The 72,089-nt window shown below is 42.3% G+C and overlaps 2 protein-coding genes across 2 annotated transcripts; both read left to right on the top strand.

Annotated features, from left to right (window-relative positions):
- Positions 1-35,333: 35,333 nt before the first annotated feature.
- caly (calcyon neuron-specific vesicular protein) lies at positions 35,334-39,526 on the top strand. The gene is made up of 4 exons (XM_071517017.1): positions 35,334-35,462; positions 36,155-36,274; positions 36,390-36,503; positions 39,266-39,526. The coding sequence occupies exons 1-4, from the start codon at positions 35,334-35,336 to the stop codon at positions 39,524-39,526; spliced, it is 624 nt and encodes a 207-aa protein (XP_071373118.1).
- A 29,837-nt stretch (positions 39,527-69,363) lies between these two features.
- On the top strand, positions 69,364-71,007 carry LOC139642261 (homeobox protein MSH-C-like). Its single transcript, XM_071517016.1, has 2 exons — positions 69,364-69,785; positions 70,599-71,007. Exons 1-2 carry the CDS (start codon positions 69,364-69,366, stop codon positions 71,005-71,007), a joined length of 831 nt encoding a protein of 276 aa, XP_071373117.1.
- Positions 71,008-72,089: the final 1,082 nt, after the last annotated feature.

The raw sequence follows: 72,089 nt of genomic DNA, 5'->3' as shown, positions 1-72,089 counted from the left end.
AGGAATGCTACGCCTGCATCGCTATAAAATGCTTTCTCTAACTTCACTTTTCTCTAACTAGTACAGTTCCCATTCAAAATAGGTGTAGGTCGCTTGCTTTGAGCCCTGCTGCTGCACAGAGCGCTGTTCACTTGTTTATTAATTTATTAATTATTAATTAAAGTTTATTAATATTGAACGTGTCGCTTGTCCAATCCGACACTGCACGTCCTTGGGTCCCCAGCAATACACCCGCCAAGTGTGAAGTAGATCGGACGAACGGTTCTCAAGATGCGCGAAGGACACACATACAGAGATTCCTTGCTTTATAGTATGATGATCAAAAGCTTCTACTGTGTTAATACATGACATATTGTTGTCCCGCATCCCATGAGAGGAAAACAACCCGGATCAGTGCACAGGCTCTAAAGCCCTCCCTCTCCGCACACCTGCGTGCTTGTATGTCCTCGTGCACATGCTTGAAAACCACTTGATAAGTGTTTTGTTGTTGTACGGGGGCCCACTTGGCTCACTAGTGCTACTGGCCAAAAACTCCCTTGTTCATCTTAAAATAGTAACCCATTGTGCTTTGTTTTCATCCCAGCAATCAATTTGTAAGAGTAGCCGTCAATGTTTTCAAATGGCAGATGTCTCATTTTGAAATGAAACTCCTGATACTTACTTACTGGTGAGTTTCTGGGCAGGCCTTCCAATTTGATTTCCAATACTGCTGGCAACTGTCTTGAAGCTCTATTTGGCAAGGCTAATCTGTACAGTAAATGAGCTAATCTGTTAAGTAAATAATTTATCACGTTACCGGTGAGCAAATTGTACTCTAACAGGTGAGTGAATTTCATTTCCTGTCTGCCCATAGAAACAGTAAAGATAATGAGATATGGTCTCTATGTGACTAACTGCAGATCTCACCGTGGTGGTCCTTAAGTGTATGCGATGTGAATGATATTTCAATTACGGTATGAGCTTATCTTCCCCTTTGCGATTGCATCCTATAATAGTTTATTATCCATGGTTTTTCATGCTTGATTATTAAATAGGACTTCAAGGCTCCGCAGGAGTTTGCCAGCAGCGACAAATGAGGCAGAGAATTGAGAATTGATTTCTTATTGAGGAGAGAAAACAGACCCCCACCTCAAGCCTAGTGAGCTAGACAACAGATCCAATCTTGGATATACATGACAACTTTATCCAAGGCTGTCATATTTCATTCAAGTTGTTTTTTCCATAAGAAGCAAAGAAACGGTGAAGCAGACTTTCCTCCACTGGGTTTTGCGATGCAGCAGTGGAACCTGGCCTCTGTGGGGAAAGAGCTAACCGCAACGGTGGGGTTGGAAAAGCAGAGAGCTTCACCGCTGAATTATAACTCCCTTAGCCCCAGAGCTTTTATTGTTGCCTTTATGACACACAAGAGAGGCTGGCACCCACACACGCATATGTACATTTGTTCGCACACACCCACACATAAACAGACTGAGGCACAGACGCATGCGGGCATACACACACACCGCCACACGAACCTATGCATATGAATACAAACACACACACACACACACAGACCCGCTCTCGCAACCGGCAGCAAACACACAGACCTTTCCCCGCGCTGCCACCCCTGGCCTGTCTATGCAGTAAGATGTAATGATTCAGTTCACTGACCTGTTCTGTTCGATGGCCTTGGGTGTGAAAACAGTAAGTGCTGTGGAGGGAACACTAGCAGGTGTTTCTCTGTAGTTCGCCTTTATCAGAGAAGGCCACCCACCTCTCTACCCTCACAAACACTAGCTTCTGTGTGATGACAAGTATTTTGAAAAGAGCTGGAAACGTGGGAAAGTGTAAATTCGCAACTTTTTCTGTTCTGTTATTGTGTATTGATTTATATTATGGCGAGCTGGAGAGCCACAGAATGCTACGGGGGCTGTGTCAAGACTGATGTAAAGCATGAGAGAAAATCAGGTCAAAAAATACAGAATCCAGGACAAAGATACATAACATTGCATTTAAAAACAAATATTCTGGCAATCCTGTGTAAAAATGACAAAATCGTTATTTCTTCTGTTCCATACATACAGCAAAACAAACCAACACAAAAAACACAGGTTAACATTGTGTGAAGTGCTAGCAAAGATGGCATGTCCTGTGCCTTGGTAACATTCATATGGTGCAAGAAGGAATCAGTGTGGATCCAAACTCACAGTTCCTTAAACATATTCTCCAGTTTTGTCCTCGCTCTATTCCAAATTCAGGCCGCACACTGTGGTCACTTTCTATTGATTGGAAACCAACCAGTCATTTGAAGGATGTCGAGTCTAATTACAGCAATTAGCACACACTTGAAATGTTTCTGGGTGCCTTTTTAAGGAGACCAAAAAAATGACTGAAAGACATATGGATGTTTCTTTTCCTCTTAAGCTGCACTCTAAATGTGGAATGCCTGTTATTTAGTGGGTCACAGAAATCTATACTAAAATGACTTCCAAATACTTTCTTGTGATTGCACTCATTGCTGTCTATTATATATGACAAACCCCACCCACCGGGTGCCCCACCCACCAGGTACTCCAAACAGGATGAAACAACCACAACAAGTTATTTGCAAATACAACTTGATCCTAATTGAGATATGTGGGTTTAGAGGCATAAGTGAGACGCTATTCATCCAATCCTGTCTTGAACTTTAGATTATAGATGGTGAAATCTAAACTTTATCTGGCACGTACTTCTGGAAAGGCTGCCAACAAATTTCCTCTCAACTTTAATTACTTTGGCTCAAGGTTGCGGCTGACATGCTAAAGTGTCTAATCAGTTGTCTCTCCAAGAAACCAGAAACTTTACAATTCTGAAATATCTAAGAATCTGAGAACTTTGCAGCTGTAAAATGTATGATCTGGGTTAGTGTGATTGCATTATGTATCAGGACATAATGATAATCCTCTAAGAAAACTCAGTGCTAGTGAAGTTTTCTGAGAGAGAAAAGATAGAATCTCACTCATGTTGCGTGAAAACCTGATAACTCCAATTTTAGTAATTTCCCGTTTTTACCTCAATTGTAAAGTTTGATCTTTTACGGTTCAAGTGAGTTTGATGACTATGGGATCCATAAAACCTATTCAAAACCCACTATATTTATTAAAGAGTACACAGGCATCACATTGAAAATTAGGTCATTTTCATAATCAGTTCCTGAAAAGCTGACTTTTTGGAGATATAAGGTTTTCATTCCAACCAAAAATTATCCCCTAAGAGATATAAAAAATTGAATTGTTAACGAAAGCCTCACACAACGAGCAGACAGCATCAACTGAGGCGCACTGCAAAATGATTCATTATGCAACACTTCATCTTGATATCTTGGCTGATTTTTCTTTCTTTGCTCACCTAACAATGGTACAAAACATTCCTGCTTGAAGTGTTAGTTTAGCGGGGGGTGGGGTGAAGTGCAGGCAGGATAGCAGTGCAGGTAATTGTCTGTCTCCGAAGCATGTGTGTAGGCCCACAGCTAAACAGGGTCTATCAAGCAGGCGCCCCGGCAATTGTTGTGCAGCGCTATTGTTGTTCCATTTCTCATTCCCCTCTCAACAATGGAATTTCCCCTCCGCATTTTGCCACAGCGGTTGGAGGAGCCAACTTATCTTCCATTCATCCACCTGACTGTCCCTAAATGCAAAACCCTTTTAGCTTTTTTTTTTTCTTTTTTTTTCTGTTTGGCTCCTTCAGGAAAATTAATAACTGAAAGCATAATGTTCTCCATCTCAAAAAGAGCAAGCCACCCTGATTTAATACCTCACTTCAGAAAGCCTCTGTATGCACGCATCTGTCTCGCTCTCGTTCTCCTTGCTCTCTCTCTCTCTCTCTCTCTCTCTCTCTCTCACTAGTGGGGCTTGAACCTAGTGTTTGAACAATGTGGAGGGCTTGAACTAAGAGCCCTAGTAAATCCTCCATGATAAAAGATCAATTTTTCATGAATGAGTCCCTGGTGTCTTTAGGAGGAAGGCAGGAGAAGGAAGGGTGGTACACTTTCAGGAGCCGATTAGCAGAAGAAACACTCACGTCCCACAAGCCCTCTTCAACACAATGCAAAACCATGAGGATTTTGTTTTGTAAAACGGTGGATCATGAATGAATTTAAATTTCGAACGCTCTTAGCCCCCCTCTCCCCTCCCTCCGCTGCCCACCCAGCCAGTAGCAATTAGCGTGCAGCAACAGAGTTTGCTTCAATCGGTCATGCCAACGTCCAAAAATTTACTTTGAAAGCAAATAATGGCGCTATCAATATTGCCGAGCTTCTGACTTATCTTAGCCATTTATATTCACCCAACATGTGGATTACTTTTGATGAATTCTAACAAAATGCCAATTAATAAAACCTAACTACGAGGGATTTAATGTTCCCCCTGCCCATTTGATCTATGAAAAGCTAATGATGCCTTACAATACAAATATGAGTTGGGTTCAATTCAATAAATTCAGGAGGTGGAGTTTCTTCAGCACACTAGGCTGTGAAATGAGAAGGTTGTCATGTCCAATAGATTCAGAAATAACCAAGAAGGAATACTGTTATCATCAATTATACAACAGGTAGTTCCGACCAAGCAATCTGATTGGTCAACTAGACATTTAGAACGTGCTCAAATCAGCATGACAGCACACCTAGCCGTGCTCATCACTAAATATTACTCCGCCATATTATCATACAATATATTTAAATATAACGCTAACTCTGTTCAGCCTTGATGTTACCAGACGCTCTGCATCCTCCATCAGCTGTGCCGGTGAGTCGGTGACACGGCGCTACTAGCTTAAAAATACATGTGAAGTTCGCGGACGTAGCAGCTAAATCTGTCCATGGAAAAATTATTTTTTTCAGCAGATATCTTAGTTACAACAAGATTGAGCTAGCAAGGCAGTGTTGTGTTTATATGTGTGGTATTTATTCAGTTTGGGAAATCCCACGATCTCTAGAAAGCATTAGCTCAAGTTGGCTGGCTGACTCAACAGGGACTAGAAATCGTCTCTGTTGCTAGGTCGTTACTAAGGGTCGGCCTACTTGCTGGAGTAGTAAACTATGTTCCATTACATAGGAGTCTACTGACGTGACTGATTGTTTTCCAGTTATTAGTCAGACCCCATGTATTTCCAGGGAAACGGAGATAACGCTAGCAAAAAGTTTATTATTTTGAGAGCGAATTGCCCCACAATATGAATACATTTTGATTATATCTTTTATTTTGTTGGTAACTGTTGTATAATCGCAATATTACACTCGAGGGTGTGCGTTACCGTCATTATTGGCACTTCAGTGATGCGGTCAGGACCGAGGCGCTTGCGCCGAGGTCCGTAAGCATCACTGAAGTAACGCACACCCTCTCGTGTAATATTGCTTAAGCGAATCACAGTTTCTGCTTCCATTTTGAATTGACTGAATTGTAAGTGAATAGATCCCAAGTATTACTAAAGCACCGAACAGAGCAACTGGTCTCCATCTCTCAGAAGTCACATCATTCCACTCATGTCAGTGAGTGAACTCTGTGAAGTATCGCTGTGGACGTTTTAATAGACTTTCCAATGGGATCTTTTTAGTATTAATTTCACAGTTGCATAGCTACAAGAGAATTTAATTTGTTCAGGCCAAACATGGTCTTTGTGACTCTTTGACTTGCAGTGTGAGATTGGAGAAAGTCCAGTTTGGTGGCTACACAGCTAATTGTCTGTGAAATACAGCATGCCTATTTCAAGCCAAATGATATTTCTCCCTTTTCATCATCTGCAATTTCAAAGCAATGGGGTCGCTGAATGGCACCAAAGCCAATGAGCCATTGAAAACCAATACATTTCTGTATTGTTAAGCACATGCTCTTATAATCCACATTCACAACGTCCTTTAGCAGTACCTATACTTAGCATGTTATACACCAGGACATCTGCAGCATACGTACTGCACATCAGGACCATGCGGAGGGCTTCTTTGAGGATCCAGGGCACGATTCGTCTTGGGATCGGCCGCTGCAGCTGGGTCTTTTTTTAAATATCACTCACTGGAACCGAACAGAGAGAAAGAGCAATTCACCCAGCTGATTAGATTAGTGGACATGGGACAGATAAAGTGTCGGTCGGCTGATTGAGAGAAAACGAAACGCGGGCCACGACCTGCTACTGCGGATCACATTAATTGTGCTTTAAGTCCGCTGGCCTGCGGCTTAGCTAACACTCTCTTCTCTGGAACCCAATTTGTATGGAGCGTCTACTTGTCGCCCACGACATCCACGTGTGCTCATGATTGCACGCACACACACACACACACACACACACACACACACACACACACACACACACACACACACACACAGAAATACACATTCGCACTCGTATGTGCACACACATATATGCACACACACATGTTGCAGCTCAGGGGGTGATTAGTGACTACGCCTGCTGCCTCCCAATGAGTTTTACCACAGTCCACATCTACTGCGGCGTGTGAGTCCTGAGGGCAGAGCATTAATCAAATGCTCATTGCTGATAGCCATCTTGTTAAAGTCTGTTATATTGTAATTGCACAGGACCATGGTAATGCTTTTTGCGGTTGTGCAGTTCAGTTTGCTCGCCTAGCTATTAACAACGCTGTTTGTTTCTGTAGTGATATACAGGAGCGTACTGTTGGTTCGCCTTGCTGAATTTCACCCAGGGTCCAGAACATGTTTCCAGATTCAAACAGCAGCCGCTGCCCACTGTTGGACAGTGAGAGCTTGGAATACAGCTGTTTGTTGTTATCTAAATTTTTGTAATGGTGCGATGAGATGTTAACACACCTGTGTGCATGTAAATGATTGAAAACAGAGACCTGAGGTGGGATCGGTATCTCCCCAACAACACTCCCACCAAGGCTACGCAGCCGCTGTGGACAGTGAAGAGAACAGAAGAGTAGCTCAAATTGGACACCAGGGAGCTCTGAACCAATTATGGGTGTGGTTGACCTATCAGTCAACCAATGTGCTTTAAATAGCTGCTGTTGTCCACTAGCTGAAAAAAAAAAATTGGCCTACAAGACAGGTAGCCGACCGATCGATGTTCCTTGAGACTGGCGTTAATGAGTTGGTCAAGTTAAGTTGTTGGATGTTTGATAGTTTTAACAAAATAGATCGTCTTTAGCTTTTCCGTCTTGCTCTGCCAAGAAGTTAAGATCCACCTTAAGGGCTTATTTCTCTAAACATTTTACCCCAGATGTTAAATATCATACCTGATTCCAAGTATGAACGCTGACCGGTTACCATTTCCACCCTCTGCTTCACCTTGATCTCTCACTCTTCTTATCGTTGCTCATTAAAATCTCCCCTATATCTCACCAGTTCCTTCCCATTAGTTCTCAAGCCGGCCTCTGGAACTTTCTGAAGTGTATCTCCAAGCTCTTCCTCTCCCCCTTGTCACTTCATTTTTTTGATCCTCCTTTCTCCCCTAACTGTCTCCTCTATTACCCTCGTTCACAGGAGATTCCACATATCCTCTGCGCCGGTTTTAATTCTTCTTGATCTCAGCTCTGTCTCTGTCTAATTCTCTGGCAGACTTGAGCACCTGCAGGACAGATTCACACGGTCGTCGTTCCAACGCCGAAGCCGAATTCTGTCAGCTCATTGGATCTTGGGATGTAATATTTGTGTCTCATGAAAACTTCTGCTCTCTACAGCAGCCTCCAGGCACACTAATTGTCTACTTTGTAACACATTAAAAAAAAAAAAAAAAAAATCATGGGCTTTTTTGACAGTCTGGTTTGGATAATTTAATGTTGTCTTGTGATTTTGTTGATATATACACTAGATCACAAAAAAATAACATGCAATTTTCACAATATTATGCTTTTTTTGTGCCTAAACAAAATAAAGCAATGTTTGCTAAATTACACATTTTACACCTTTCGATTTAGAAGTCAAGCAAATATGTGATTCTGTCTTGTGTTCATTTTCATGATGAGAACAAGAGTGAGTTCTGCCTCTCCCCAGGACATTAAATTGAGGATTTACAGCTTAATGACAGGCTTAACACACACTAACCAAATTTAAAGCAAAGGTCTTTTAAGCAAGGTCGTCAAGCTAGACAATCATTTGTTAAGGAAGAATACTCCTCAAGTCACTGTCTCTTAAACCAGCTATAGAATACCAAATCCCCAGAACTGTATTGTTTCATTCTCTGTTTGCTTTTTTGCGTCTTAATGTTGTCAGGGAGAATATAAGAATGACAATTACAAAATGTGAAGACAGGAAAAACACTTTGAAATGAAATGAAAGAAATATCTCAACGCTAGTCTGCGCAGATTCTTCCAGACGTCTCAATGTTGAGGGAGGATGGTAATTTCACAGCCTAGTGTGCTGCCAGTGGATGTTTCGCCTTCCAAAACAGCATTAGGTGGTGAACATACTGAATCATTTACTGGACTTACTGAGAGGAATGTTAGATCTGTGTCTGCGCACGTATTTATGTGTGTGTGTGAGACAGAGAGAGAGCACTTAAATTCCTGTGTGTCTGTGTGCGCGGGGGAACCAGAGGATGTTTCGCAGTTTAAAACAACACTGGGTGGTGAACATACTGAAAGATTTAATGTTCTTACTGAGAGAAATGTTAGATATTCACTTTCAAACAGAGTCCCACTCGATAGCAAACTGGAATCTGCAATCTATGTCTGTGCACGTGTTTTTGTGTGTGTGAATAAGAGAGTGCATGTGTATTCCAGCGTGAATGGACGTTTTGTTGTTGAAAATAGTGAACCGTGAGCATAATAAATGATTTACTGAGAAAAGTCTGAGCTTTTAGGTGCCAAAGTTACAGTATGATTCTGTAACAAACTGGAGTGTTTTTATCTTTGCAAGGAGGAGGAGGAGGAGGTAGCTCACTGCTCTGAATCCGAGCTGGTGTGTCATTCTCCTTGTGGTTTAATTTTCCTTCAGATGCCATGCTACACTGGTCACACTGACACAAACAGATACTGAAAGCTCCCTCACAACCGCAGAAAGCCCATCAGACTGTCTCAAGTGAGACAATTATAAGTTCTGTCCAAAATTTGTCGCCTGTCCGATAGTATACCATGTCAACCCTTGGACAGGCTATGACCGCGCATCACACCCATAAACACGGCTTGCGTTGCTGAATAACTAACCATCTGATGCGAGATGACATTTTTTAGATAAGAACAAATGGGGTCCTGCCCCTTTTCTTCCATCCACGGCCCTCTCACTAAACTGTTTAAAGTGCTAAGGGGTTATTTCCAATTGCTGCCATGCGCTTTCAATGGGAGTGGCGAAAAGGTTAATGAATTCAACACTGTAAGCCACGACTCCCCTTACAGTGGGCACAGCTAGGGCTGGTGGGTGCGCAGGGCTTTGTGCAGCATGCTGATGAAGTCACAGCAGTAGGGGAGAGTGTCGCTGCCCCCTTAAGGTTGACGTCGGCAATTGCAGCACTTCTGTGAGGGTGGGCGGGCAAAAACAAGCTGTGGAGATGTCAGATTTCATTTCCCCAAATATCTTAAATTTGATAATTTATCTTGAATTGCTGACCACCACTCCCTGCTCTCCTCATCGGATGAGGAATAACTGACTTGAGATGGGTTAAATCTAACCATTTTTCCTTCCCATGGAAAGATATCAGACTTGATTACTGGAACTTTTTAGAACTATATGGGAATTAGAACCAGCCTTGACACAATTTGAGATGTATTTTCACCTTTTTCATTCTTTTGTTGATAAGATTGCACTGTGGTAGCGTTTCAGTGGGATTAGAGAGCGGGCAGAGTGTGAACACTACTGCATTGTGAGATCACACTCCTCCCTCTGCCTAGTAATCTTGTCAGTAAGCAGCAGCACATGCAAATTCAACAGCAACCAGAGAAAGACAAAGAGAAAGGGGGGAGGGGGGGGGGTTGAGAGAGAGAGAGAGAGAGAGAGACTAAGGGAGAAAGTGTGTGTGTTTAAATTGGTCGATGCCACTTTGTTTCTGTGTGCACAAGTGCCTGTGTGTGTGTGTGTGTGTGTGTGTGTGTGCCTGAGGAAGAGAGAGAGACAGCAAGAGAGAGATAGAGAGAGAGAGAGAATATGGCTTTGTGTGTCTGTGTATTTCTCCGTCTCAGTATGTGAGCTGCATCTCACGCTGCATCTCAACAACTTGACAGAGGGCGTCAGTAGCAGGGGACCTGAACCAGTGACCAGAAACAATCCCCAGACAGGCTGTGGATTTCTGCTTTCCCTCTGCATATCCCTCCACCTGCCCCTCCCTTGTAAATCAAAGCCGCATACAGCACACCGCTCCGGAGTTGGCTAGTAGTACATCAGGTGGAAGAAAATCCAATTTATTTGATTGAGATATTATTTGCTTAGTGTACAGTGTGGCCATTACTGCCATGATTATAACAATAACTCCGACTCGTTCTCATGGAAAGCCAGCAGAGCGTAAACCACATTATCGGCGTGATTCGCCGCGGATAACTTAAGCCATGCGTGACGTCGGAAAAAAATAAAAAATCCTTCGGAGGCGTATCGTCGTTCCGCATCCCATGAGCCCCCATCATTCATCTTGCGATCTGGCATACGGTTCAGCATTCTGAGTCACGGGCCAGTGGCTTTGTGTTTACTCAGTAGTTATTAAGTCCATGGAATCAACGCACAGGCCAGCGCTGTGTCGTTCTGCTCCCTGTGCAGTTACCCCCTTCTGCACTTAAAATGACAAGTGGTGCATATGGGGGCCTGCGACTGGAGCGGGCAAGGCCTCCAGTCAACACTATGGGAGGGAGGGAGCAGTTGGGGTGGCTGCACCATCCTTTATTTATGGGGCTGGAGCCGGTCCTGATTGACAACCTGGGATATGAAAGGGTCCATCCAAACCCCCCAAGCCTCAGGCAGTCTCACACCCAGGACGACACAGAAAACCTCACTGCTATACAAACACACACCCACGCACACACATATATACAAACACACACACACACACACACAAGTTGTCGCTGTCGGGTGAAAACCTTGTATGTCATCTTTTCAGGATTTAATTAAAAACTGCTTTGTTGCTTGACAAAGATGCATTTTGGAGTTTATCCGATGGGTTTTGAAAGGGTTTCGTAAGCCGAAGGTTACTGGAATTTTCCCAGCTGGTAGAGGACCATGTCATCCTTCTACTGAACTTGAAACATGAAAATCAAAGAATCTGGAGTTGCTGGGTTTTGTTATGGCAACAGCAACAGTGAAATGTATATCCATGAGTATAGGGAAGCACCAAGGCACCTACACTGACACACACACACACACACGCACACACACACACACAAAAACATATACACACAAAAAAACTTTAGATATGGATGCAGAAGCAACAGATAAATACACAGACTTGCACACATTGCTTGAGTCACATTCTGACATGCTTTCATCGTGTGAGAAGAAGTTCTTCTTTGCTTGCGTCTGTCCCTCCACATTGCTCTCTCACTTGACTTTTTCTCTTCAACTGATGTCCACTCTTTCCACTCGCCCCCGTTGAAGCAATAAACAGCACATGAAAGCCCCGCTGGAACAGCGCTCAATAAATATTGCATGACACAAACATGTTTGGCCAATTTACACTTTTCACTTTGTCTGACAGCTCCATCAACAAGCGATTGGGTGAGTTCCATGCATATAAATAAAATATCAGGATGTACAATGTGTATTTTTTGAAAAAGTTTTCTCTCCATCTGATGCACAGCATGGGTGTGTTGGACTACAGAGGAGCGAGTGGCAGCTCTCACATAACTTTGATTTTATCTGTTCTAGCATACAAGAGTGCATATTATTCCAAGGGAGACAGTAGCACTGGTCCTTTTTTTTTTTACAATGCTATATATAAACTTCAAAGCAATAGGGAACAACACATAATATCATGGAAATAAAATGCAGAGATCCCTCTCAGGACTTGTGCTTGCCGCAGAATGTTTAAAAATTAAACGTGCTTGTCGCAGCCTTTACAAAGTGCCAGACAAATTACTAGTAGCAATTGTGAGAACATGAAATGCCTCCCAAAATCGAATGTTTTTAATAATGTGGAGCTGGTACACTGATGAAGTGTTGTTTGTTTTGTTGGAGAGGGATCACTCCGCAGAGCTGCTATTGGTGTGACAGCCTTGGAGAGCGCTGTAATAAGTGCCGTAACAGCTGAAACACCTAGAAACAGGATGACAGGGCATTTATACATCATGTTCACTGATCAATAAAGGAAGAAAGCTGACATCCTCTTAAGAGCAACGCTTGTCCTGTGACTTTTTAAATAAGTCTGAGGAACATAAGAGATGGGTTGAATGGCTCAGAAAGTTCAGCAATACAATATAAAGCACTATTCTGTCTAAATGCCAATCTCTAACCTCAGAAAAACCTCATCAGCTGTTTGCATACAACATACCAAGGATATTGCCGGCATCTTTGGGAGCAATTTGATTCAAAGACGCGCACGAACCCCGGTTTTGCCTGGAGCAAATGCGACTTTTATTCATGTACTAACCCTCCTTTCATCTGCTGGTTTGTAGCTTGTAGTTCAATTTGGGGTTTGCTGTGGAGATACAGTAGATACGCACTGGGGTGGAGAGAGAGTGGGCTGAAGTCTGCATGGCAATTAGTAGAGGTGCGCTTAGACATGGCTGAGTTGTCAGGTTGATGGCGTGAGTGTTTGTGCCGCTGTGTGTGTGCCAGGGTGTACATGATATTGTGATCAAGGGTGTGTGCATATTGGCCTGTGTGTTGTTACTATCACTGTGGAGCTCAGAGGGGCAATTAGATTGCTTTGACTCCATTTTTTCAATAGAGTTTCAATGTGAAAATCTCTCAAAAATCTATACTTCTATTTTTGGGCTCCAAAAAAACATAGCATGAAAAATGAAAACAACTTTGTCAAATGAGGTAGAACATCATGCAGCTGTTTCAAATTGATATAATAACAAAATGATCATTATGAAATGATGCCTTTAAACAAAAAATATCACTCATCAAAACATGTAATAGTCATTTTCTAATATTTAAATGATCTAAATGGCAATGAATAGAATTTAAATTGTAGTGAAGTATTTGAAACTAAACTTTTGCATCAAAATCCTATATACCAGTACATAATCTATAAGAAACAATGAATGTAACTGTGTAAGGAAGCCCACGTGTCCAAAAGACATACAGTATGTCTATGCGAAAAGCAGATAATACACATTTGGTGTGTTATATACCTTATTATGGCATCAATTTACTGTACATTCTCCATTAAGCATCTACTCTTACAGTAATGCTTGTATTTTGATGCAAGATGCCACACACCAAGCCATTAGATATTGAGTCAATCTATAATATAGATGTGTACATGCAAATAATGTAGGGTAATGTGAAGTAAATTACTGTTTAGATTATCTAGACCCTCTGTAGACCCACCTGCATTGCCCTGCTCCATGTTGAAACAGCCATACATTTTCTAGCAGTTTTTTACTCAGTGGTGAAGTGATTTACAATTGTGTTGCAATGCTACTAACTTGGGCAATGTTGTTGGAAGTATGTTGATTCGATTTAGTGATCTGCATGATTAGCAATAAGCATTTGAAGTATTAATGAGACAGGTGTATATTCTCAGAAGGGACCATGGGATTTAGAGTTGTGCACTTTGTATGTAATAACAGCATTTTGTGTGTTGTGTGTTGCATGTTGGCAGCTCCAAATGGCAGCAAGAGGTAACTGTTTTAATTTTGCATCAAACCACTGAAATCATGTAATGTGAACAGCAGACCACAGACCTATATTCTGTCTTAGTGGTGGCGCTGAAGAATTTCATCTATCGTTAGTGAATCTCTGGACGGAGCGCTAGCTCACTGCTGTTTAGGAGCAACTTTTTGGTTTCATCCTTAGTCCCCACCAGTGACTGTACCTGACACCAGAATTTAATTGGGGTAAATACAGCGAATCTCCAGTGTTTCTATTAGTGGAGATGGGGTGCTTTTCTCTCTTGCAGCCCCACTTTTTGATTAAGACTGATAAGACGATTGTATTTTTACATAAAAATCTTGCCCAGTGCATCTTTACAGTAGGAATTTTGCAAGTCAGTTTGACTCTTTGCATTAAGCATTTGCATTTGCATTTGTTCTAAAAGTTGCTACAAAACAATCGTAAAATAACCTGTAATAGTTAACTGGATTTCTGATCATAGCCTGGAAGAGGTCTTCCAAGTTGCTGAAGTGTCAGCAACTGTCATTTCAAGACTAGATTACAAGTGTCAGCTGTAGTTAATATATCTGCCTGCCTCGGTCTTGTGGTGAAGGGCTTACTGTTGTCTTGGGGCAGAGCTAAGCAGCTAGCGGATACTGTTCGATATCCGCTATCATTGGCAGTCGCTCAGTGTGGAGGAGGCTCTGCTGTTTTTACCCATGAGGCTTTTGCACCATGTAGCTTATATTTTACTATATGTTGTGTGTGTGTGTGTGTGCATGTGTGTTTGTGGTGGGGGGTTGACGGGGCATGGAGAGCGTGCACGTGCATGTGTATACCTGTGTCTGTATTTGCTGAGTTATGCATCCCGTGTGTGTGTGTGTGTGTGTGTGGTCAGGCATGGTGAGCACAGCCTCAGGACTTGGGGAGTGAGTGAGCTTATCGAGGATCTATTCTCTCCCACACTCCTATGCTCTGACCCAGACCAAGCCGGCTCTGATTTCCCTGGAGTGAGCTGGACTAGCTCTGATATTCTCTTGCAAAGTTTATCTCTCCAGCAAAGTAATGGTCAAAAATCAAGACATGTTGGCTCAGCTGATCACTCAGAGGAGCTTGGCATGGCCAAGAGGCAGAGTCAGCCTCGGCCAATCGATAGCCCACTCAGCATTAGTGTTTGGCCACCATGTTAGTATGCATCGACAGAAAGACAGGGCATGAATGTGCTGCCTTTATTTAAAATGTTCATCTTTTCAATCAATCATTTCACCTTCTAGTCTCTTGAGTAAGGTTTTATATCATCTGAGATATTGTTTTGTATTCACGTGTTGTGCTACTGAATTCACACTTATTTACCTGCCTCTACTGATTTCATGGCCATGTCTCTATCATCTTACCTCCAGTAGATGGTGCAAATCAATCAAAATTTTCCACAGTATATTATAACAACGTTTCCTCCAAGTACCACAGCCTCAAATGAACTCAAGTACTGGAACTTTAACAGTTGCAATTTGCTGCCCTCCACCTCGGTCAATTGAGTCATGAGACGCTTCAGGAATCCAGCTTTCTTCTCTCATTCTGCCTGCAGCTGTTGGAAACAGCTGTGGTCAGATTTTCTCATGGGCATCATTTAATTGTTATCATACAAAAGCCCCTCTCTCTCTCTTCAACGCATCACTCCCCGCAACAAAGTCACTGCAATGCCCTCCAAGTGCCAGCTGTGTGTTTTAGCAGCAAAATCATAATTATTTTGTGTACTTCAATAGTATGCAACAGCGCAACCACAGAAATGCTGGTAGCAAGCCATCGGTTGCATTAGGAGTGTAAGTAAACAAAAATAGCAGTTGAAACCAGATGGTTTCCATAATCCCAACAACAACTTCTTTCTTGCAAAGGTCTTTAGCTCCAACTTATTCCATATTCATCCACTTATTCTAGACAACTGGGAGAACAAAACATCCAGAAAGCTGTGGGTTGTATCAAAATTAATTTTATTTGCTCAAACACACAGTAAAAACATCATTAAGACACAAAATATAGATAATAAATAAGTCGACTTAAATAATAATGCTAGCATCAATACATAAAAAGGTGTGTTACAGTTTTCCAACAGTGATCAAAACATTTCATGGACAGACTTGTTCCTGTATTATATATATACTATATATATATCTTTCCCTTTTTAACTTCCCACCCTCCATTCTTTCCCATACTCCCCATTCTCTACCTCCAGCCCCCCCATGCATCCCCCCCTTCCCTCGCTGTCATTTCCCAGTCCTCTCCAGTGGAGGAGTGCAGTGAAAGCTCTGCTCTCAGCATTCTTCAGTTGTGCTTTGGTCTTGATGTGACCTCAGGGGCTCCAGTCCAGTGGATTTTCCCAGTCAGGCCTCTATCTTTTCTCCCCCTCTGTAACTTTGTTGCTTCGTTTCACACAAATCACCTTCTGGCCGTTGTCTTTGTTTATCTTTCTGTGGAAAGGGGTAAAAAAGAGAATTGGGATTAGGCCAAAGGACCAACTAATTCAAAACATATGGGTGTTTGTGCAATGAGTCACACAGTGCTTTGAGACAAGACTTTTACACCAAGAGTAGTGTGTGCTCTGCAGTAAATCATCAAGTACATTCATATGTGAAGAGTTTTGCTCCAGAATGAGATATCTACCAATAGAACAAAGTGACAACTATACTTATGATTGCACAAAATTAAATATATACATGGTACTTTTAAAGAAAGAGATATTGCATATTGAGTTATTAGATGATAAACCTAAGAAAAGGATTTTTCTTCCAAAGTTTTATAATTAAATTCCTCATACTGCAGGAGGATCTCAATCTCATTTACAGTATTTTATGCAGCTACAAACTGGAAACACACCACAAGCTTTGGCTCTACAAAAACCTTTCTGATGCTGTGTCGTTGGGCCAAATCAAATGTGTTGAAGTGGTGCAATTTTCTGCCCCAGCTCTCCATTAAAGCCAAGTAAAATTCACTTGTTGCTGGAGGATTCGCTCAGTAAACATACCTCAGATGCAGTTTATTACCTTTTAGAGAGCCTTGAAATGTGTGTGCAGCTTTAGTCTCACATGGTCTGATGTGGGAGCTGCTCGATTTAAAATTGAGCCGATATGTAGCTTTGAAAAAAAAACTGTGTGTAAATACTATTGAACTAGATGCGTGTGTGTCTATCTCCAGTTTGCATTTAAGTGTTGGGGCCATTTCACTTAAATAGGTAATGATAAAGCAATAAAGCAGACATTCACAGTTATTTCATCCAAGATATGATGTATATACCTTTTTAAGAAAAGCTTTTGAATGTATTGGTTGAGTTGAAGGTGACTTGACCAAAACCTTGGTATAGTTATTGTGTGACTGAGTGCTGACGATGTTGTCGGTGATGATGATTTGTATATTGTAACTTACCTCCAGCATATTAGAAAGGCCTTGCCCAGCCTTGCAGTAGGATTCAGGCAGACATCCTCTGTGCTGTTGTCTGGATGTCTTTTGGTGACACTGAGAAAAGATAAACAGAAAAAAGTCAATATAACGATAACATGACTTATGACACTGCAAATGTTATAGAGCTACAGAAATTGAATGTTTGAATGTGTATTCAAAACTCACATGACTTCAACTTTATCGCAGCCTTGTGCATTTTCGATGACTCTGAAATCTGAAAAGGGACCTCGAGTGTAGTTGACGGTTTTTTCACATGAACACCTGGATCCAGGAACGAACTGAGCTGCAGGGGGAAGATTTAGAAACCAATTAGACTGCAACCTCAAGTGCTACAATGGAGAATATTTTATTTGTTTTTCTTCAAACACTGAAACAACTTTTATTGTAATTATACAACAAGACAGTTGCATTCATGCATCATCATAACCAAACAAATCAGAAGAATATTTTGCAGTTTTTGTTTGTCTTTGCGTCGACATCATGCATTGAATATGGATGCTATCCTTTAAATTGAAGCATACCTAAAAGTTTAAAGTAAAGCCACAGTAAAATAAAGCTTACTTTAAAGCAAAGCTACGGTAAAAACTCACCTTCATGGAGCTGTATGCAAACTGCAATCACAAATCCCAGGAGGAGCGAGCTGGTTTTCAGTGAAAAGGCCATGTTGCTCTGCAGAGAGATTGATGGGTGACAAGTCAAGAAATCCCTCCAAGGAGAAAGCGAGAGCTCAAGATCCACTTGAGGCAAGAAGTGAAGACTGAAGAGCTGCTGTAATCCACTTCCCTTTTTATACACGTGCAGCGAGTGGGTTTTCCCAGAGTCCATGGCTTTTCCCGGCAGGCGCAACTCTAGATTCTTTGGAATTTCCACTCACTCAGGATAGAGACTGTGGAATGTGTTTAGCGCTGGGTGGGTGAGAGGAGGGAAAGAGAAAGGGAAAGCAGGACATACACTAACTGAATTTCTGACACACTGACTTAGCTCAAATAAGGTGAGTCAACTACTTATCGAGATGATTAATGCTTAATAAAGGTCACATTTTGCCCGGGCATGTCTGCAACCCAAATCTTAAATAAAACATAGCGGCCTGTCAGGAATCGCTGCAGCTGGACCCATGCCAACTCTTACCGACTTGCTCCTGTGAAGCTTGATGATATCAGAGTTGGAAAGGGCCAGACCATGTGGGTGGGGGTGGGGTGGGGGTGGGGGTTATGGTGTGAGGATAACTTGGCTTTGGTGTTGCAATGCAATGCAATACTGGGTAACACTTCATTTGAAAGGCCTGTAATTTCCTTACTAATTACTTGTCAAAAGTGTATCCAAAATTACTGGGAATTTGCCAGAAACATATGAAATTTCACTTAATTCTAATTAAGAAATTTATTTGGAATCCACACAAAAAGGGAGTGGAAAGATCGGTTCCCAATGGTTCAGAGAAACATGAAATAGAAAAGGTGAGAAACCGTATAATGCACAAAACAGATTATTAGTTTATTTGCTACAAGTAGTGCTGAAAAAATATACAAGCACTTCAACACAATAAATGAACACAATTATAGGCTTGGTTGGCCATACTCATTTGCAACCCGTTTCAAGTTTGGCGCTCTTCCGCAGGCAGCAATGTAGCTTGAAGTTGCTTGACGTTTACAGAACTAAATTGTATTTTTATTGCATTCTTTCTAGTTACTAGCTATATTGCAGACCCTTAAATTAAAGTGAGCTGTTAAAGCTTATTTTCTAGGTACTTTCTGCTAAATTTATAGAAAGCAGGCCACCAAATCAAAGTCAGCTGTCGCTTCCTCTTTTTTGCATTAATTGCTATCAGATTTCTACAGAAAAGGCCACTGCAATTTGCATTTTTACATAACGTAATCAACAATTTATACAGAAAATGTAGACTTCATACACTATTTCATCAGTTACATCCACTAATTCAAATCAACCAGTGATGACTTGGCTTGCTACTATCTTTCCACTAGTTAATCCAGAGCCAATCATGCCTTAGTCAGCAGAGTGACAGTGTTGAGCCTGCTGAACATCCAGGTAGCACTCAGTAAAGTGGGGTCCATGTACCTTTTGATACTTCTATATTCATAGACCTGGCTGAATTGGCAAATGTGAAAATTAAGTCAGTGATCAGCTGATATCAAATTTCAATTTGTCTTGCAATGGAGGAGGAGTGGAGAGGATTGTGATGACATTCATGAGCAGGAAGTGTCAAAGTAAGAGCCTGCAACACTGAACTTTCTGGACAACACACTTTGTGCTGTACTTTCTCCTGACACTACCATTGCAGCCTATTTGCAAGGGTCAGGAACTATTTATTTATTTTGTTGAAACAAAGCACTAGTGGAGGTTTATACTGGACATTGGCTAGTTGAGTGAGCCATCTGTTTGCTGTAGAGCTAATGTGAGCAAAGTTAGCTAAAGCATAATACATAGGCTAGCATTTGCTAAATACTGTGGCTAATCGCCATAGCATGCAAACCTGCTTTGTGTGTGTTTGTGTGTGTATGTGTGTGTGTGTGTGGTGGTGGTGGTGGTGGTGGTGGTGGTGGGGGGGGGGGGGGGGGGGGTTATTGTATATTACATGCAACTGTGCTATTTGAAAGCTATTTGAAACGGGCAGCTATGAAGTAGTGTCCACTGTTCTAAGCTCAGGACATTTACTCAGCATAAATTAAAAATCATATGCGGCTATATTCATTTCTTGTGCTGAATAATAAATAATATGTTCATTTATAAGTGAGAAACTGACTGACAATAAGAGAAAAATGTATTTGTCAAGTCAAAGCAACTTTTCCAAGAACAATAATGCATAGAAATATTACTCTCTCCTTCGCCTCTCTTCTTTACTGTCATACCACGCATATTCCACACACCCAACTGTTACTGGCAGCCACAAAAACACGATGACGATGTGACCAGTCATGAGTGGAGCGGTGCTATAATCTGTCTCCCTCCAAGGAAGCAGGTCAATACCAAGACGACCAGCACCTGTTTCAGTTAACATGCTGAAATGGTTAGTGGTGTGAATAATGGCTTAAGACTCAGAATGAATCTCTTCCTGTCTGTGGTGGAGTCTCCGGTTTGGAACACACACTTTCCCTTATGGAAACTCATGACAGGACTGTAACATATAACGGATGTCATTCACAATTGAATAATCCACATTTAGGTGCGATAAGCAAGGCTTTTACTGTCCCATAGCACAAAATGACCATAATATATCTGCAGATGTTTGATAGGGTTAATTGTCAGTACCAGTGACTCAACAATTACTTTGCCAGGCGCCAAGATTTCTGGCTTTCAAAACTTCCTGCCCATTGGAATTTCAAAACACTCCCAAACCACCATGACCTCCCCCCCCCCCCCCCACACACACACACACACACTTACACACATTATCAACTGCTCAACGATGGAGGATGAGCAACCAGCACCACAAAACATTTAATCTACGAAGGCGAAAAACCCTTCTTCTCAAGTCAAAAAAGCAAATGATCAAGCCATATTATTTTGCATCGTGATTTATAACTTCTTCAGTAGACTTTTCTGTTGGATCTCTGCTTTACTTAGCTAGCTTTCTCTAGTCTCTATTGTTGCTGCAATTTCTTGGTCGCTGATAGAAGTCAATAAAGTCATAGATTACTTGATGTCCCCTTTAAATGAACAGCTTTATTTCAAAGCCAATATGATTGTATAGCACATTGCAGACCAGCAGTCCCTCAGATCATTACATGGTCGTCACATTTCAGTTTAATGTGTCTGGCTAGAGATGGATGAAAATTTTCCAAACTGCCTATGGGAAGAAAATTGTATCTGAAGGATCTTTAATGTAAACCACCAAAGCTGCTCCCTCCCTCCAATATAACCACTCTGACTGTAAAGTAACTGCACTCTGCGGACATGTAAACCTGCAAGTAACCTGACAAAATGGAGTATGAGTGAAGTTTTAATGTGATTTTAATGTAATGTAATGGTTTTAATCCATTTACTGTTTTTCTAAAATTAAAATTAATCTATTTTATGTAAAGCACTTTGAGTTGCATTCTATGTATGAATGGTGCTATATGAATAAACTTGTTATTATTATTATTACTCACAAAAGGTAATATTGATCAGGTATTTTCTCACATTGATGATAATAATGGAACTAAGACTTTGACTTTATCGTGACATCCTCAGTGATTTATGGTTGTGTCGTTTTGCTGTCAGTGTACCTTTAATATGAAGGTAAAGGTAGATTGACAGCAAAAGGATGCAACCATAAACCAAGATTTATTATAATGATTATATTAGATTATACCAAGATTATACTATAATCTTCGTGAGACACGTTTGAGTGTGGCCCTGGATGCTGCTCTACCTTGAAGGTGTCATTTACATTAATAATAATAATAAGTAATGTTATTTCCAACAATGTAGCGCTGACTTAGTTTAGTTTATTTATTCACTCACTTGGTGAAAGCGGAAGCAAAGTAATACAACCACAGTAACAAAGTATGATGACAAAAATCACAGAAAGACACAATGCAAAGTAATTTTTGCAGGTGAGATAAAAGAAAGCCCAAGGTGCTTATACAAACATCTCACCTCAAAGCAAACAATAGAGATAAATCAGTCAAACAAAGCAACAACAACAAAATCAAAATGACAAGCAAAGGACACAACTGAACACGAGAATCTGAATGAGAAAATAAACAGGATGGTGGAAAATGGTAGAATAACAATGAGATCCTAAAGAAACTACTTACATAGAATTTGTTGTGTGTGTGTGTGTATGTGTGTGTGTGTGTGTGTGTGTGTGTGTGCATGTGTGTGTGTTCCACCCGAGCCACTGTCAAATCAAATTTCAAGGTGTTTAATGGCTGAGTGGGCATGAACTGAGAGGTCAGGACTGAATCTATAGGCAAATCAGAAAATTACAATGTTCAGTGGAATTTTGATCTGCGGTGTATTATCATGTTGCAGAACTGTGCAATGCAGCCAGTAGAAAAGAAATGTTCATTAATGAATATGTCACTAATCTGGTCATAACCTGTTATGAATGTGCAAAATAAACCCCTTACAAAAGATGTATTGGCAATAATTTAACCAGGATGCAGCATAATAATGCATCCTCCCAAAAAAAAGCATCACCTTTATTTTGAATTGTTGCTGTATTTTGGGCCGATGGGTTGTATTTTGCAAGATGGATTATTTTTATATGATTACCTCAATGCCGGGATCTCACAGTCTTTTTTGACACAATGCTCTTATTATTTTACCACTATCTGCAAGTGTATTTCATATTTAAAGCCACAATTGAGAGTGTTTACACATCAGATGGTTCTCTGGGATATTACAACAAAATAAAAGTCTGAATTGACTGTGGCAAATCTGTTTTATATCACTCTACTGGCACCCTGCAGTACATCTTATTGCAGAGCGCAGCTCACTGAAACTCAGTCCTTTCTAATTTAATGAACTTTTGGAGAATAGATGATATCTATCTGCACCTCGACATCATTTTGGTTTCAATTAAAAAGAAATCAAATTTTGTCAACAGCCGCATTGCTGGAGCAGCACTTTACAGTAAATGAGTCTGCATGAGCTGGTGCAATAGTGAGTGTAAAACAAGATTACAGGAAATATAATGAAATGGGTGTCAGTAAGTCCATTTTATCTACATGCCATTACTGATATATTTTGTGATGCATCAGCTCAGGTCACTTCTTCCTCAATTTTGGTCATGATCCATTTTCCCTAGAAGACCATGTGTTCATGTTCAGTGTTTGACGTCTGCAAAGTTATGCAATACGTATGAAACATTTTCTTGTAGTTTTAAACATATAACATCAGGTTTGCTTATTCTGTGGAAATGTCTCAAGAGGCCACTGTCCTCCCTCTCCCTCTCACCACATGTCTGGATAGTGTAATGGGCTGGATGGGGCCCAGTAAGACTAATCCAGCCAAGGCCCAGCTGGAGACACTTTCCACATGGTCACACGATTTAGGGGAAAAGGAAACTAAAACTATCTAGTAGAACATGAAGCATAGCCTACAATAGAAAAGAGGGACAGCACTGTTTCTGCACTGCATCTTAAGAAACACAGAAAGTAATTGCTGAAGCTAGTTGATTCAATTCATCTTCATTCACCCAAATGTTTTATTCAAAATTGCACAAAAGGTCTTTAAAGATATATATCTGGGAAATATTTACTGTCAAAACAATCTTTATGAAAGATGTCCTTGAAAAGCACTCTTATCAAGTGAGGCTGAATACAGTACAGGCATAAATTAAGGTGCTAATCAACTGAGGTTGATTCACCCTGCCTCATCTTCCTTCATTTGTTTCTGCTGCTCTTATTATTTTGTCCTCATTCACTTTTTATTCAAATGTTCCACTCATTTCAAGGCCTCAAAGTCCAAGGATTGCATGCCACTTTCTTAAAGTAGCTCTGCTGAACTGACTCTTGCACATACTGCAAGTAAATCATGCAGCATGGAGCCAATGTCAAACCACCATGCTGGGATAATTGAGTAATCCAGTCTTGTTTCCTCATGAAGGTAATCTGTTCACTTGCTAAGCTGAGCCTCTTGGCTCACACCAGACCTGCGAACAGGGACTGAGCAACCAACCGGTCCAACAGGTTGTGGTTAAAACGCTGTGATGTCTCACAATCTGACTGGTGGATGACTGTGAGTGACACATCCGATAGGCCGATGGGTGTCCAGGGTGGGTATGTGCTAGAGGAATTAATGTACGGTGACGGAGCCACGGGTGTAACTATGGAGCATCCTCCATTGGCACGGGACGATGGGCGTGTCATCCACCGCCGGTGGCCTCTGAGCGGGCCGTGGCGCGGGTAGGGAGCGGGCTGGGACAGCTCCCTGATGGAGTCTACATATTCCTGCATGCTGTGTGTGGGGAACTCTGGGTCTCCATCCTCTAGGTCGCTTTCCTGCATCTCACTGATGGTAGGCAGGATGTCCACTGTGGAGAGAAGACATCTGGGCTTCATCCTGCAGAGGGAGGACACTGTCCTTTAATGTTGCTGTGGTATACTGAACATTAAACCATATGAGTATCCACTCCTTTGGGACGTTTCTTCATTCAAAACAAGATCAATGAGTTTTCATCTATAGTTGAGACTAACTAATGAGTTGAACTAATTTAAGACACAGCTAAGACAGTCTGTGTCAAGTCAATGTGAAGTTCCTTCCAACCACTGGCATGTACTTTCAATATTTAATTGCTTTTTGTTCTAATAATAGAAACACTCTTTAAGCAAAGCCAGAGCATCCTCGGGTCAAACATAACATATGGGCACTATATAGGGGAGGATAATAGCCACCAGAACACTTTCCAGTACCACAAGAGCATACTCTTTCTTTTCCTTATAAATAGAGCTCCTAACCCTGGTAGCACCATCTTCTATGCACTATACAGGAATATTTAATATGATGACCCTTTTTAGGAAAATTTCCACTCCTGTTAATCAAACAACTCACCTGTAACGGCCTCCCTGTGATTTTTCCTGACGATACTTTGTTGTATTTCTGCAATTCCCGCTCTTTTTGCTTGATGCCACTCCCTTTTTCTCCTCAACCACTCTGTACTTGTACCCAAATTCCAATAGTTTGTGGGTGCCAACTTTGCTATTGCTAAGGCTCTCAGCATGTACAGAACATGTTGTGGCAAGATGAAGGTGTGAATCTGTAGCGCTGTCTATGGATTAGCCAGGCCAGCGAGGCTTTTATAGTGCATTAGCACAGACTAGGCTACAAGAGCTAATTATAGCACAGGGAGAAACGTTCTGTTTTGTAAGGCAAGTGAGAGTACACGTGGGTGGGGATGTACTGTACAAGAAGTGGGAAACAGGGCGGTTTGGGGGTGAGGAGGCGATCAGTGAGTGGGATATTGATACAAGAGAATGACCACCCCAAGGGGAAATGTCATTATCTCCCGTCCTGACAGCTCCTGGCAGCCTAATTTAGCGCTGGAACTTGGCTTTTATTGATTGGTTGAGGTTGCAGTTAAATACATCAGTCTATGAGTTTTCTCTGTTTAGACCAAATGTATATAAACTATTCTGGCCTTCATAGGGAAACAGCAGTATCTGCTTTTTGTGTGTTTTAAAGGTCAGAGGTCATGATTGGTGTCTAGATTCAATATCAACAAAAATTATACCCATAAATGTTATCAAATGATATATAATCCAACAATACTTTTGTCCAAACAGGAGACAAACATGGAAGTGATTTTTAATTTTACTGTTGTTTGGCTTTTTGTTGTTGCATTATCTACACTGGGACTAAATTCCAGTCACAACCTGTAACATCATTATAGTTTGTGTCAGTTAATACAGTTGAATTAAGTATTTATGCCCTATTGAGTTTAACAGGCGATGAGATGATGAGGCTTGATTAAATTACTGGATTAAACTATTTCTGTTTGTTTTGCTGTAGCTAGTTTCACTCAAACTAAGCGCTTAGCCTGAGCAAATAGGTAGTGGAAGCTTATAGCTCCTGATCAGCTTAGAAGAGTTTAAGTGTGTGCAGTGTGTGACTAATGTGTGACTCCTCATTTCAGTCTTCATTGGCCTGGCTTTATTGACAGTCTGGATGTGAGGAGTTCATTTCCAAAATGCAGTATATCCAATGTATTTCATTTGGAAAGAAATATGTTTCTGAATTTATACCATATATTTCCTTTGGAAAGAAAATCCTAGCCTGAATTTCATCATTCTAAATCTCTAAAACCCAAATCTATTATTATTAGTATACTTTTATAATACCCTATTTCCTTAGGTAGCAAAAGAGAATATGGCCTATTAACACATAGCAAAGTGACTATTTTACATTGAGCATTACAGAGACCTCTATTCACTTATACAGAGAAAAGTTTGTTGGTTTATTGACAGAGGAATTTGTTCATGATAACAATGGCTTTTTTAAATCCTGAAAATGACCGAATGATCAACAAGTTGAGGGTCATAGCTTTGGATAAACTTCTTGTTTATTATTCTTTATTTCAACTACCTGTTGCCTGTGAAAGTACTTTCACATCACTGAACGTTTTCCACAGAAAATACAGCAATACTAGCTGATGTGTTCAGAGAAATGGTCTTTGACTCATGAAGACACACTGGTCTACCACCACTTTTTTTTAAAGTTTTCACAGGAATGAAGATGGTGGCTGGAAAAAACAGTTCTTACGGTAAATAGATAGCAATTAAATATTTATAGGAAGCCGGTAATCATGAGTCATTTTCTGAGACATAACACAATCTAGGAACTGAAGCTTATTCTGCTGTTGCACTCAGTGAAAGTCAACTACTAACACACTGTGCAACTTGTCGCTAGTATCACAGTTTCATCCTATCTCACTTTAGTGTTGTTCTTTGAGGAAAAAGTGTAAGGTAAGATTGCTCTTCACCAAAGCATTTTGGCTTCAGTGTAAAAAACTTTAAGGAAATCAGATTCCAGGCATCAGAAAAAAAAGCCTTTGCATTACCTACACATGGTAAATAAAAGGAACAACTATTGCTCTCTCTGTGGCTTATATTTTACAGTTTGAGCACACCGGTAAGTTCTTGACATTATTACATTATTCCAGTTCAGCTCTTTCATAATTCTCAGTTTAGGCTACCATTAATATGTTACATGTACTGCACTCATTAGTCCATTAATGGTAATATGTTAGATATAGCAATTCATCCTCATTAACATGTGACATAATCTGGACGCATCTAGACAAAGCCACGTTTTAATGAAAATAAATAGCTAAAATTTGCATTAACGATGGCCTTGCTGTCTGGAAGAACACAACTGCTGCTCGTTCGCACTCTCTCTCTTCCTCTCTTGTCTAACAGTGTTTCCTCAGGTTCATTTCCACTGAGATCTGACCTCAGGGACGCCGTGTGATCTGTAAAAACGGTGTACACTAAGCACGCATGCAAGTGTGCTATTTGAGGCACATTTCCTTGTCAACACAGCCCCACATACGCCCAGAGATTAAGGCCAGAGCCGGAAATAGATGAACCTGTGATTAAGAATAGCTGGTGAGGCTCAGGTGCTAGACACACGGATATTAAGGACTGAGATGAGCTAATTGCACCTTGCCACCTGATCTTTTGTTACTCCACCTTACGACCTGGTCAGTCTGTGTAACTTTTTGCCACTGTTCAGCAGATGGATGGATGGATGGATGGATGGATGGATGGATGGATGGATGGATGGATGGATGGATGGATGGATGGATGGATGGATGGATGGATGGATAGATAGATAGATAGATAGATAGATAGACCAAAGTCCTATTGTGATTATTATTATTATTAAGTCCTATTTTTTTTTTCTCTTATATATTCTAGAATATAGATGGGATAAATTCATCAAAAAATATTGTTAATATTATATGTTCCTTTGAAAAGCAAGATAACATCTCTTGAATATGTTCTAAATGTATTTGTTGTGTTGGGAAAATTCTATTCATCTCCAGTTATTTTTACTAGAAATAGGATATTTCATTGTTTCGCTAAAGGTTATTGAAAAATAAGAAAAATGTTATGCTCTTAAAACATTGCGATAATGTTTTTATTGCAAGACCCTGATCACCAATCCAATGAGCCATATTTTATTCTTTCTTGTGTCTTATTTAGTTGTTTATTTAGTTAGTCGGTTAAATACTTTACTATATAGACTTATTTCCTATGTTCTTCTCTAATTTTTCTGTAATTTTTGTAATCTTAATTTACGCTTGATATGTTCATTATTGTTATACTGACAACCTGTGATTTGCACATTGGCACTGTTCAGTGAAACAAGCTCTCTTCTGAATGTCAGGCCGCTCTCTGATCCAGTGCTGCCATCTGTTGGTGGTAAACAGTAACTGACTGCCTGACTCATGCTGTGGCCTTGTTCCAAGCAAGTGAGGGGTCAGATCTGCTGCAGTTCAGCCGTCTGAAATTCCTCAGTGCTCAACAGCCTTATATAGTCAGTTCCTGGCAACAGAGAGGAAATGTCTCTGTTTGTCCTTAAACTTTGCTTGTGCTATCACTGGTGTGATTGTGTGGTGAATCGGACACTAGATGGCCCTGTTGCTAAAGCTTAGAGCCGACATTGATCGAAAAGCTTTTACTTCATAACTCGCTGCTCTTATCCCTCCTCTTCACCTACAAACCTTCTACTTAAAGAGACACCCAGTGGAAAATAGGACATGAAGTGCAGTGTCCCTGGAAATATAATTCTGACACATTATGTGAGGTGGTATTCTCTATGGTCATCTCATACTATCACCCATTTAATTAATAGTCACTTACAGAGCTGACCAGCTTACAGTAAACCTTGTCACTTGTCAGTAAACCTTGTTACTTGTCAGTAAACCTTGTCACTTGTCAAAATCTCAAGTAATAAAGACAGTCATTGATGGCCCAGTGGGTTCTTGTTTGACATGTCTTGAGTGTTGGATACTTGATATAATCTGTTGTTTTTGTAATCTAAGTTTCCCTCCTCAAGTTCCATTTCTATGTTGCCAGGAGTATTGAGTGTCACCCTGGTTACACAAATAAAGTGTAGTGAGTAATTTCTGCTTGCAAAACAGGGAGAATTACAACTTTTATAGCAGGGGTGTAATGGAAAGTAAATCTACCCAAACTTCAGTTCTTTTTAACCTGAAATATAAACACGTACTTTTTTATAATTTACAACATGATACACTGAAATTGTTTTTCTGTTGTTGTTGTTGTTTTTCAAGAAATACGGAATGCAAATATATGACACTCTGATGAACATAATTATTCTAGGTTTGTTTCTTTGTTTGTATTACAAAAAAGTGTTTTATATCGTTACTGAAATGAGGAATAGGAAACTTTGAGCCTGTGATAATTTCCCACACTGCCCAACTCACATTTCACATTTTATAGGACACAATGCTCGACTCAGCTTAATGATTTAGGTTGAGTGCTGAATCCTTAAAAAACTAATGATAAAGAAAGATCCGGGACAGCAGCCCCATTATTTCTTTTTTTCCTTTTCATTGCCGCACATTTCACATTTTGAGGCATTTAGCTGACGCTCTCATGCAGAATTAATGAGCGCAACAGAGTAAGCTTCAATTCCTCTATCACCAAAAAAAAAATGACAAGCAACCAAAATTAAGGAAAAGCAAATGTCAGTGCCTTTAATGCCTTTATAACATTGACCATGGAGTGATCTTGTAACAGTGAACGCTGGGGAAAGAAACAGAGTAAGAGCCAAGCGGAGGAGAGACAGAAGGGATATTTTTAGAAAGCAAGAGGGGGAAATAATTCAGTGGGAAGAGGGCGACGTTCTTGAAGAGTTGTCAGTCTGTGAGGGAAGATGGGGAGTGACTCTGACTGGAACTGCTGTGTTAGAGAGCCAGGAGGGAGAAGAAGAGTGGAGACCAGTTGGAGTGATCCACAGTCTGGATGTATACTGGTCCATAGTAAATACTGTAGAGGTGTGTGTGTGTGTGTGTGTGTGTGTGTGTGTGTGTGTGTGTGTGGCCTTCTGAAGTGGCAGGAGGTGAAACTAGGTGGCACACAGAGGCAGTGTGTCTTGTTTATGATGAACACCAACTAGAGTTCCTGGTTTAAACACTTTTCTGTTTTTTTATTTACCGCTACATCACGGCTCTGCATCAAATAAAACCACACCGGCACTATCGCAAGCTTTAATCCACAGTCAGGTGAACTATTACTGCTCGCTCGATGGGAAATGCAGTGAGGCTCTATGATTATTTATTCTCCATCATGCTGATAAGTGTGGCAGTGAGGCTTCAAATTCAACTGCAAGTGACCCCAAGTACAGCAGCCAGAATCATTCTTAGATGTGAGATGAAATGACAGCCTGCATTTTTTTTTCATTTTTTTTTTCATAAACTTTCAGAAAGAGCGATCTGTCTTTTCATAAGAAACTCCACTTAAAAGGGAGTGCACATTTTGTATAAAATTTTGATATTATAAAATGTTGGCCTTGTGTGCAAAATAACTCATTATTCATCAGTCAATTAAAATAATTGGCTGAAGAAGTTTTTCATCCAGTCTATCTTTGTCTTTATGGGGCATAACTGTCAAATTATGATATTTTTGGTCTCTTCCAAGATTCTCAGATTTCCAAATTCACTGTGCCCCATTGGAACCAATTTACTGTAAAATATCTTTTTGGGGACTGTATGGGACCGAATGTGCAGAGACTTTTCTCGTTCAGTGCTTCATAGGAAAACTTTTTGGACTTCTAAAACTCTGAGGAACTCCGCTAAAATGTGCTTTTATTCACTTTATTGATATTTTTGGACTCAATAACAATGAATTAATGGGTCTTGAATGGATTGTAGGTTGATTTCTCCCTTATCACTTGGAATGGAACAAATTGATTGTGAGAGTTAGTAGGTTTTTCAATTTTAAAATTGGATGAAAACATAAATAGATTATTCAAGAAGTTTCAAAAGACACAAGGAAACATACTGTGCCTTAAATATATAACTGTTGAGACAGAGAGATGATTATTATGCAATAATAATCAAATAATCTGTATTTTCTGAAATATGTATTAATGAATGAAAGTAAAGTATTCAGATCAGAAAAAAAGAACTACAATAGAAACTCAGAAAGATTTATAAGCACATACATACATACAATGCACACACACACACACACTCACACACAGACACGCATGCCCACACACATTAACACACCCACCCTCACCCACTTTTTCTTCCATAGACCACGGCCTAATTGATTCTCATTTGAATTATGTCTACCCAGGCTCCGTCTCTCTTCTTCGCTGACAACAAAACCAGCGCAGGCCAGCAGTCTGCCTCTCACACTGTGAGGATGACACCTCCGTCTCCCTAAAGAGCAAGAAATAGAGGATCCACTTTGATGTCCCTCCCCCGCAAAGTAAAGGTCAAAATAATAAATGTAGGCCCAATTGATGGGTTGGCAGGGGGGCGCGGGGGGCCCGGGGCCGATTTTTGGACGAGTGCTCCCCTAAAGGCATAATGAATTCATACAGTCAGGCATATCCAAAGACAGAAGCAGCATGGGTCCTCTTGCCATGAAAAGGTTGATCTAACTCTGCAGACGAGCCTGGCTCCTGCTTCCCACTCATTTTCTAGACCATCAGTCTCTTTTTGCTTCTCTCTTTCTCTCACTGTTTTCCTCCCTCCCTCTCTCTCTCTCTCTCTCTGTCTCTCTCTCCTCTCTCTCTCACTCTCACTCTACACACACACACACACACAGCACATGCCACACAGTATAAACATACATACAGTACATATGAATGCTTTCTCTCTCTCTCTCTCTCTCTCTCTCTCTCTCTCTCTCTCTCTCTCTCTCTCTCTCTCTCTGTCTGTGTCTCTCCCCCCCCACACACACACTCACAAAAACACATGCCACACACGACGCAGTCTAAACACACATACTGTACAAATGAATGCTTTCTCTCTCTCTCTCTCTCTCTCTCTCTCTCTCTCTCTCTCTCTCTCTCTCTCTCTCTCTCTGTCTCCCCCCCACACACACACACACTCACAAAAACACATGCCACACACAATGCAGTCTAAACACACATACTGTACAAATGAATGTTTCTCTCTCTCTCTCTCTCTCTCTTTCTCTCGCTCTCTCTCTCTCACACACACACACACATCTCCACATATGCATCACCTCTTCACCTTTATTGAGAGAGGTGAACTGGATCACCATGGATCACAAAACCCTCAGAAGTAATATGTAGGCCTGTTTTTCCTCACAGCAAGATACCTTCCATTCAAGAGTAAAGAAACCAGAAATAAATGTCTGAACTTTACAATAAGGTTGTTAGAAAAATACAAAAAAGTTTTAGTCAGAATACATTATAACCTGTTGCATTAAGTGGCATGTGTCACTGTATTTTCAGTCTAGGTTGAACACTGGGCCAGCTGCATAACAAGATGGAGCTCCACATTATTTTGTTTTGTAGCCTATTTATTATTCTGATATTAACACTGGAGTTTTTTTTTTATTCAATTGAAGCAAACCACGCTTAAATGCTTTGGAGCTATTAAATAATTGTGCAACGGGGTGATGAGTTACTCTTATTACTAACACTATGGCTCTCGTGCTTGTGTTCAGTGAAAGATAAAGCAGACTTGAGCGCATGCAGGCCCGTCGTGCCGCATTGTGCTGTGTATTAATGACGCGCACTCAGATCGCTGTGATATGATTTCCAGAGAGAAATGCAATTTCCCCATCAGCCACAATCCCTCAACCACGTTAAGATGCGCATTCATACTGAGCTGCCAATTTCCTCCGGAGGACGGAACGGGTTCAGGCTACCGAATTACATGCGCAGTCCTGCCGTGAATCACTCATCACCACGGTAACCGGCGTTCACACCGATTCCCCGTCAGCATCCGCGGAGTCCAGTCCAATCCAATCCACAGGCTACCGGCGAGCAAAACACAGTAAGTTGTTATTCTCATTTCGTTGATAAATATTTGCTGTAATTGCTGGCGCGTTATTTGTTCATTAGATAGATGAGGTCGCGAGTAGGAAAAGCCTTAATTAAGACGCTCCGGAGCCTCGTTGCGGAAAATCTCGCTGTGAGAAATGCGTCGGCAAGTAATCGTGACTAATAGATTTAGTTAATTCATAATTATTTATTTGTTATGAGGAATGAATGGAGAGGCTTCACCATCTTGTAACTAAGTGGGATTGGACTATCCATTCCCTCTGATAGGCTGAATAGCGTTGTAATTTGCAACAGCCTACAGATAAAAAAAAAAAAAGGCGAAAACATGTGTATTTTAATTTGATTGTCCCTTTATAACCCAAGGCGACAGATTCTACAAAACAAATGAACGTTCCTCATCAGGTGGAACATGTATGAGGTTTCAGATCATAAAATAGGCTTCACAAAACGGCTAAAATGCTTCGGACCTTTCTGTATCACATAGAAAATATATCATCCCTTTTATCTGTTTTTATACCATATTTCTGTCCTCTGGTTGCTGGTTCTACAGTCTCTACATCTTGTCGCAGCATTCTTCAATGCAGCAAGTTCAGTTATGCATGACCAGTGAACCCTGAAGAACTTGAGAGGCACGGGCGCAAACAGAACTGCTTTTACCAATTCATAACAGCATGTATTCACCTTTTGGAAACTGTCTCTCCTGCCCCATTTGGTGATAATTAGAATTGGATGTTAATTGTGGTAATAAATAGGCTACAGCTGCACAATCATGCCATCATCCTAGGCTATTGCTATTCTTTTTACACTGGACGTAATTTCTGTAATGAAACATAAAGAAACAGCAGAATTATCCTATAAGCTGGAAAACTTCCCCCATACTGATATGACCCAGCTCCTCCATTTGCTGAACTTGTTCCCTGTCAGAGCGAGGGAACATGAGGTGACAGCAACACTCAGCTCATTTGTTAATCACAGATGCTGGATGATTCATCGTACCCACACTCCACTCCAACTGTGGGGATGAAAATGGTGGTCAGCAGCACAGATGACCACTTTAGCCGCCCACTCACGTAGCCACCAAGGACGCTGGATATGTAGCCTTGAGTGGTACGCTCCTATATCCTTGTCTTCACAAACGCTGCTCTTAAATTGCTTGTAAACTGAGAAATGTGAGCAGACAACTGATCCTGCATCAGTGGACGGGCTTACCGTATGGCTTCCTTTTTTTAGATAATTCAAATGGGATTATTTTTTAGAAGCATTCTTGACTGGATTGTATATATTATTGCTGTTGTCGGGTGAAAAATGCCCAAAACTTGCTTCAGGAAATAAGCTCAACAGCCTTATTTCTAGCTTGACAGCCATGCATTTTTCAGTTTAAGTATCCAGTGGTGTTTGAAAGTGTTTCATAAACCCAAGAGTTGTCAGATTTTCTCAACCCTTTCTCAACCCTTGGAAAAATCACCAATATTGGAGCTAGGAGGTTTTCACCCGAGCTAGGAGGTTTTCACCCGACAACGACAATATATTGTATGTCCACTGGCCTTTGTTACAGCATTTATCACAAGGAGCACTGCCTGTGCATCAGGGTCTAATAGGTCTTCCTCTGGAACATACAGCCCATAGATCTCTGCCTTCCTTGTGTGCATCATCATTGTGAGTCAGTGGTGTCAGTGGGCCTCCGGGGCCCTTGGATGGGGGAAGGTGTTGTGTTGCACTGTGTGAATGAGATAAGTGGCTCCTCACCTCTCGCTTCCACATTTAGATGATCTATTGATCGAGGAGGGAAAATGGCATCATTATCAGCGAAGACGCATTCGGCACTGTGGGGAGCATTGGTGGCATCAGCAAAGGCGGCGTGCTGTATTTACAATCCGATCGTATAAACACAGAAGATAAGAGTTTGTAAGAAGAGATGGAGCTGAGATATGGGAGATGAATCGTAAACAATAGGTTGTTATGAAACAACGCCTGCTGTAGACTGTGGGATTTGTCGAACAGACAGAAAATAGGCAGCCATATGAGGATGGTTACAGACACAAACCTGTAGGAGTCAGTCATAGGAGGCCATCTTAATTTACCCCCACAATAGGCTGCATAATAATAATTCCACGTGCCATAACCTTATTGAATTATTAATTTGGCAAATATGTACCTATACCAGAAATGTTGCACTATACTCAAACCTTATGTTTTCTTATTATGCATTTATGGTGTTTTGCTTGTTTGTAATTAACCAGAGTGAAGCTAAAGACACATTTCCTCAAGTATCAACAATATGTTTTCATTCTATTCTATTCTATTCTGTTATGTTCCGTTCTATTCTCTTCTGTTCTATTCTATTCTATTATCTATTCTATTCTGCCTTGTCCTGTCTTATCCTATCCTATCCTATCCTATCCTGTCCTGTTCCGTCCTATCCTATCCTGTCCTATCCTCACCATCATCATCATTAAGTATCAACAATATTTTGTATCATTCTATTCTATTCTATTCTATTCTATTCTATCCTGCCCTAGCCCATCCTGTTCTGTCCTGTCCTCATCATTATCATCACGCTGTCGTCTTCTCCTCCTTCCCTCCGGTCTCAGTCTGAAGTGTCCTCACAGCACCCGGGACACTCAGTTAGCGCTACAAGCAGCCGTCAGCAGCCGGGGTTACAAAGCACACAGTCTGAGTCAGCCCGACCTGAGCCGCCTTTCCCTGCTTTCAGATCTGTCGGGGCATTCTGCAGGCAGCCAGGCAGCCATGGTGAAGCTGGGCAGCAATCTGTCTGATAAGCTGGAGAAACAGCCGTCTGTGGACGACGGCTTTGATAACATCCCCCTCATCACGCCGCTGGAGGTCAACCAGCTGCAGCAGCCGTTCCCAGACAAGGTAAGCACGGCCTATTAAGTCTGCGCCTCTGCCTGTATGTGCCTACTTATGTTCTTTTTTTTTTGTTTTTTTTTTGTTTTTTTGTGTTGCACGACCACAACAAACCCTGCATTACAGCTGCCACAGACTGGGCCAACAGATTGCAACACGTGCTCAGCGCAGCTCGTCTCGCTACATAACACGTCTGGACAAACACCATTAAAATTCAAGTGGGCGTACTTACCTTCTCAGCGTAAAGCCCCGACAGCGAGACTGCGGTGTCTACCTTCACCTGAACTGTCATCCCAGGGAAACCTTGGCATCGGCCCACGCTATCTAAGTAGCTCTTTGAAAGCATATTAGAGGAAGAAAACCCTCAGAAACATATTGTGGTGGGATGATAAGCTCAGCGGCAGCCTCTGTTCCGCAGGCTGATTAGACGGTGGTGAAAACAACTTGTATTTCCCAAATGTTCTTTTCAGGTATTGCTAAAAAAAAACTGGTGGCTTTTACAAATGATGCTCATGTATTTTTCTGATGTTTAACAATGTATTTTCAATGGATCGGCTTTGTCCCTGGATCATAGAACATGTACTAAACATCGGCGACAACACGATCCATCAACTGCAGTGTAAAATCCAAAATATGGCAAATTAGGAGTTCTGAGCGTTTTCCAGGGAAGTCACAGTGACAATATATTCTTCTTGCTGCAGGTAATTGTGAAAACCACAACACAGTACCAGCTGCAGCAGAAGAAAAAGAACAAGCTGTACGTGCCAAACATCAGGAAGCTGAATATCAACTTCTACAGCGATGTTTCAGAGAAAGCCAAGGTACAAGAATCTGATGTCTGGTCTGGGAATCTGGTTAGGTTCTGATAGGAGCTCTTGTTGAAAAGGTGTGTGTGTGTGTGTGTCTGTGTGTGTGTGCGTGTGTGTTGTTTACCAGATCACAGGTCTGATCCTCATCACTTTGGCCTTCCTGACAAGCCTCCTCCTCCTACTCATGTACAAGGCCATGTGGTACGACCAGCTTACCTGCCCAGAGGGCTTCATTCTTAAGGTAGTCAGCACACACACACACACACACACAGTCCAAGTCATTAAAAACATTAGTTTGCATCTTGTTTTGCATTTTGTTTTTGGGTGTTATTTGAACTCATCTTCAATGTGAATTTTATCCTCGAGGTAAAAGAAGCGCACACAAACACATATATAGTCACTTGGGCACACACACACACACACCCACACACACACAAGCTCGCATACACACATACAAACACAGATGCACACACACACACACACACACACAGTCCAAGTCATTAAAAGCATTTGCTTGCATCTAACCATTTTGTTTTCGCTTGTTATTTGAACTCATGTTCAGTGTGAATTTTATCCTCGAGGTAAATGAAGCGCACACAAACACATATATAGTCACTCAGGCACACACACACACACACACACCTACACACACACACACACACCTACACACACGCACACAGACACACACAGGCACGCTTACACACAGAGTTCCACACACACACACACACACACACATGGATTTAAAGGATAAACAAAGGGAAAGAAAGAACATCTAAACATATTGACCATTGTTTCTGCTACATTGTCTTTCTGCAATGTAGCAGAAAGCAACAAAGGTGCCTTATATCTGGGACTTGCCCTCGGATAACACAGACTTCAGCTCACATTATCCAGTCCCAAGTAGTCTGTAAGACACCCACTCAAAGGGTACTTACACTGTCTACAATACACCTCATCTGGTGCTTTGTTTCTCGGCACATCCTCACATCAGAGACTTCAGAGGGATTCTCGGAGCACCGGAGCTGGAAACACAAACCCATTATCTCCCAGCGACACCTTGGAGGCATCGCGCACGGAGCCAGCACAGCCACGCATGTTAGTTAAAGGGCCTGTCTCGCAGAAGAAAAGAGAAATGAGAGAGCGGTAGAGAGGGAGAGAGGGGGCGAGAGAGACTGCTTTCTGGTCAGGCAGAGATTGGGACGCCCGCCTGTGAATCGGAGGGGTCTTTAATTAGGGCTGAGCGTGACTAAACTGTGATTAAAGGCTTAACAGTGAAGGGGGAATCGGGGGGGTGGAGGCAAGGAAGGGAATGGAGGAGGAAGGGAGGCGGGGGGGGGGGGGGACCTTCCGGCAAAGCTTTTGAAGTTTTTGCCGGTTACAGTTTGCTCTCAGCATTTTTTCCTGCTAATGCGTTGTTGGAGACATGAAAAGAGGAGTGAGAATGGAGAATGGAGGGTGGCGTCGTCTTGGTTTGGCACGTACACCGCCAAAGCTTTTGAGAGCCGGACCGCTCGCTGTGAGGGAAGGTCAGGTAGTGGATCTTCCTAAAGGGAACGCTCATTAGGCCAATGCGGCACAGGGGGCTCTTCCCCGGGGTTTTGGGGTTGACAGGATGGAAGTTGGGTTTGTTTCATTTCATTCCCCTCCGCCTTTCCCCCGTGCCATACGGCTTTCATCTGCTCATAATTTTGCTGCCTGGGCAAATTTTGGTTTCTAAATAGTGTGTGAGGGATGCTTTTGGAAGAGATGAAAGCTTGACCGAAACTGGCTCTGCAAGCCGCGGTGTATTGATGCTGTAAATCTTTGACTGTCCCTGTGCACCAGGCCAAGAAATGAACTTCTTGTTCTGATTTTTCGATGAATTTTGGTCCTTTTTGTGGGAAACTGAGCTATGAAATGATACTTTTGCATTGCATAGTGGCAAATAAACACATAGTGGTACAACAGTTTATGCCACTATGATTTTTTTAACTTCTTTCCCATTGCTGCAATGTTGCGGCAGGATGTGCCATTTTCCCTACTGTCACCAATCATCTTTCACCCCTCAATTCTTGAGGTTTTTTATGATATTGGTTGTTTTATTTTTGTTGGTGCAGTGGTTTATGCGAGATTGCCATTTTCTTCTACTGCTAGCTGTGTGGTGCCAACATTTTCTACTGCTTCAGGCTGCGTATTCAGTTGTTTTCTGGTCAAAAAAGGCCCATGATTTCTCACCCAGAATGCATTAGAAAAAACGGTCATAGGTGCCCACAAATGACCTAGGGTGGCCCACGGGGGACATTCATGCATGAGTATTTGACAACTCAACAAATAAGATGTGAACAGGTTGAAATGCAAAAAAGTTTACTCCTCATTTTCAGGGTTATTTTCTGGCCTCTTCATTTTTACACATTTTATGAACTTTCAAGGGCATTTCCACCCCGGGCCCTCGTTAATTTCTGACCCTGCTGTGCACAAACACACAACCTAACTTTACTGTGGACAGAGACCTCGATGCAAAACATCTCATGAGACACCAGTGTACATCATTGACATACTGATGCTTTAACCACTCCCTGTCCTCTAGGGCTTTACGCAAGCTATACAAGCAATATCAAAGTCCTTGATACACGCTCCAGTGATTCTGCAACTTGCACAATACCATACAATGTTACATAAAGCATGATGGACACTTTAGTTGTTTAATATCACAGTCATAAAGTCACAGTTGTTTAATCCCATGGTCATAAATTTCTCACAGCTTTCTTACAGCTTTTCCATCCATCGTGCTTCTGTCGTAACACATCAAACGTCTCCTCGAAGAGTTTATTAACCAGTATTAATAAAAAAACAATCATGAATGAATTTTAGCAACAAACATACATTCAGCGGTGACCCTGTGGGAGCAAGTGTGTTCTGTGTTGTAAATGTCAGAGCGATTTCCCATCTAAGGCTGAGACAAAATCCAGATCAACTCGAGCTCGTAAAAAAAAACGACTTGTGTTTGTCTTTCCATTTCGGCAGCAGAAGCACTGCACCCCAGCAGCTCTGGAGATGTACTACACAGAGCAGCAGCAGCAGCAGCAGCAGGAGGAGCCGGTCGGCCGTGGCAGCGCCAGCGCCGGCGCCGGGCTTTACGCCACCCTCAGTCACCTGAACCAGGTCAAGAGGACCGGGCCCGAGCTGCCGTCGCCATGGTTACCTGTCATCAGCGCTCTGAAGGAGGCTGAGATGGCCAAAAGAGGCAGCGAGCCACTCAAAGAAGTGGAAGAGGGAGAGGAATGAAGGGGGATGATGGAACGGGAATCCAGGGGTTAGGGGAGAAAATGCTGATGGGGGAGGTAGTTTTGTGTGTGTGTGTGTGTGTGTGTGTGTGTGTGTGTGTGTGTGTGTGTGTGTCTTATCTATGGATCTGCAAGAGGGAAATTAATCTTTTTGCCTGCCCCAGGACAGTCTCTCAGACCACTTGGCCACTCTGGTGCTCCAAAACAATTCAACACAAGTTCAGTAATATAATCCAATTACTTTCTGTTAATAGTTAATACGAGTTAATACCTAACTGTGGTAGTGTTTGTGTATGTGTGTGTGTGAGTGTGTGTGTATATATGTGTGTGTGTGTGTGTGCATGTGTGTGTGTGTACGTGGGGGGGATTTGACATGAGTTGTCGTGGTTAGAAGCCAGGAATGTTAGTTAAGTGTCGGAGAATGTGCCTGACTTTTGCAGTGTTATTGAGTCACGAGTAAACAAAGACTCTGCCATGTGCTATCTGTGTGTGTGTGTGTGTGTGTGTGTGTGTGTGTAGGTGCGAGCATGCATTCATGCGCACACATCAGTTGTGCGTATGTGTATGTGATGTGTGTACTTGTCTCGGTACTTGTCTGAGAAAGTAAGAGGTGAGAGGAGAGAAAGTGAGGCGAGAACTCACAGTGACAAGTGAAGATAACAAGATTTAACGAGATTTCTGCTAGTTTCTCTTCATCAGTCTGTGTTCCTATCTGGCTGTTCATGTAGTCAGAAGTGAATGTATGAAATCATCGGTGAATGTGCTCACAACTGAACCACATAGAACCGTAATAGTCCGTTTTCATTTTGTTTTAGATGAGTGATTCCAAATCTCAAATCTCTAAACTGCAAATTGCAGTACTGCATACATCCACAGTCAGAAGAGGCTGTTATTTGAAGTGCTGTATTACATTCACACTCAAAATGATTTGGATTGAATTACACAGCCGAGTGTGTGGGCTGTTTCAAAATAGACTCATACGGTTCTTTACCTGAAGACTTAAATTAGTGTTACACTGGGATGTGAGCTACCTACTAAAGGATAAAACTTGAAAGCTTTTAACTTCCAATTACAAAAAAAATATATAAAAATCTCATTGATGCTGTGTTTGTATGTGCAACCTGATTGTAAAAACTAGCCAATCATCCAGCTTTTCACTCAATTTTTGTTTTGGTCTATGTTGATGGAAGTGTTCTTAAAGCTCTTGTAAATGAACGTGTATGATATGATAATCAGGAGGGTAGTTTAGTTCTCATCAAATCATTATATGAATGTACTAAGTAGCAGCTCTAATCATGCAGCAGGTATAATTAGTGCTTAAAAATGTACTACCTAGAGGCTTCTATGGTCTTAACATTTTCCTATTTATTTACTATATTTAGCAGGCTATTTATCTGTAGTTTATTTGGTGTTTTTTGGATGGAAAAGCTGTGTTTTTATATTGTGCTATGTAAGTATGAAGAGTTTTATTCCAAAGCACCATACATTTATTTTTTTTTGACTGTAGTTCATCAGTCAGAAAGGAGGTTCCAGTTCCATTTTGTCAACCAAGATCAAAAATTACCCACAATCCTCTGAAAGCGATTGTAATTTGTTTCAATTTTGTGCCATCACTCATTTTGTGATTGACCGACCTTTTCTCTTTGTCTCCCTTGAAGAGTGTCACTCTTTTTCAAATGGCGGATATCTTATTTTGGAACAAAACTCTTCATACGATTAGGAAGAAGGTGAGATCACAGCACAGCTTGTCCCCCTGGGTTCAAGTGCCAAACGTTTATATCAGACCCATCTGCTCTGATGTCATTGATTGAACAGAAAATAAATGACTAAAGTGTTGAGTTCTCTCATTCATAATGGGCCTTGTTGATTTGGATTCATTACCCATAACGACCTGGATTAATGATTCGTAGAGATTCGTTGCAATTTTGGTGGTTGGATTTAACATAACATGAACCATTTGGTGGGTGTTTTTATCCAAAGTGCCTTGCAGTGAGTGCATATATTTTAATATGCATGGTCCTAGCAGGAATCAAAGTGACACTTCTACCCACTGAGCCACACAGCAGTAAGAGGTTTATGCATAAGCGTTTTGTGGAACATTTGCTATGAGTGACTGGTTCGAAAAAAAAAAAAAAAAGAAAATCTAATCCTAAATTACCACCAGAGAGAAAATGTAAAGCTCCTTTTTTACAGTCCATCGCTCAATGATGACCAGTATGCATAGAAGCATAGAATTCAAAATATGATTTCTTCCATCTCCTCAAACTTTAGTTTAGCAATTCAAAGCCAAGCCACATCCTCTCTCTCTCTCTCTCTCTCTCTCTCTCTCTCTCTCTTTCTCTCTCTCTCTCTCTCTCTCTCTCTCTCTCGGGTACACTGCTGTGAGCCTGTCTGCATCTCATTTACACTCACATATTTTCACACCATCGCTCTAAACCCAGGGATGTGTGGCTTTGCAGGGTGTGTGTGTGTGTGTGTGTGTGTGTGTGTGTGTGTGTGCGTGTGCATGTGCATGTTTGTGTGTGTATATGCATGTGGGTGTTATGAGTGTGAGGTTTGAATGTGTTTCTGCGTTGTGTACATGTGTTTTGTTGCCTTGTTATAAGTGTGTGTCTGTGTGCGATCACGTGTGTGTCTGTGTGTGTGTGTGTGTGTGTGTGTGTATGTACATTGTGTGTATACGTGTTTGCTGTGTGTCTGTGTGTCTATGTATGTCATGCCGTACATGCGTCTGCATGCTACAGTGTCTGTTAGGGTGTGTGTATATGTTGGAATGTGTCTTTGTGTGTCATGGCATGCGTGTGTGTGTGTGTGTGTATGTGCACACATGGATGTATGAGCCCGGGCTTAGCCACGCTTGTTAATTAAATCTACATTACGCCCCGTTTAGCCTTTGGGATTTTTTCTCCCCACTGTTACCGGGTGACATACTTTGGACGGCGTTGGCCTTGGGCATGGAACTAAATAAAGTGCTAAAAAGTATTTATTAGGGCATTTACAGACCCCATGCTTGGTCAAGGCATGGCGTGTTGTGCCAAGAAGGCTTAGATTCAGGGCCGGGGAAAATCACGTAAAATCACCCGAGTAGTCACGTAAAGGCCGCCAGCCCCCATTTTCCCCCTTTATAGCATCAACAGATCTCAACAGTAAAATAGCAGGTTGGCTTTTTAATTTGTCCTGACCGTTCGGAGTCCCCCGTCCCATAGCATTCCCCTGAAGATTGGGAGGGAGGCCGTGCCAAGAGTCATTTAGCCGTTAACATCCACCATAATCAAATTCCTCTGAGCCCTGATGTCACTCAAACCAAGGGAATGTTTGAGAAGAGGGGGGAGACTTTGAGGTGATGTAAGTGCTCTCTCTCTTCTCTCTCTCTCTTTCTCTCTCTCTCTCTCCCTCCCTCTCTTTCGCTGTGCATCTCAAGCTGATTAGACGGGAGGTGTTATGATGTAGCCCCTTCAAAAAAAAAAAAAAAAAAAGCTGTGTCAGCATTTCAGCAACATAAAACGGAGAACAGAAAAGAGCAGGCACGATGCAAAAAAAAAAAAAAAAAAAAAAAAAAAACGACGGAGAAGTGGATCAAGAAGGAAACGAGAGCGAAGAGGGAGGCGCAAGGTAAACAAACTAAAACAGAGAGAGAGAAAAGGAGAAACAGGACAGCGGAGAAATGAGAGAGCAGAAGAAAAGAAAAAAGGATGAAGGAGATAGAGAGAGAGAGAAAGAGAGAGAGAGAGAGCAGATGAGAGGCGGGCAGGCATGGGGGGGGGTAGGACATGAGGAGGCGGAGGCCAAGAGGCACGGTGGTGGTGGAGGGTGGGGGGGTGAGGGGGTGGAGTGGGGGGGGGGGTGAATCCGGGCTGACCCCTGTGTCTGTGTGTGTTGTTGTGTGTCTCAGTGGGTTTCCTCTGCCCTGGCGCCAGCTGGAAATGCCTCCACTAAGCAGAGGCAGTACACACATCATCCTCCATTCACCCCCATTCAGTCGCCTTTGATGAGAGTAACACTATACATGCCCACCGCGCCTCACAGATCCTATCAGGCCGCTGTTTAAAGGGGGGAGAGGGAGGGGAGGAGGGGCTGGAGGAGGAGGGGGGGTGAACCGATCATAACTTATCAACTGTTCGGACGCATTGTCATCTAGTTTCATTGCCCACGGAGCAACTAAAAGGGGTGGGGGTGGGGGTGGGGTGGGGTGGGGGGTACGACTGAGGAAGAGCAGACGTTTGTAATTGGAGTGATGTGAAATGAGTTGTTGTTGTTGCAGTCGGGGGCGGTTTTATGAGGCACACTGCCACCTAGGGGTCATCTCCCGCGGCTGCGGACAGGAATCTCTCCTCTCTGCTCCTCCTGAATCGACTTTGAACTTCAACCTGAAGCAGAAACAGTCCGGGCTGGAAGCGTCACTTCGATAAGCGGAGTTTAATCGGATTACGTTTTAACAGGCCCCTGAAAAAAGCCCCGGTAATTGGCGCGAAGGCATTTTAGCGTGTATTCTCACGCCGCTCTTCTTTTTACACGGGAATTATACCTTGTTGACAATAGGTAGCTCCAATAGCAGCTGTGGGATTAGACACAGTTGCTCTTTAAAAGTTGCAATAAGATCCTCAAGATGGCCTTTTTAAAATGACTCAACAGCCATGAAATTAGTCATTAGTTTGTTATCCTGCCGCGATGTTGCCCTCATGCAACGAAAAAAAACCCTCGCCAGTAAACAATTATCCGAGCGAGAGAGCTAGGTAGGCCCAAAGCTGCGGGCCAGACATGCCGTGAGGGAGGAAAACAAACCGCTGCTGCGCTTTGCTTTGCTTTAGTTTGCTTTGTTCTGTCCATTACGGAGCCGAAATATTGTCATTACTCATAGACCAAATCATTTTATGACATCCTGCAATTAAACTTTAAGCTAATAGGTTAATGAGACAAATGGAGGTTGAATGCTGGGAGTTGGTTTCTATTAGCGATGGGAGTGCAGGGAACAGTGGATGGAATACTGTTGCACGCTCTGCACACACACACACACACACATTGCAAATTCTCTCTCTCTCTCTCTCTCTCTCTCTCTCTCTCTCTCTCTCTCTCTCACACACACTTTCTTTCACACACAAACACATAAATGCACACACATACAGCAAAATGTCCCTTTCCCTCTTTGTCTCTCTCTCTCTCTCTCTCTCTCTCTCTCTCTCTCTCTCGCATACACACACACACACACACACACACACACACACACACACATTCTCTACCTCACTCTCTTTCTTTCTCTCTCTCACACACTTTCCTTCACACACACACAAACACACAATACATGCATACAAATTCTCCCTTTCCCTCTTCCTCTCTCTCTCTCTCTCTCTCACTCACTCACTCATTCACTCACACACACACACACACACGCACACACGCACACACACATACACGGACATGCAAATACAAACAGAGAGAACAGGCTGATTTGATTTAGATTTTGCGGTCCCCGCCCGGCGAAGCCTCAGACAGGCAGAGAGGGCTTGAGCGGAGTGAACTCCAGTTCAGCTGCGCCAGGCTGCGTCTGTTAAGCTTCAAGTTGAAACCATCCAAATTGGGTTTAATCTGTGTTTTGCTTTGCCAATTATCGACCCGCAGAGCTGCATGGCAAATGGGGATGAATGGGCTTTAGATGGGCTTGGTTGAGAGGAAGGTCACAGTGTGATTAATGGTGATCTATTGAATCCATGACTCGGCCAGCTAAGCTGTAATACGGGATGAATTACCGGCCAACGCACATCTGCGGAGAAAATGTAAAGCATGATGCAGCAGAAAAGCAATATGGGCTACGGATACTCAAAGATCTTTAGGTGATGACTAACCAAGCAAACTTAAATGTCAAACTATTACGATAAACAATGGGAATTTACCACATAGAGGACAGATCACGTTTTTTTTTCGTTTTATTCAAATGGTTTCTAAATGTATCCAGATGAGACGTCTGGTTCCTGTGTCAACAAAGTCTGATCCAGTCAGGCGATACCAGGGCCTTGTTATCAGTAGTTTAGTGTGTAGGGAGATGAGTATACTGTGACCCCTTCCATTAAAAATCACTGGTAATTATGTAGTGATCACATCCTATCAGAAGAAGCAGAAGAACAGGATGACGTCCTGTTGCTACAACTTGGAGGCGTTCACGTGTTTAACTCCCTGGAACGCCCACATCCAAAATGATTTCTATTAAAGAATTTAAAATCAACCATAAACGAATTGCAGCAGACATTACTCACTTTTTCTAACTGGAGTTGATTCCATTAATGTGAATATAACTGACCATTTTGATTTTTATTATGTTGGGACTGCCGACATCAGTGGATTTGCTGGAGTGTTGACACGCTTCCACAAGCGGGATGCCAAGTGGGAGATATGGCAGCCCACGACAAATCCATGATGTGATGTGAATGCTTTTTTTCCCCAGTCGACAGCTCGTATTTACGGTAATTCCGGCATGACTTGAACGCAGCATTAGGCTGACAGGTGGGTATACTCTCACTATGCCCAATTACAGTTGTGGTTATAGTCTATCTAGGCCTAATTCAATACACCACTGCTCTACATCCTCATTATCATGCAGGACCTCTGTTAGCAGACCAAGACACAGATTTTTCCAGGATTTTCCAGGATTGCAGCTTCTGACAGATTCCGTAATATCCCGACTTTAGGCCCACTTACCCAGCGAGACGCCTGCGCCTCGGAGAGTCCCACTGAGACTCAGTTAAAGCTGACACAGAGCCGCTCGGTAGCAGCACCGACTCCAACTGAACAGGAGACTTCAGCCTTTCTGTTATTGGGGAACTAGAGTTTCACCACTGGATCGTCTCGCTACCCAAAGACGATGAACCCTGTGTATATCATGCAAAATGATCCATCCTTTAAAAGGGGAATCAAAATGTCAGTATGGATTTGAAGTTTGTATTCCCAGGTGTACGATTCTGGTTATGGGGTGTAGCGTGGAAGAATGGATGCACAGTAGTTGAATTTGGGACAAGAGAGTGCAGTGAATTGCATAGCATGCCGTCAAGTAAGAAGCGGATTGATATTTATGAGTGTATCTCTGGAGCAGGATTCTTGGCAATATACCAGGCCGGTTATAAGAATCAAGAATCCCCCCATAACCTCACCATAAATATCTTTGCAAAAAAAAAAAAAAAAAGATGTCATGTCATCCGCCCGTTGCCTCACAGTGGCCTAATTCTTGACATGTTTTCACCCCTCACTTCATTTGACAGCGGTCACAACTGGAGAGAAAAAAAGATACACTTTAAACAAAAAACAATAAAATTGGAAATGATGATGAACAACTGTCAACAAATAATGACAGTCACCATTAAACTCCGAAGCGACCCTCTTGCCGCAAGCTTTTCTCGAGGGGGAAGAGGGAAGCCAAGAATAAATTGTCTGTCTGTAGTCATTTGAATGCAACATTTAGCTGTGATTTATGTGAAGGCAGAAAAGCATTATGAGAAAACATTTTCCAAGTGCAACAGCTTGCAGCAATTTACATTATATGGGGGGAAAACCGCTGAAACAAATATTTGACTGGCCTCCATAATGAAATGGATATATTTATACACATCGAATTGAGTCAAAGGCCTTGTAACGAATGCATGGCTTCACCAAAGGACCTTTCTGTGTTCTTGCAGTAAACATTTTACTGATGCTACAGGGGCTTGGAATGAAAGTTATTAGAGCCATAATTCTCCCAGCGGGCCAAGAGATATAGAGATAATCCACATGAAGGGAGGGAAGATACACTAGAGGAAAATCAACATTGTGTTTGTATTAGTGGCCCTGACAGTAGGGGGATTCAATGATTTACCAATTAGACTTTAATTAGTTACAGTTAAAATAAGTAAAGCTGAAATGGATTTTCCTTCACTGCTCTTTTTACTGTGTTGATTGTGTTACCCTTTAACCTCCAGCGCTGGCACATATTTTCTTTTTTCCAGAAATCAATAAGGAGCTCGCTGTGAAATCCAAACCATGAAAATAGATTTGCTGCATATTTCCCCAGAGCGACCTCGCTGATAGAACCGATATCCATATGAAAAATTTCAGACTGAAGCGAGATATCCACCCATTAAACACAGAATTGACACTCTCTCTTACACAATTATTGCTAGGATTAAAGTGAAGCACATTAGGGATTACTATTAAAGTTACATTAAGGCCTTTGCTTACTAAACAGCTTTTTGTGGGTAGAATTATCTTTGTTTTTGAACTATAGACTGATGATTTTTTTCTTCAAAATGGATGTACAACTTTCTGAAATATGTCCTTTAATTTGCTGTACAGTATAATGCAGAATGAATGGACCCCCCACCCCAACACACACACACACACGCCCACACACACACAAGCATGAGGAACATACTAAATACTTTTTTGTAGGTGTAATTATTGATTTTAACTATAGGCTGACAAGCTTTTTCAAAATGTATGTATAATTTTGTGACATAAATCCTTAATTTCTAAGACTTGTACAGTATAGAATGCAGAATGAATAGACCCCCCACCCCAACACACACACACACACACACACACACACCCAAGCATGAGGAACTCCAGCACCACGCACACTTTCTGTACAGGAGACGGGACACGACTGCAACACCCTAATTAATATGTCACAGAGAAAATATTTTAATGGCTTACAAATGGGGGTGACTGCACCCATAAGACTGCATTCTGCCCTGTGCCATTTATTTACAGTGAGGCTGAGACTTACTGGCATGAGGCAGCGCATACAGCAAATTCTTAGACATCTAAATTAGAGGGGGCCCACAGTGTCGTGGCTGCAGATACATGTGTGTAACCCCTGTGGTCTCCTGTCCCCCCTCCTTCAAATTTGCGTCTTTCCTAATCAATGCCAAATGGAGCTTTTTTTTTTTTTTTTTTTTCCTTCCCAGCTTGGCGATAGAGAGCGAGAGAGGAAGGAAGTCATTGTATTCAATGAGAGCCTTCCATTTTTATTTTTTACAGCCGCGTCACATTCTACCCCACATACACACACACACACATACACACACACACACACACAGCAACTCTTACAATTACCAACGCTTTCATGTGTCCCAGTCAGCGGTCGGTGGGGGAAGGAGGGCCAATTGCTTATAATTAAGAGGTATTTGTTTGGGAGCTGCAGGGTGCTAAATTCTTCACGCACATGGCACTTTTCTGTCATATGAGCAGTACTGTATGATGAAATCTCCACTGCAGAACGCGCTACAAACACATTACTCAAGATGTTACCCGGGATAAACCCAGCATTTTCTTACGAGATATTGATTTATGATTCTCAATAAAAATGAGAAGGTGTTATGCATGTGTTTGTCCATCACGAGGGAAACAATTTTTCCTCAGCTGTCAGCTGTAAAGCCGGTTCAAAAGGATCTGAAAAGCCTTTGCTGCACTTTTAATCTCATTTACACCTAATGCCACAGTAAAAGAATCCCACACTTCACCCCGCATATGCTAGTGATTATTAATTAGCGTTTTGCCTGCATTTAGGTAATAACCAGAGAGAGAACCAGTAAAAAATTTAAGCCCTTATACCCAAGGCAAAGGCGTACAATTAAAGTTTACTATGTGTTTGTTTTTCAATAGGTTTTTTACTTTTGGCTGATGCAACAACCTGGCAGACTGGGAGTCGGAGCAGTTTTAATTCCCCCTGCAAGATAAACAAAGCTGCAGAGAGTCTGAGTCAAGGAAAACACACTCAGCATGGTGGCAAGGTTGAGGGACAGTGTCACCACACACATCCCTCTCAATGCGTCTGTGTGGGAAAAACTTGTGCGGTCAAGGAAACTCCTCAAGGTGAGCAGGAGGAGGGAACAATTGTGAAAAAAAAAAGTATGTTGAGGAGAGCCAGTCAGTTCATTCCTCCCAAACTTGGAACACCTCAGCAGCTCATATTTTGCGAGTTCAGGGAAGAAAATGGCAAAACTAAAGGCAGGGACAGGAATAAGAGGCGTCAAATATAAAAATGTCTTGATCCTATCTGTCATACAGTGAAAACAAATTGAGAGGTTTGCTTGAAAAAAGGAGTTATCCACCATTTGAAAAAGTAAAATTTACTCTTACAAATTAAAGTTAAAACAAAATATTGCACTTTTAACTGGATCATAGGTAACTTCGGTCCTGGGTTGACTTGACTGATAATACTTTTACAGACTGAACTCTATATTTTTTTTATATCTTTTGTATATATAGAGTTTTTTGCCATAGATCTCATTGAATTAAAATTTTGCATGTACTATAGCTTTCATACCTTGGATAATAGAAATTAGTTTTAAATTTAGTATGCCACAGAAAATTGACAATCAGTGTAACCTGTTGATTCAGTTTTTCATGAATCAAAACTCATTTTGGTCTCACACACACACACACACACACACACACACACACACACAACCTTCATGTAGGAGCTTTTTTCTAAATGAGGTCCCAGTAATGTTCAGAGGAGCGTCGCACTGAAACACTGAAGCTATTGCTCTGACAGGACAAACAGGGGTCAGTTCTTCTCTCCTCAGCTCCGGGGGCAGCAGAGTCATTCAGCCTGACAGACAGAGAAGAGGGCTAATTATACACTGAGACACACACACACACACACACACACACACACACACACACTGCAGTCCGACACACTCACACACGCAAAGGGACGAGCATGGACAAAAACAAGGAGGATCGACTTAATATCTCCACTAGTTGATGTCAAGAAAGCCCCAATCACTCTTTATCTCCCTCTCCCTCGCTCCTCTTCTCCCTTCTTCCTGCCCTCCCTTCCTGTGCTAGGCCCTATTGTGTGTGTATGTGTGTGTGTGTGTGTGCGTGTGTGTGTGTGTGTGTGTGTGATGGTATAACTGCCACAGCACTGTCATTTGGCCCTGCTGACACGGCAGAAAACCGTCTGGGTCACAGAGTCAGCTGGCACCAGAGCTAATGGGCCAGGCCTGTGTGTGTGTGTGTGTGTGTGTGTGTGGGTGTGTGTGTGTGTGTGTGTGTGGGTGTGTATGTAGGTGAATGTGGATACACAATAATGGTTTTGTGTGTGTGCGTGCATATATTCGTATGTGAGTGTGCATGCAGATACACACTAATTGGCGTGTGTGTTCATTTACGTGTGTGTGTCTGTTTTGTGTGTATGTGTGTGGGCAAGTTTTGTGTTTGTGTGTTTATGTCTGCGTATGTGTCTATGTGTATATGTGCATGCAGATACACATTAATTGGTGTGTGTGTGTGTGTGTGTGTGTGCGTTTGCACGTGTGTGTGTGTGTGTGTGTGTGTGTGTATGTATGTGTGTGAATGCGTGTGTGAATGTGGATATACACTAATGGTTTTGTGTGTGTGTGTGTGTGCATTTGTTTGAGTTTGTGACTGTGTCTGCATGTGTGTTTGTGTGTGTGTGTGTGTGCATGCAGAGACACAGTAATTGGCGTGTGTGTGTGTGTGTGTGTGTGTGTGTGTGTTTCCCTGCATGGCCCCCAGCCCTGCTCTGTCCACAATGAGCCTCGCTCTGAAACGTGGAGCCGTGTGATGACAGGCCGATCGGCGGGGGACAATGTGCTGTAATTTGTGAGGGGCCTCGCCGCGAGGGGAATGATGGGTAATTAAGAGGAAGACAGTGAGAGACGCGGCGGGGCTCGGTGACAGGCGTCACGCCATTGGCTGCGTGTTCCGGCAAACCGACGAAACCCTTCTCTGGTTCTCCCTGACTGGCTGGTCCTCGCTCGCTCACTCGCTCTCTCTCTCTCTCTCTCTCTTACACACACACACACACACACACACACACACACCCTCTCTCTTTTTCTCCTGTCTCGGATTCTCCCTCTCTGTTTATGTGTCTCTTTTTCACTCTCTCTCTCTCTCTCTCTCCCTCTCCCTCTCTCTCTCACTGACATACACACCCTCTCTCTCTCTATTGTTGTTCCTCCTTCTCTGTCTCTCGCTCTCTTTCACACACACACATACACTCACTCTATTTCTATCTCCCGCTGCTCTGTCTCTCTCCAAATAATACAAAAATAAATAAAAAATAACATTGAAAATAAAAAATAAAAATGATTAGTGCTCTCGCTCTCTCTCTCTCTCGCTTTCCTTCTCCATCTATCTCTCCCTCTCTCTCTCTCACTGACATACACACCCTCTCTCTCTCTGTTGTTGTTCCTCCTTCTCTGTCTCTCTCTCTCTCTCTTTCACACACACATACACTCACTCTCTTTCTATCTCCCTCTGCTCTGTCTCTCTCTCCAAATAATACAAAAATAAATAAAAATAACATTGAAAATTAAAAATGATTAGTGCTCTCTCTCTCTCACTCATTCACACACATATGCACACACACTTTCTATCTCTGCTTCTCTCTCTCTCTCTCTCTCTCGCTCTCTCTCTCTCTCTCTCTCCCTCAGTCATAAACTCAGGTCTTTATGGGAACCTGAAGGGCTCACATGCTGGAGAATGAGTCTGTCTGTCCGGTTAGAGACAGGACGAGGCTCTCATGTGTTACATATCCAGTGATAAATGAAAGGCCCTGAGCTCCCTGTGCTGTCAGACTAATGAGAAATACACTTCAGCTTCTTGACGTATCTCCCATCTCTGTAGAAGCTGAGCATCACTCACCACTGTTATGTTGCTAACGATTACCGTCTGCTAGATGGCAATAGGTAACACCTGTGTGTGAGGAAAGTGTTGGATCTGTGAAATGCATATATATGAGCTGATATGTGAATACATTGGACATTGGCATGTTTCTTGAAATATATGAAAGTGTCTCGCCTGTTCTTAAAGGAAAAATCCACCATCAGAAAGCAGTAGATATCATCAAGTACACCTAGATAAAGTTTGTATTTACATTTTTGGTGTACCCACTTTCCCTCAACCTACCTACTTCTACTTAAGTCATTTCCTACACTTCCCAGAGTGCCTTTCAACAACACCCAGAGAACTTGCCTGAACTTGTATTTTCAGTTTTATGCGTAGGTGGAGAGGACAGTGATAGCATAGTAAGAGCAAGAGATCCTTCTGCTCTTAAACTCAATTGTAGCTTTGCTGTAAATGTCGTGACATGACGTCACATTGTCTACGTTTTTTCCAATTATCCACAGAAATAAGAAAAATACACCATCAAACCGCAAAATGGACCCAGAAATACAAGGCACATCACCAATAGCTGTGTTTTAACAAGGTTAAAGTTTTAGGGTGGATTTAAAAGCAAAACACAAATACAAAAGGTTTTTACATATCATATTTTTTATTCTTTTGCCTAAAAGCATTTCCACAGTATCTCACAAGAACACAGCCTTTCATAAATAGGCTGCGGTTGAAATCCAATACACATGAAAAGAGGCGTTTACCGGAAAATCTCAAACATTTTCTCTTTCTTATGCTTTTTCTTTTTCCTCTCAGAACCTTTTCATCTTAAGTCGAGTTTTCACCGCATTACCGCGGGGACCTGAACCACAGGACCAAATCCTCAAGGTATACAGCGTTTAGCCTGAGTTCCCACAGACTTCAAACCCATATCAGCCCGTGTCTGCACATCTCTCCCTTACATCTCCCTCGCAGTCTGTAAATCACCGAACCTTACTCCCGGGCCCATTAAATAAACGTGCTGGAGTCGCTGACTAATTGATAGCGTTACAATCTGAACTGTTTCATAGCGGCACTAAATTGAAAACACCGGGGGAGGAAAGACAGGGGGATGTCGGCAGTAAAAGAGAGAGAGAGGGGGAGGAAAAGGCTCCTGAGGAGAGAGACAGGGGACTGGGGGAGGATTTGAAGATAGAGATAGGAGGAGAGAGAGAAAGAGAGAGAGAGAGGGAGTCAGGAGGATGCCGATAGGAGAGAGGGAAGAAGTTCAAGGAGAAAGACTGAAGAAAGGAGGAGGAGGAGGAAAGGGGGGGGTCATCGGCAAAGATAGAGAGTAAAGGCTTCTGGGGAGGAGGTTTAGAGGAGATAGAGGGAGGGAGGGAGAGAGAGAGAGAGAGAGAGAGACGGCTGGATGGGGAGGAGGAGGGAGGGGGGGGGGGGTTGTCTTTGATCTCAGTGCATGTCTGCCATGCTGTTTTCCTTCAAGGCTTCCTGGTAAGTTTCAGTAGACACCAGCGGGCCCACTCTCGGGGATAGGGACGCTAATGGATCACTTAAAGGGGCCTATTCTTTACGGCCGGGCTAAGTGTTATCATGTGGGGTTAAAGACGCTGACCACGGAGCGCGCTCCTGCCAGATAGCCGCTCCTCTGGGGGATTACAGTAGGCCCTCTCTGCCGAAGGAAAGCGACTGCTGAGGGAAAGTTGTTTTCCTTCCTATTGTTTGTTGTGTTTTGCTTCATTTATCTCACTTAGATCTACTCCCCTCCTTTCTCTTGTTCCCTCCCTCCCTCTCCCTCCCTCTCTCTCTCTCTCTCTGTGTTTCTCTCCCTCTCTCTCGCCCGCAACACGTAGGGGAATACCTTTCCAAAGTTCCCAGATTGCTGTTTGAAACTATTTGTCAGTTGCGCAGGACAGAAAGTTTGACGATGGATTCCAGAGGTGGAGGTGACCCCTTTCATACAGCGGTTTATCCATGGGACCTGTCAGAGCCCACTGCTTCAAATGCAGAGCAGGGCCCGTCAGATAAGGATCACAAAGACAGAGACATGCCTCCTAAAGTGATTCTTCTCCGCCAGTGTTTTTGTTTAAGCAGCGGGCCAAGGGCGGGATTGACAGCTCGTAGACTCCCTCTAATTGAATGTGATAGATTCAGTCATTAAGTTAATTGGCAGCTGGTTTTGATCGGGACCTGTCACGCTCACTCACAGAGTTTTTATGTCATAATTTTCGTAGTCAATTGGGAAAGTTTAGTCTGTTACTGAACACCAGGTTTGTTTGTTCTTCAGAAGGATGCGTCATGGTCAGCATGTTCGTGTGTCTGGTTCAGGGAATCGGACATTTCAGTTGTCTTTTCAACGCATAAAGAATACTCAAAGCACTTTTTTGTGGTAACTAATAACTTAACGTGTTAGTTTTTCAAATCTTGTAATCCATTATTAGTTACTTTTATAAATTAGAATGAAGAGAATTTTAAGAAAAAAAGAAAAAAAAGAAGTAGAAAACAGTGAAAAACCTGCTGTATCTCATGCAGATGGCATGCTGTTAACTGTAACAATGCAATCTAAGTCCACTTGATATAAATGAGATTGTCTTACTGTTTAGAAAACAGAGCAACAGCCTTACATTACATTTTAAAACAATGATCTGCAACACACTGGGCAGCACAAGCCAAATTGCAACAGCATGTTTTTGAAGTAGGTAACGCAAAAGTACTGTAACGAGTTACTTTTAATAAAGAGTAACTAATTACTTTTTAAAGCAGCTTTCCCAAACACTGGTCCCAACTGAGCCACACTGATACATTGAAAACCATACATCCCAATGTCACAAACAAACAAAATACAAACGCTGCTCCACCATTTCTGTACTTGTCAAACTGTCAATCAGAAAGCGGTGCTGTCTGAAACTGCAAAGGCCCCCGGTGCCGAAACATCTCACTTAAGCAGACGAGGGGACCTGTCGTAAAATAGCCAATAACATGTGTTTCAAATTGGCCATTGGTTATAGATTGGTTTACAAGGCTGGCTGGTTATCGGCCCGGTGGCATTTCCCTGTGTTGATAAAGCACCAGGGAGTTGTGGGTCAATTAGTTTGCCACACCAGAAATTCCTGCAGACGGCCAATTAAGCAGTCGGCCTGCAGTCACGCTGAACGCTCTTCCTGTTGACGGCTCCAGCAGAGCTATTCTGAGCCGCCGGCATCTCCCCGCTCGGCCGGTGTAAAACTCTATTCTAAGTCCAGCGCTATTATGAGAGCTCTTTAGGAAATCTGCATAGTTAGCTAGAAATTACTTTGAAAAAGTTTAAGCATGTGTGTGTGTGTTTGTGAGCAGCTGGCAGATGAGTTGTTCGGTGCAATGTAGTCATTGTGGTTCCTAATTTTGTGCTTTTAAGACACTGGAGAGCGCATGCAAAAAAATAAACACAACATGTAAAGAGGGCATGCAGAATAAACAAAATCAAAAAGGGTTAGAAGGAGTTCATATGTTCAAAAGAAAGAGTAACAAGATGATTGGAGTGTAGGCCAAAGCGGTGCTGAGTGTAGACAAAAGATGACAGAAGATGATTGCGGGGAATCAATTTTCCGTTCTGCTCTTTCTTTCTTCGTCACAATGGCCTCCGCAAAGCAAACCTATCTTCTGGAATGAGGAGGTTAACGTTTTTGTTTTCCTCCTCGCCCTCTCCGTCGAAAGGCTCTGGGGGGGGAAAAGTGTTCGTTGTCACAAACTTTTATTATGAAGTCTTTTGTTCTCGTAAGGGTTGCAAATTGTTTTTGTGACGTGACGCAAACAGAGCATGACAGTAAACACAGCTCCATTGTGGGATGTCAAGTCAAACTCAGAGGCAGAGGTTTGGAGATCACCAGACTCTTTCTGAAGGGCTGCTGAGTCATAAACTGCCGTGTGTGTGAGAGAGAGAGAGAGACAGAGAGAGAGTGTAGTGCTCCCTAATGTTTTGCTTTGATCATCATCATAATCATCCATATAAAGAAACACGGTTCGCTCCACACACATTTAACCTGTTTGTCTTTTATTGTGCGGTCAACATTTTGATCAAAAGACATTTCTCAAAGACAAACATCGTCATCACAATCATCATCCGCAGGGTCGCTCCTTACGTTTTGGTTCAGAAAACTTCAAAGATGAACCTGCACTGAGTTACAGACATATAATTCGATCATATTCCATGACACACCTATGAGCTGTCTGTCTGTCTGTCTGTGTGCCTGAGTGTCAGTGTGTGTGTGTGTGTGTGTGTGTGTGTGTGTGTGCCAGAGGCCTCAAATGAAAGAGACTTGGTTTCCCGGGATCGCTATCATCCCCCCGGCTATTACCACATGCACCACCACTTATGATCACTTATAACAAGCCTATAGACACGCCGGGCGTCAGCTGATCCGCGCCGACGGGCACAACGCAGCGGCACCCCGGGAGAATCCCCCCTTTTAAGACCAATTACACCGTGGAGCCAGTGTCGTTTCAAAGGCCAACAGTAGAAGATGTTGGCCCCGATAAGGGACACATGTGTTCCATCACGCTTAATTGGAACAGGGTTTCCTGAAAAAGAAACAACCCTGGAGCAATATGACAAAACAAACAGATTTAAGGACATAACAACTGTATTTGTAATAGAACCGTGTTTCATGGTGCATGGAAATTGTTTTTTTTTTTCTTTTTGTGGCGCATATTCCTTTTCAAAAAGATCTTTTGTAATAGATTCCCGCAGCAGGGTCTATGTGTGAGAGAAGCTCGATATTGCTTTTTCTTTTAGTTTTCGTTTTTTTTTTTTTTTTTTTTACTGGACATCGTTCTGTCTTGGAGAGCACACTGAAGGTTTTAAAGAATTACCATGACGGTAGGCTTCCAAACCTCCCCAAATCTGATTACAGGTCTGCAAAAACCACAAACAATGCCGTGGCAAGCATGTCGCTTACGGAATGTCACAAGCCAAACTCCTGCTCTCTGCTTCTTTTTTCTTTTCATCCTCATGATCTGAAGTTAAGACTAAGGACATAATTCATGTTTTTTAACAGGAAATACACAGTACAAATTTACAGAGAAAAATAGCTGGACTGCATGGGAAAACCCACGAATCCTGGTGTTTAAGGAAGGTAAACAAAAAGCAGCATATAGTGGCTTTCATCTTATAGGAAGACTTGGTGAACTGCATGAGTAAAAACCATTTCAGCCATTACATCACCTTTGTGCACTTGTGAAAGTGTCCCTTAGCAAATCATCTGAAAGCGTTCTGTAAAAGGTCAGTGAAAAAAGTAAAGTTTAGAAATTTTGGTCAAGACTAATGACAATGATAAGCTAACCAGGCACAGTTGTGCATTAGACACTTTCTGTTTTAGTTGTACAACATACAGGAGCCTGCTGTACCTTGATGCATAGTTGCTCCCAATCTATTCCCATGATCTGTAGGATGTATTTAGCATTTACAATTTCTTTTTTACGGGGATATTATTACCTCTCTGGCACCGAGCCCCCTTTTTGGGATCCTACCCTTTAATGTTAAATCATGTGGACATTAAAGTCTTTCCTTGACTTACAAGACATGACATCTCTGGAAACATACAACCCAGGTCAAAGATGGAGCTCGTTAAAGGATTGCACACAACCACAAATTCAGAGGGAGAGAGAGAGAGAGAGAGAGAGAGAGAGAGAGAGAAGGGGATAAGGAGAAAAAATGTTTAGTTAACTCAGACTTCAGTCGTGGGGAAGTTCAGCTTTGTAACTGGCCGCTGGAGATGAGAGACAAAGACAGTTTTGTGCAGTCTGCTGCGTGAGGCTCCCCTGTCTCACCCAGTTTATCATGGGAGAATTTTGTTTGTTATCGACAATGGCTTTTAACAAGCACCGCAAGCAATGACGGGTTCGGAGGGGATATGAATATGAGGAGATAAAACCTCAAAATAACACACACACACACACACTGTACTTTTCTCCCTCTGATGTTAAATTAAGACCACATTTTTTTTTAAAAGGTCAGATATGATTAAAAACTGGTGCGTGCAACCATTTGATCACAGACCTATTTTCAATAGTACTTAAGTGGTGGAATATTGGAGCTTTTTGTTGCATTCTAGGAAGAGGAACATCCCTTTCCTCTCCATCACTTGTATTCATACTGATACTCAGCTCTTTATAAAGTCCAACGTAGTTCCATTCTTAAAAGACCTTCAGTAAACTTATCACTTTCTCTGCAACAAAGGCATTAACTTAACAAACTCATCTAAAACACACATAATGCCCGTCATTCAGCCAATGAGTCTCACCTACAGAGTACAAAGCCGTCCCAAAATAACTTGTTTAGTCTTTACAGCATCCACAGCCAACAGTCAGCCAGGCATAACTACAGCTAACTATTTGTCTCATTAACTACACTTTGTATCCCATTAAACCAAGCCAGGGAGACACTTAATGACCCCACAGACGAGCAAATTACAGAGTTAATATTGTGATCTTTAATTAGACTTTACTAGGCACCTTTGGATCTGGCAATGTTATTTTTAACTCTTATTTTTCCGAAGACATCCAACACACAGGCTAGCTCCATGAGACAAGTTTACACATCCCTGTAACTGGTCAATAATCCCATTTGCTTCATGCTTCGAGTTTTTTTCCTCTTTTTTTTTTCTCTGTGATTAAAGGGGTTAAATTGCCCGACATCATGATGCAATTTGGGTTTTTTTAATCACCGTTTTAGCAGTTACAGCGCGGCTGTCCGATTTCCTGCAACAAAAGTGTGTAGTGCCATTAGCACGAGTAATTCCACACAGCAGGCCTCCAGTTGTGTAAGTGATCCGTTCAGGACGAGAAGAAAACAACATGCTTCACAATGGAAAACCTGAGCTAATGTCCTCGATCGTCCCACCTTGTTGTGGTTGTTTTCTGGGCCAATTACATTCTTTGGACATTATGGGAGAGAAATACCCACAGATGGCATATAATCTCCTGATTCCATTGTACTGTAGCGTGCGTGTGTGTGTTTGTGTGTGTGTGTGTGTGTGTGTGTGTGTGTCTGTGTGTGTATGTCTGTTTATGCGAGCTCATGCTGAAGTTCAGGCATGTTTAGCATTATACCATCCCAAATGGCCGTGTTCCACCCCGGCCTGTGGAACACCGAATCGTCTGATAGTCCCATAAGATTTCCTAAATGGGTCGAAAGAGTTGTTGGAAAGTTCCTGCGAGGTCAGCGGTGAGTCACTGGGCTGATGGCAGACCGCTGGGGAAGTGTGGTGCGGTGCTGGGATAGCTTGCTACTGTGTCATCTTTACATTAAGACATGTCAAGGTCGGGCTTTTTAAGTGCCTCCACAAAGAATCCCCCCCGTTCTCTGCACCGAGACGAACAAGTCACTCTGCGGACAACCACACACTTATAGTAAAGTGTATTTTTACGTACCCAGTGCCATGTGCCAGACAGTGTGGAAGCTAACCTCACTGTCTTGGCCCGTTCCACATTCGAGTCCAAACGCGAAAGTCAAACAAGCAAAGGGAGCGCAGCAGGTCAGATATTGAAAATCGTGCGCTTATGGAGTGAAAAGAGAAACAGAAAAAAAAAAAAAGAAAAATTCCTGCCCTGTTTTAAAACTGCATCTTATATAAATGGAGCCGGACCGGGTGATATCTGATAAAATAGATCAAAATTACATTATTGGCTTTTATAGCCCACTGAAAACATAGCCCAAAGGTATGCTATTTGGCAGAGAGCAGCTCGTAATATGTCTAAGAATTGTTACCATCTGGCTTGACTGCGGGGAATGCTTCTCTCTTAAAAACCTCAAAGTCAAAATGATACAAGTAAAACGCAGCATTCATAACCAGGTTGGCTTTTTATGGACGCCCGTCCACATCGATTTGGCTCCACGGTGTCTTAAAGATAAGTTGTGCTATTTAGAAGCTATCGTGTGTTTTCTTTTTGTAAAAGTGGGTTTCATCATTGGCCTCCGAAGGTAGTATGGGACACTACTATACGATTCTGTTTGAAGCGTGGTGACTCCTGCCTTAGAGAGGAGCTGTGCTATTTCAAAAGTTGTCGCTTTGTCAAAAAAAGTGACTTTCAGCAATGCCCTCCAAGCGATGTCACACTATAGAAGTATTCTAGTGCAGAAGAGAATGGTGACTCATGCCTTAAAGAGCAGTTGTGTCATATTTCTATTTAGTGGGTCTCATCAATGCCCCCCTAAAGTGCAGCATGCGATATAGAAGCCCTCTGTCTGGACAAGAGAATGGTATCCCCTGACATTTTAACCCCTTTTTTTGAATTACACCCTTCTAATCGCACTCCTGTACGCAGTTTCAGCCCCCATTACCTTATTATGAGATTACAATGTCAATGTGCTTAGAATTGTGACAATTACAGTAAGTGGCGGAGTAATTTTCTGTGTTAAATGGGCTCTTTGTGTACTATGTGGCTGTATATTCCCCCGGACTGTCATAGGTTTTGAAGGAGGGCGTTCTGGCATTGAATCAAAATGTATTCTCATAGATGCAATAAGTTATGTGTGTATACAGATGCACATATATACAAGAACATGGGCCCACATGCACACACACATGCATACACATACATACACACACACACAAAATAGCATGTTCACACAGTAAAGCTGGAATCCCTGTGTGTGTGTGTGTGTGTGTGTGTGTGTGAGCACTGAGGCCTGTGGCATATGAAACATGAGTCCCTGTTTAGCAGTGTGAACCATGGGGGAGAGGCAAGGGGGCGGCTGTTTTCTCAATGCCTCCTTGACCTGTCACTATTGATGATGTGTGTATGTGCGTGTGTGTGTGTATGTGCGTGTGTGTGTGTGTATGTGTGATTGTGTGTGTTTGCGTGTATGTGTGTATGTGTGTGTTTTTGTGGACATGCTTTAGTGTGTGTGTGGGGCTGTGTTGTGCATTTGCGTGTGAGTGTGTGAGAATCCGGCAGACATCTACAGGGGGACAGCCACCCCCCCCCACCTCCTCCGTCGATATCCTCTCATACCCCCCCACCCCCCTCCTCCCCCAAACACCCCCCCCTCCTCTTCCTCCTCCTCCTCTCTGCCTCCTCTCCTCCCCTCTCCTGGCGCCCCGGTATGAGAGAGAAAGCTGTTGTTAATAAAAAGTTTTCAAAGAATGGGATGAAAAGGGAGGTGAAATTGAGCGGCCCTGGCCGTATTATTTCTTCTCCGTATGGGAGCTGGCCTCTCGCGGGCTCTCCGACGCTCTCGGACCGGGAGGGGGTCGCTGGCTCGGTGACCATTACTGCCCCGGGGCCAAAGCAAATGATTTGCCTCTCTGAGGCTTCAAAGGGGAGCAATTACACTTAAGTAACCAAATGAATAGATAGCCCAGCTTGGCAGCAGTTTGGGGGAAACAGTGGAAGCCTTTGAGGGAAGAGGCACCACACCTCAGGAGTAATATGTAACAGCTCGCATCACAGAAGAAAAAAAAATAGAAGAAGAAGAAGGAAAAAAAGAGAATGTCCTGCCACTGAATTCAGGAGAAAAAAGGAAGGGGGTCATCAAGTGCCGAAGCCTGCCAAAACCAAAACAACAACATGGTTCAGATCGGTTTACTGGAGGAGTCCAGCCATTTTGATGGCTTTTAAAGTAGTAGTGGCATTAAACTGTAAGCCTCTGATATGCCTAGTCCCAATTACTGGCCACTTTGGCAAGCAAATCACATACAGTATACTTAACACAATATTATGGTTATGTGATTTGGAGAAATTGAAAATGAAATTTGTTTTATATTTTATTGTTCTTCAGATGATGAGCTGAGAAATGTGCTGTATTGCAAAATGTTTGATTAGTTGATTATGAAAGCTGTGAGCTGTGCTTTAGAAAAGGTGGATTCTCTGTGGCATATCTGATAAACGCAGCATCACTCTTTGTTTCTATGATACCTAGGTTTGTTTAGGAATATGCTCATTATATACAAACTGCAAAATGACGTGTGAATGTCATGTGGGCTGAGGACCTAGAGTGTATGATGCTGAAATCCAAATCATTACAGTGCTGAACTCAAAGTATGAAGCTGCATGTGTAATACAGTGAATAACACTGATTGCAATCTTGAGAACCATTGCCATTCCGTGAGTGGCACATAGAAAGTCAGCCTCCCCCCCTCCGATAAAAGACTTGAAAAAGGCCCTATTGAGTGAAGTGGAGACTGGGAGTTGGGTAGGGGAGCTCACCTGTGGAGAGGAGTCTATAGCCGCATAGAAGGCCCAACAGCTGCCAGGGTTGTAAGTCTAGGCACCTAGCAGAGCCGCAGAATGGGAAATGCAAGGCCCTCTTTCAATGCACTGCCACTTAGTAACAGAAGGCATGTGCCAAACTTGCAGAATGAGAATGAAAACTCCCCCTTTGGAGTTCACTAAATATCAGCAGCGACTCTCTTTTTTATCCTCTCCCCTCTCGCCCCCCTCTCTTTCTCTCTTTTCTCTCTCCTTCAGTCTATTATAATTCCTCCATAAAAGAACAATGGTTGACTGAAAGACCCCCAAACCACAGAGATATACCAACAATCGGCAGGGAGAAGGATTAAGGGGGGACTCGGCTGAAGTGTGGAAGCCATCAATTACTGAGGGCCTAAAGTTAACATCCCAGCAGGATATGTGCATTAGAATGCAGATATAGGCAGGCTATGGGCAGCAGATGCCTAGCGGAGCGGTCAAAAGAGCAGCCTGAGCTCATAGGAGGACATATGCAGTGTGGGAGACTTTTGCCTCTGCTCCCTTGCCTTGGAATCTACAGAAGAATAGAAAATTAAATTGAATGATGATTGTAGTAGCGGCTCAAAAGAGCCATTGTGTGGGACGAACTGAAATTATGGGTTCGAAATGTGACAAACAACTGACATCTCACATGGCTAATGGATGCCAAGAACTACGCGCATGGCTGCGGTTCAGTCTCAATAAATCTCACACATCAGCGTTGAGATTGCCACGGATCTGAAGCAACAGGGTTCACCGCGGCAACAAGTGGCCCTATCAGCTGCAGTCAGGTCCCAAACGCACCGTGATTCCACCACATGCGCTGCCCTAACAGGATTTTCCCCCTGTCCGCATCTCTCTATTCTGGCCGCTCAGCAAGACTCAGCCCTCTGGGCTTCCTCGCACTGCTAATTTACACTAGCCCACAGGCTACCTTCACAGTCAGAACAGTGCAATTGTATTTTCAGGCTCATTAAGCAATAGCACAAAAAAGGGGAGCGTTTACCCCCCATCCACTTTCCCGTCCACCCTCTGTTCAGCGGGAAAGAAAGGGGAGTAAAGAGGAGATGAAAGGTGGGATAGAGGAATAGAGCAAAGTGCTAAATTAAAGTTGTGAGGCTGTATCAGATTGTTTGTGTTTACTACAGCAGCAGCCACTGCTTTCGTTCAGGAGCTGGGAGGAGGACAGCCTACAGTCCCTCTCAGTCTTCTGAGAACCAATCCGGCTGCTCGGTAGCAGCCCTATTCAGCATAAACCCATGCTTGTTTGTTTGAAAGGGAGCCCGCTTTTCTAACTTCCCACCCATTCCATTGTTCGACTATTCACGGGGAGGACTTTGAAATTGTAATCTCGGGACATTCAAACACACACATTTGTTCTGACCTTTATTGCCTGCAATAACATTATTACTATCAGACAAGCATTACCTGATTTGGATCTACAGTGCACTCACACACTTTGACTTCAACATGGCTTTGTAAAACATTTTCTTATTTTTTGTTGATTTATTTAACCTTTATATAACCAAGTCTTCCAATTGAGATAAAAAAAAAAAAGAGGAGACTGGCTGAGAAAGCAGCATTAATGACAAAGTTGCTATCATACAAATAATGTATGCAAAAATGGAATTAAAATCACATACTATATAAGGTATGCACAAATTTAAATGTAAGTATATCTCAAAAGGCAAGAATGGAAAAAAAATCAATTTGATCAACCAGCCCAAAAAATGTATCAGTTACTGCCAGTAAATCTATTCAGTGAATCTTTCAGTGTTGAATTTTATGAAAGAGATATGATATATAATATATATTTAACTGGAACCAGTTCTCAAAAAACAACAATACTTCCTATATCACATTCAGACATGTGAGTTCAGGATCTTGTGGGAAAACTCATTTTTGGAGAAGTGCACAAGCAAGTCAGTGAGAGAATTACACAGTGTCATGTCATTTTTCATTTTAGCAGGGGAATTTTTTACATAATGTGCCAAGTTATTGTTTTTACTGGTGTGAAAAACATAAAACAATATGCTATATTAGGATTATTATTTCAATTTCCTTCATAGAACAATGTGGCTGGAAATATTTACATTATCTATCTGTCATTTAGTGGAACCAGATTGTGTGAATGAATTCATAACAGATAATCTCACTTACAATCTCATTAAATTTGATGATGAAAAGAAACTAAAAGAAGAAAATTGGTTGCAACACATTTTATTATATCCTTTCCTCACACTCCATATTTCAGCCAATACATTTTTATGATGTGAAAAAGAACATTTCATATAATATATACCAAATTGCTGTAATTTATACAATAGTTTCTGGTTTTGGCCTCGCTTGGATTTCAAGCCAACAGTAAAAGAGAAAATTGATGCTGCTGCCTAGGTTTTTCTCAAATATACTGCATCACAACTTTGGCTGCTAAGAGTGTATGAGATTGTGGCGACATTCTTCGGTTTGTGAATGAGACCACAGAGCAGCCACACAAAGTTCCTCGTCCCCAGTCCTCAACCTAACTCGCCCACTCGCATTGTCTCTAGACTTTCCTCAAGAATGCTGATTTCTATGGCCAAAGGCAGGCCAGACAAAATTGCCAATTGCATTGTCACCTCTTGCGGTTTTTCTCTGTTGGCAGCAGAGTTCAGGAGAAACCCTCTCAAGGCTCAACAAAAGCATCTGTTTTTGTAAATGCTGGAGTGAGAAACAGCCTTATGTAAAGGACAATGCTGATGTTACTTAAAAACATAACCCTCAGTATGCGTAACACAGTATTGCCCCTCATTTGACCAAACATTAATTTCAATTTCAATTCAAATTCTAATGGAATCAATCATGAAATCAATAATGTGTTTAAGTTTGAGTCAAAAATGGCAGCTGTAACACCGGAGCACGCTCCATACCCTGAGTGCTTTTTTTATAGTCTGAAAAGAAGCAATGATGAAGGCCATTTGCCTCCTTCACTTCAGCACAGCAAGAATATTTCTCTCATTATCCTGCATTCAAATACAGGGTGCTCTGATGCCACAAGAGGAAGTGGCTTTGGCAGAAAATGCTAAACTAGCGTTTAACTGCAGGATTGAAGCTGGTCTGATGTGGATTGGATCAACTTGTTAAGTCAAATGAAAGGTCAAGATATTTTCCACAGCGCTGTGCAACCCGAGGCACTGCTATTTAAACTGCTCTTAAATGGAGAGTGCCGCGCTGGTCACCTTATGTGAGCGAGGCAAATAAGCCCAGAGATGTAGAGTGAGGCAGAAAAAATTCAAATAGAGACAAATTTGCATGATTACATGGAAAAATAGATAGTTACCTCTTGCTTTCATGGTAGTGCAAACTCTGAATTTCCCCCCTAGGTGTTTGGTTCTGGTTCACCGTTTCTTACATCACTGCCCAACATCTAATCACTCAAGAGTTTTTGGCAAATTTAGCAGAATATTCCGGTCTCCGCCTGCCGGTTTCAGACATGAGAAGTGAGAGATGCTGCTGAGGACGGCGCTCACTCGGCCCCCGTCTACTTTCTGTCATGTCAGCAAAAGTGTCCATCTCCTCCAGGCCCGTACCTACAGCTCTTTGTGCCACTGTCAACACATCTCACAGGTATTGGGTTCCTCGACTCCCTCACTCTTCTAAATGATCTGTTTGTTTGTCGGAGGGCCTCGCTACAGCAGGGAATTCACACATTGTTGGTTTTAGACAGCCTCAGCTCACCTGGACTCACACGGAGTCGGGGTTCATCCGTTGGTAACACACCATCACCAGAGGAGAACTGGCTCGATTCAATTCATTTAGAAATGGAATGGATCACTCTGAGTTAGGGACGATATGTTTATCTCATGATGCGATTCGATGCGTGATCTTGGATTCCCGATCCGATACAACCACGATATGACGTAATAAATAAAGGTTCAACGACAACAAAGTCTGACTGCGCAGAATTATGTTTATTTCTGAGACACAAATCTTTCTAGCGATGGCATTGTCTTGCTAGAATGTAAACAACAATTTAAAAATGTCATTACAAAGTGCAAATAATATAATTTGGATGGAGAGCTTGTGAAATTGTGATGGGCGAGCCGTCTTATTTGTGATTCCTGCAGCAGAATAAAATGGAGCTAATATCACGATTCATATTTCTGCCCCACGATACGTATTGTCATATTTTTGTATGGCGATATATTGAATTTCGATATATATCATCCCATCCCTACTCCTACTCTACGTCTCAAATGCGTATGATGATTCCAAAATGTAATAAAATGAAATTTTTTGGGGCTCTGTTCACGCGTCGGTCGTTTAAAAAGCATATAAAGTGAGTCTCGCTTTGTTTTCTCACATGGCTTATCGCGCCTCACCTCGGCTTTATGAACTGGCTTAAGTGGTTTCATGGAAGCATGAAGAGTATTGGAAATGGCCCCCGTACGTACATGTGAAAAAGTTTTCATTTGCGGTGCCAGCTGAGGGGAAAGTGCTTCCCATCGAGCTCACGCCGGCCTTGAAGGACAGATCTGCTTTCAAACTCAGTAACAACTTCTGACACAGTTCACTCGCCTGCATGCTGTTACAGAAATGTCTTTTGGGGTAGGGGAGAGGGGGCCAAAAGCTAAATACACTGGACAAAACACCAGGGGAGGAGAGGCGACTGTACCTCTTGTGTAGATTTATCTCTGGGTGTACCTGTATCGGATGAATCTCCGTATGAGTCTGTGCGCTCGACGGCTTGACTCTCATCCCCTCCTTGCACGACAACGCGGTCGCTGGGGTTTAAACCCAAACCAGCTGGGTGACGAGAGGCCCTGGTGTGCGAGGAGACAGAGAGTTAGTTTGTCAGATAGGAAATGAAGGAGCCGACTCAACATCAGGATCTACTCAAGTCAAATGATCAACCAAAGTTGTGCTTCTTACCTGGGCGAGGGGTAAACTGTTCTCCGCACCTGAGGGTTTTCAAGAAGCTGGCCATCAGTGAGCTCAAGAAAGCTTTTTGTCAATAAAACAAGCTTTTGTCTGCTGTTGTTTCCTGGGAAAGGGCAATGAACAATCCCTTAAAATTGAGCCCATTTCAAGTATTTGAGTTACATGACAGTCATATGCTATGACACGGGGTCATAAAAGACAACCAATTACTCATGGTTCCTGAACGACACAATTCAAATAAGTTAATTATTCATCGTCTAATCCAATTAAGATGCATGTTTAAGTGTGAAGAGGGCGGATGATGTAATTTGTGGAGCAAAATAGCGAGGGAAGATGGAGATCTTGTGTTCCTGGATCGACCACAAGCTATTTTCTCATTGGCAACCCTTGAATGCTGGGTTAAACCAATTAAGATAAAGACAGATCAATCTTCTGAGCGCCATCCCCTCTTCTCTTCTCACTTAACCAATTCTTAATTGTGTATTTGATACTGCTGATGACTGTCATGCTCTCAGTGGGGTCTTGGGATGGGTTGGACTGATGATGCTGCGGAGGCCATCTTGTACTGCTGACTGTATATAATATGGGATCAGGTTAGAAAAGCAGACGTAGATTGTATACACCATGAAAGAGTCTACATCTTCCTTGGCAAAGCGACGACATTCTTGCAGGGAGATAATTATTAAGTTACAAAGAAATACCGAATGTACTAAAATGTAATCCTAAACTGACTTGATGAAATTTAATGCACAAGGAAGTGTCAGTAAAGTGAGCTGTGTTCATTATAGCAGGCCATACTCTTGGTCTGCAAGCATGCATTGCTCATAAGCACATAAACAACAGAACACATTCATTACTGTGGAATAATTAATAGTTTCATCTGCTGCAGACTTTTCCCCAAGAAGATGGTTCTTTGTTGGAATTCAGATAAGACTATTTTTTACTTAATTAAACTATATTGCCTTTTTCTCCTGCTGTCAGAAAAAAACAACAACATTCAGGCCATAATGGTTATATAATGTTTGTGTCATTATTGTTATTGTGGTGTTATTATTTTTCTAAAACAAAAAATCAAGCAACTCGCCCATCATCCGTTTTAAAAGCTAGACGTGAAACAGTTAACTGTCAGAGCCTGCTTCCTTCCAGCTACATGCAGTGGACTATGAAATATTTCGAGGACAATTGGTTAAGTGGAGTTAACCGTTGCCTTTTCTCCCTGAGGTATCTTCCTTTTTGATCCTGCCGAGCCTGGCGCCTTCCAAAACACAACTTGTCTGGCTTATTAAATAGTTTGACCTGGAGAAGAAAAAAAACGCCTGTTGCTTCTCAACTGAGGCTATTGTGGGCCGAAAAGGGCCCATGACAGGCCTTAAATTGCTGTAATGCTGTGTGACCAAGAGTCATACCTAATCAATTTCTTTTCTCGTTGCGCACGCTTTCTATTTATTTTTTGTTTAAATTCTATTGCGTTGCATATGTTTTTTTTTTATATATATAAAATGTATATATAATTAATTTCTTAAAATAGAAATCTTCAGTGTTACTAATTTTCCACGCTACATCTGGCGGGTCGCTTAGCCTGTGGAATAGACATATTAGAGCCAGGCTTACCCCAAAAAAAGACAGCATATGGCTGTTTGATAAAAGTGTTATTCTGATTTTGACTGTCATTCTTTCGTTTCTATCCAGCTTTACGGTGGTAGTAATTCAACGAATGGTACCAAAGAGAAACCCGGCTAATGGATGTAAATGGTCAAGAGAGTCCTCCCCACTGGTTAATTGCGCTAAAATTGGTCTACTTTGTGTGAGCCATCAATAGCCCCGCGCCGCATGGGGTCTGTATGATTAACTTCTCCTTCCTTTCAAAGGCCTCTTGATGTCCCCTTGGAAGGAAGCGGGCCAATCAACACCAGGGTCGGAGACGTCATGAGGCCAGCTTGACGAGCTGATTGGTCGGGCCGGGGAGGGGGAACAGCCCCTGTCCTTTTATAGACGACCCCGTCTAGTGCGTAAAGCTACTGGGCACCGCTGACAGCGCGGAGACGCATTGGACACTATACACCTCACCGACTCCATTCCGCTGAACGGGCCAGACGGAGGTGCATGGCCCCATCCCCTTGTATAATGATGAATCCTATACAGGGGTCGCCGTCCCAAGACGCCAAACAAGTTCCTCAAAAGGAGGAGACGGACACGGAGGGCGAGGAACTCCAGCCTAAAGATATGACAACCGAGAAAGGATACAAACCGCGGAACAGCCTTCCGTTCAGCGTTGAGTCGCTGATTTCGAAGAAGACCACCTGTCGGACTTCTTACTCTCCCACAGATTTAGGTCTGGCCCTGCCGAAGCCCGCGGCGGCGCAAGGCGCACAGTTCTCTCCAAGGACTTTTTACGCGGAGAGGAAAGTTTCCGCGGAGAGCTCGCAGAGTGTTTCCAGTAGTCCGAGCGACGACAGTCCGCAGTTTTGTGAGAAAGATCAGAGCACTTGGTTCCAGACGTCCTCCTTTTCTACTCCTCCTCGTAAGTCCGTCCCTCTGCAGCTCGCACGGCTCCTGAGAGTTTTACTCAGCAAACAGCCAAACAAAGGAAATAGCATTCATTCATCATGTCTAGTGTGAATAATCGCGACCACATTTATTTATTGTTATTGCAGCTGCACAAAATAAACCGCATGTTGTTTCCCCTTGTTGCGTCAAAGCAACATTGTGCTGTGGCTCCACAGACTGTGCGTAAATATCTTCCCTGCGTTTTGCCTTTCACTAATCTTGTACAAATACTACAAATGTATTATGGCAATGCTATTATACAGTGATAATACTGTATTGTTCTCTGCCAAAGTGCATGTAAATCGCATATTTGGCCGCATAGGGCGTCTTTGCCAATTTGTTCTTTCTTACATTTCGGAATATGCAAAAGAAAAACATTCGCCCTCATTACATTTGTTATCTTCGTCTGTATATTTTTGAGGATGATACGATGCACATCTGCAGGTTCTGCGTATATTATTTCCATCTGTACATCTGTGGAAGATAATGTGTTTGCCTTGACAATGTTTATTTGCACGTCTGAACAGCCAGTGATGCACACTTGCACATCCGCTTCATTTGTAAACAAACATGCTGTATCTTTATTTGCTGTATTATATTCATTATGTTCGGTTATTGTAATTAGGATACTGCTTTATAATCTTCAGTACTCTCCATTTCTCTAGTTCAGGCCTATTTATATCCTATTCTATCCTGCTGTGACGACCCACATTTCCCATGATGATCATTAAAGTTTCTTCTAATCTAACCTAAACATTTTTTTTTCTTTGTTGTTTATCCCCCACAGGGAGCACAAGTCCAACTGCGTGTACTTTAAGGAAACACAAAAACAACAGGAAACCTCGGACGCCCTTCACTACCTCCCAGCTGCTGGCGCTGGAGCGCAAGTTTCGGCAGAAGCAGTACCTCTCCATCGCCGAGAGAGCCGAGTTCTCCAATTCTCTCAACCTGACGGAGACTCAGGTCAAAATATGGTTCCAAAACAGGAGAGCCAAAGCCAAGAGACTGCAGGAGGCCGAGCTGGAAAAGTTTAAACTGGCCTCCAAGCCCGTGCTGCCCGCCTTCGCTCTGCCGTTCCCCCTCGGAGCGCACATGGGCTCTCCGACGTGGGGACCGTCAAACGCCTTCCCGAGGCCCAGCCTGCCGGTCCCGGGACTGTTCAGCGGACCCGTCACTTATGGGATGTACTATTTGTCTTAGTGTCCCTGTGTTTTTGCTTTTGAGAACATAAACAAAATCTTGCTGTCTTCTGATCATGGTTGCAATACACTTATGAATGAGGATGATGCATTTTTCTCCATCTAGGAAAACCCGTTTGTATTTTCATTTGGGAGTTTTAATATGGTTTTAATTTTTCCTAACCTCCAGCACAAAAACAAATTAGAATTTGGGACACATCTTGAAATGTAGAATTGGATGTATAATTGGACTGAGTGAATTAACACGCTCTGCCCAATTATAGAGCCAGATAGTTCAGATGTGTCCAGTGTTGTGGATTGTGGATTCACAGGCCCAAACCACTCAGGCGACAGTCCAAATGTGAATGTCAGGTTTTTAAACGACATGCCTTAAATATCTCATTCCAAACCGAACCACCGTGTTCCTTATTGCTATGCTCATGTTTGTGAAACTGGACATTTCAAGCTTGTCGAGACATGAACGCAATAACCTACTGTAGCGAGAGAAAAAAAAACTGTTTAAAAGCAACAAAAAAGTACTTAAACGGCATCAGTGCCTTAAGACCAGCGTGCTCTCTAGATAATCACTTGAAGTGTTTCTCCTCATTCACCATTTGACTGTTTGTGTCCTCGGGTAAAACTGCAGTTTCCAGCAGAGTTGCTGTCTGAATGTCTCTTTCCTTACAGCAGTTCCTTTCATGAATTCTATATTTTGTAAACCTAAGGAGCAAAATTATATTTTAGAAAACATATGTATTAGGTAAATGATTTTTTTTTTACTCTCACAACGTGGCCTTTATGGGAGTGATATGATAAGGAATAGATTTTCTCTTTTCTTTTTTTTTTCTTTTTTTTGGAGAAATTTTGCTGTAACGATGTAAATAAAATGTGTAGTGTTCATAAGGCCTGCAGCATCGCTTGAAGAGCACGCAGGAAAGTGGTATTTATTGAATATCTTTGTATCTGTACTGTGTACATACATTCTCCTATCTAAGTCTTCAGTTACTTGTAAAAACTGATTTCAGTAAATAAACAATATAAATTACAGGAGTTGGATGTGCCCCGCTCATTGCAAAGCCCTTTGACTGTTTTCGTTTTGGTCGA

Source organism: Centroberyx affinis, unplaced genomic scaffold, assembly GCF_046629955.1.
Source record: "Centroberyx affinis isolate AG114_WGS23_722 - 3 ecotype Tasmania unplaced genomic scaffold, CSIRO-AGI_Caff_v1 ptg000447l_1, whole genome shotgun sequence".
NCBI lineage: Eukaryota > Metazoa > Chordata > Actinopteri > Beryciformes > Berycidae > Centroberyx > Centroberyx affinis.
Note: the sequence above shows the minus strand (reverse complement) of the source record. Positions and strands in the feature narration are given on the sequence as shown.

Bases quoted from the DNA above. Each gene is read 5' to 3' on its own strand.
- caly (XM_071517017.1), top strand. From the start codon at position 35,334: ATGGTGAAGCTGGGCAGCAATCTGTCTGATAAGCTGGAGAAACAGCCG. The intron at 35,463-36,154 runs GTAAGCACGGCC...TTCTTGCTGCAG, and splicing joins AGCAGCCGTTCCCAGACAAG to GTAATTGTGAAAACCACAAC. The intron at 36,504-39,265 runs GTAGTCAGCACA...CCATTTCGGCAG, and splicing joins CAGAGGGCTTCATTCTTAAG to CAGAAGCACTGCACCCCAGC.
- LOC139642261 (XM_071517016.1), top strand. From the start codon at position 69,364: ATGGCCCCATCCCCTTGTATAATGATGAATCCTATACAGGGGTCGCCG. The intron at 69,786-70,598 runs GTCCGTCCCTCT...CCCCACAGGGAG, and splicing joins TTTTCTACTCCTCCTCGTAA to CACAAGTCCAACTGCGTGTA.